The sequence below is a fragment of the Manis javanica genome, chromosome 14 (genome assembly GCF_040802235.1).
Source record: "Manis javanica isolate MJ-LG chromosome 14, MJ_LKY, whole genome shotgun sequence".
Classification (NCBI taxonomy): domain Eukaryota; kingdom Metazoa; phylum Chordata; class Mammalia; order Pholidota; family Manidae; genus Manis; species Manis javanica.
In genome coordinates, this window is record NC_133169.1 from 31113079 (window position 1) to 31185167 (window position 72089).

Genomic DNA, 72089 nt, shown 5'->3' on the forward strand with positions numbered 1-72089 from the left:
ATGTTGCTTCCATGTCTTGGCTATTGTAAATAGTGCTGCAATAAACATAGGGGTGCATCTGTCTTTTTCAAACTGGAGTGCTGCATTCTTAGGGTAAATTCCTAGGAGTGGAATTCCTGGGTCAAATGGTATTTCTATTTTTAGTTTTATGAGGAACCTCCATATTGCTTTCCACAATGGTTGAACTAGTTTACATTCCCACCAGCAGTGTAGGAGGGTTCCCCTTTCTCCACAACCTCACCAACATTTGTTGTTGTTTGTCTTTTGGATGTTGGCCATCCTAACTTGTGTGAGGTGATATCTCATGTGGTTTTAATTTGCATTTCTCTGTTGATTAGTGATGTGGAGCGTCTTTTCCTGTGCCTGTTGGTCATCTGAATTTCTTCTTTGGAGAAGTGTCTGCTCAGATCCTCTGTCCATTTTTTAATTGGCTTATTTGCTTTTTGTTTGTTGAGGTGCATAAGCTCTTTATGTAATTTGGATGTCAACCCCTTATCAGATATGTCATTTATGAATATATTCTCCCATACTGTAGGATGTCTTTTTGTTCTGCTGATGGTATCCTTTGCTCTACTGAAGATTTTTAGTTTGATATAGTCCCACTTTTCATTTTTGCTTTTGTTTCCCTTGCCTGGGGAGATATGCTCATAAAGAAGTTGCTCATGTTTATGTCCAAGGGATTTTTGCCTATATTTTTTTCTAAGGGTTTTATGGTTTCATGACTTACATTCAGGTATTTGATCCATTTTGAGTTTACTTTTGTGTATGGGGTTAGACAGTGATCCAGTTTCATTCTCTTACATGTAGCTGTCCAGTTTTGCCAACACCAGCTGTTGAAGAGACTGTCATTTCCCCATTGTATGTCCATGGCTCCTTTATCATATATTAACTGACCATATATGTTTGGGTTAATGTCTGGAGTCTCTATTCTGTTCCACTGGTCTGTGGCTCTGTTCTTGTGCCAGTACCAAATTGTCTTGATTACTGTGGCTTTGTAGTAGAGCTTGAAGTCAGGGAGCATAATTCCGCCTGCTTTATTCTTCCTTCTCAGGATTGCTTTGGCTATTTGGGGTCTTTGTGGTTCCATATGAATTTTAGAACAAATTGCTCTAATTCATTGAAGAATGCTGTAGGTATTTTGATAAGTTCTGTACATTTTTTAATCAGATTTTTTTTGCATTGAGTTGTAAGAGTTCTATGTATCTTGGGTATTAGTCCCCTATTGGATGTATCACTTGCAAATAAAGTTTCCCATTAAGTAGCTTGCCTTTTCATTTTATTGACTGTTTACTTTGCTCTGCAGATGTTTGGTTTGCTGTAGTCCCACTTGTATATTTTTACTTTTGTTTCTCTTGCCTGGGGAGACATAACCAAAAAAATTGTTAATGCTGATATTGAAGAATGAACTATGTTTTTAATATGAGTTTCAAGGTTTCAGGCCCTACATTTAGGACTTTAATTTTGAGTTTTTTTATGTGTATATGGTGTGAGACCACCATCTGGTGTCACTCTTTGTACATCACTGCCCTGTTTTCCCAGCATCATTTATTAGAGAAACTGTCTTTTGCCCCTTGTATATTCTTGCTACCCTTGTCATATGTTAACTGACCATATAAGTGTCAGTCATTTGTGGGCTTTCTATTCTGTTTCATTAATTGATGTGTCTGGTTTTTGTGCTGTTACCATACGTTTTGACCACTGTAGCTTTGTAGTATGTTTTGAAATAAGGGAGCATGATGCTTCCCGCTTTGTTCTTCTTTCTCAAGATTGCCTTGGCTACTTAGGGCTTTTTTTGTGGTTTCAAACAAATTTTAGGATTATTTGCTCTATTTCTGTGAAAATGCCATTGGTATTTTGATAGGGATTACATTGAATCTGTAGATTCCTTTGTTTAGTATGGCCATTTTAACAATGTTGATTTTTGCTATCCATGAGCATTAAATATCTTTCCAATAGTAACTTAAATTTAATTTCAAATAAAAATTCTACAATTTTTCTCCTTCCCACACTTTGTTATTGATGTCACAATTTACATATATTTTATATTGTGTATCTAATAACATGTTTTAGAGTATACTTTTACCACTTTATTCTAGATTTAAAAATTAGTTACACACCATTATTATTGTATTACAGTCTGTATTTGTATTACTTTTAGTGGTGAGTTTTAAATTTTAATGTTTCTGTGTGGCTATTTAGCCCCCCCCCCTTTTTTTTTTTCAAATTTAAGAATTCCCTTTAGCATTTCTTCTAGCCAAGTCTACTTATAATGAACTACCTTAGCTTTTCTTTTTTCTGGGAAAGTCTTTATTTCTCCGCTTTTCAAGGATAGCTTTGCCATGCATAGTATTCTTGTTTGGCAGGTTTTTTATTCCAGCCCTTTGCATGCAACCCCTCTTCCCTTCCTCCCCACACTGCTTCTGATAAGAAATGCACTCACAGTCATGTAGAGTTTCCCTTGCATGTGATTAATATTTTTTCTCTGGCTTCTCTCAAAATACTCTCTTTGTCTTTGACTTTTTACAGTTTGATTATAATGTGTTGTGGTCTTGTCTTCTTTGCATGCATAATATTTAGGACCTTTTGAGCTTCTTGAATATGGAGATCCATTACCTCCTCAGATTTGAGGAGCTTTCATTCATTATTTTAAATAGAATCTTTATGCCCACCTTCTTTTCTTCTCCCATAATGCATATATTTATTTTCTTGATGATATCTCAAAGTCCCCTGTGCTGTCTTTGCACTTGCTCATTCTTTTCTTTTTGAACTTCTTACAGGATAATTTCAAACAATCTGCTTTGGAGTTCACTGAATCATTCTTCTGGTTATGTTGTTGAAGCTCTCTATTGAAATTTTCAGTTCAATTACTATATTCATAAGTTTCCAAATTTGTTTAGTTCTTTTAAAAATATTTTCTGTCTCTTTGTTGATAATCTTGTTAGGGTCATCCATTGTTTTACTGATTTTATTTAATTATCTGTATCTTTTATAAATCACTGAACTTCTTTAAGACAATTATTTTGAAATTTTTTAGCAAGCATTTCACTGATCTCCATTTCTTTAGGGATATTTACTGGAGAGATATTTTGTTTATTTGATTTAGTCATGTTTTCCTTATTCTTCATGTTTCTTGTAACTTTGTAGCTTGTGGTATGTCTGCACCTTTGAAGAAACATCTCTTCCAGTCTTTATAGACTGACTTTGGAACCAAAAGGCATCCATCAATCAGTCCTAGTAGTGATTCTGGGACCTTTTTAAACTGAAAATTGCCTGCTCTTTTTCTTTTTTGTAGCTGCCCCCACAAAACTATGACTGTCATATCAGTGCTCCAGGTGAGATAAGAGAGAAACTGGTTCCTGGAGCAGCTCACTGAACGGCTGGGGTTTGGGAAGTGCACTCCTATTCCTTCCTCCTTTGGGAGAAGTTTCAGGACCTTCTCTGAATCTCACAGGGCTGTGCTGGACTGCAGAAAATTGCCTGACTTCCTTCTGCTGTTTTTAGCTGTCTTAGCCTCTGAAATATGCTTGTTTCTCAGTGCTCCATGGACAGAAGACAGAAACTTACCCTTTGGACAGGGCACTCACAGGATTGGGATACTAGGCAGTTGCTCCACTCTCCACTTCTCCAAAGGTGGCAAATGGCCTGAGGTGATACCTCTGTGCTGAGGTGTGCTGACTTTAGGGAGGGCCTGATACAAGGAAGGTGAATTGCTCTTCTTACCTGTTTCAATGAGCTATTCTTAATTTTGTGCTCTTCTGGGATACTGCAAATTCTTAACTGTATTGTGGACTTCTAATAAAAATGTTTTGGTCCATGTATTGTTGCTAAATTCGTGTTTCTGGAGGTCTGATGGCTGGCACTTCCTATTCCACTATCACTCCTTAAGAATCCTTGAGGTAAATGGATGTGCCATCTAGAGTGTGCCCTCTTCTCATTAACATAAGTTGTCTCTACCTGATGCAATAGTGTACAACATATTGGTCAAACCTGCTGAGCTGTAGCCTGAAAGAGGTTTTTCTGGATTATGAACATTTCATTAGTTGCCTATATTTCTTATTTCTTACTGCTTATTACAGTCTCTCTCTGGTCTCACAAGTGAAATTTTTTCCAGCCTGATATAAGCTTGCATATGCAAAATATAGTGTTCTGGTTTTCCAGAATTTTAAGCAATATTGAGTTTATTTCTGTTTGTTTGAATACTTCTTGAATTATTCAATGAAATCCCATGAGCTGATTATATTTGATGAAAGGGTTTTATGGTTATATGAAGGGTATATGAGAGGAATGGAAGGAGTTAAAGTCACTGTTGAATCTAGATTGTAGTTAGATAATTTGCCATGATAACGAGTTTGAATATAGGAGAGGCGTTATCATTGGTTGTTTTTTCTTTTTTTTTTAAAATCACACTCATTTTTATTAGAAGTAGCCAGATTAAGAAAATAATTAACAGTTGGCTTGATTATTTGCATAAGTGCAGCAGGAATAGTAATTGATTACATAGGATCTTATAATGTGCTTTGCTGGAACTTTTTTTTTTTTTGAGAGGGCATCTCTCATATTTATTGATCAAATTGTTGTTAACAACAATAAAATTCTGTATAGGGGAGTCAATACTCAATGCACAATCATTAATCCACCCCCAGCCTAATTCTCGTCAGTCTCCAATCTTCTGAAGCATAACAAACAAGTTCTTACATGGTGAACAAGTTGTTACATAGTGAATAAGTTCTTACATGGTGAACAGTACAAGGGCAGTCATCACAGAAACTTTCAGTTTTGATCACTCATTATGAACTATAAACAATCAGGTCAAATATGAATATTCGTTTGATTTTTATACTTGATTTATATGTGAATCCCACATTTCTCCCTTTATTATTATTATTATTTTTTTAATAAAATGCTGAAGTGGTAGGTAGATGCAAGATAAAGGTAGAAAACATAATTTAGTGCTGTAGGAGGGCAAATGTAGATGATCAGGTCTGTGCCTATAGACTAAGTATTAATCCAAGCTAGACAAGGGCAACAAAACATCCACGGATGCAGAAGATTTCTCTCAAAACAGGGGGGGTGAGGTTCTAAGCCTCACCTCTGTTGATCCCCAATTTCTCACCTGATGGCCCTCCTGTGACTGTGCCTGTCTTAGGTTGTTCCTCCCTTGAGGAATCTTTCCTGTCTCTGGCTAACCAGTCATCTTCCTGGGCCGTACAGGGAAATGTAAAGTTGGTAAGTGAGAGAGAAGCCATATTGTTTGAAAAGCTTAGCTTTTTACTTCTTTGCAGATTTATGCCCTGTGGCTTCTATGCCCAGCATTTATCTTGAGGTATCTTTACCACTTGGAGGATTTATGATACTCGGTGAATTCGATCTGAGGCACGAATTCTATTTAAGGGTTGTAATTAGGAAGGAAGAAGAAAAGCTATAGAGGTAGCAGAGGGAAGAAAACATGGGAAGATTGATTATTTCTTTGACATATCTTCTTTGTAGAGTACCTTAAGCATGTATAGGTTTTAAACTCCTAATTAAATTGCGCACACACATTAACATAATAGGAATACAGTTACATAACCAAAGCAGATCTATAATTACCAGCTATCTCCAGTGAGTTTTTTTTTTTTTTATCATTGGTTGTTTTAATCACTGAACTGGAGGAAGCATATTGTCATGGTAAAAAAAAATCACTTCGATAACAGCATGGAATGGCAAGTGACTGAGGCATGGAGACCAGTAATGACACTATTAAACTGGTGCAAGGGAGAGGGAATGAGATTCTGACCTAAGACTGTGGAAGTTGGGGATGGAGAAGAGTAGAATTGAATCAGTGCTTTTCAAAACCTTTGAGAGTCATATGGATCCCGTTGGGATCTTGGTAATTGCAGAGTTTGATTCAGTTAGATGTGGGGTAGGGCTTAAGAAATTCTTTGCCACCAAAAATGTTGGCCTGGACTTTGTATTTTATTTTGATGAGAAGTAATTTGGTGGCATATCCTGTGTGGTGGCAGAGGGGCTGCCTCTGCACCCTCTGGACTCCATTCTCCTTGATACGGTGTGATGCCTTTGCTGGGGTGCTGACTTTAAGCTTCTTTGACTTAGATGAACTGACTTGTAAGTCACAGCTCAGACTGAGATGTCTTTCTCTACCAACTGCCTTCGCATAGTCCAATCAGCATTAAAGACAATACTCGTTTTATACCACCAAATACTGCCAGTCATTGACCTTGCTGGGCACATCACCCTTTTATTTTGTTCAATTATTAACTTTTGTAACTCTTAGTAGTTCAAATATTGATTATTCTGCTTATCCACTTGGTAGATCAAAGAGTTTCACTTATGTATCCTCAAGGTACTTCTCACTTGTTACTAGTTTTTGTTTCCTACCTTAGACTTGAGATATAAGCACACCTTTTAACTCACCAGGATGTTGCACATTCTTATTGAAATTGAATTTCTTTTTTTAAATTGACATCCTGGCTGTTTAAGCAATTATAGTAATAAGACACATCTAAATATTGTCATGTTACTTATTCGAATTATTTGTTTCTATACAAATTAACTATTTAATTGAGCCAAATCGTGAAAACATATCACTAGGTTGTGTTCAGTTGCCTTAAAATTATGATCATAATCTATAATCTTTACTATGTTTATTCTACTCTTTTCTCTTTTGAATTCTTACAGCTCAAATCTTGAATAAACTCCAGGGTTCAGGATGGTTCCTATATGTCCAGCTTTGTGTGGGGATGGTTGCAGTATATTTTGGAAGATGGGGAATATGGGCGTATAATATTTCTGGGATCATGCAAAGGCTGTGGTTCTTTCAGGAATTGAATGAGTCCTATATGCTTCCCAGAGGTATAAAGTGCTAGCTTTCATCCAAGTTTCCAATTTTTTGTGTGGAGTTTTATCATTAGTTCCCCACCACAATATTCTACTTATGGGAAACCTAACTCTCTGAAGCTCAGGTTCAGGGCTGGTACTTAATATTGTAAGGAAGCTTCAAAGGATGGAAGTACAGGTGGTGCCAATTAAAAATAGAGAAATTAAGAGTAATGGAGCCTTAGCAATCCAACTATGATTCTAAAGCAGTTATAAACAGGACATCAGAAATACCTCGGATGGCACATGACATGTAGGAAACCATTGTTAAGTATTTTTGAATGAATGATAACTCCAAAACTAAGACCTCTTGACACATGAGCTCAATTTATTTAGGTTGAATTAAAGTTAGTGATTACAACTGGGCATATCTTCTTTAATCTGACAGTATCATCAGCCTAGCACCTTTCTTAGGGCCCCTACTACTTCTTTGTTCCTAAGACTGTAAATCAGAGAGTTTAGCATAGCTCTTAGAATAGGGCCAAGTACAAACAGGACCTGGTCCAGCTTGAGATTATCATAGGAACTGGGCCTCATGTAGACCACCATGGTGAGGACATAATAGAGGGTCACCGTGTCAGATGGGAGGAGCAGGTGGCCACGGCTTTGTCCCTTCCCTCAGGGGAGTCCATGCGGAGTACAGCAAGAAAGATGGGAACATAAGAAGACATGACGAGGGACGAGGGAACGAGGAGCAGCACAACGCTTGTCATCACCACAGCCTTCTCGTAGGCAGAGGTGTCCTCACAGGCCAGTTTCAGGATGGCCACGACTTCACAGAGGAAATGGGAAATCTCTCTGGAACCACCGATGTGGAAGTGCAGGGCGTGGGCGGTGTGCAAGTGATGTAAGGGCGCCGCCCACCCCGGAGACGGCGGCCGTCTGTGGACAGATCCTCTGGCTCATGATCAGGGCAGACCTCAGGGGCTTACGGATGGCCACATACCGGTCACAGGATATGAGGCTGATGAGGACGCGCTCGGCAGTTCCTAGAGTCAGGAAGAAGAAGGTCTGGGTCCGTGAGATGTCGCTCCTCCTGAGAGGAAATCAGTCGTCATCTTGGGCTCAGTGCTGGAGAGGAGCGTCAGGTCCACGGGAGGCAGCTGGCCGCGCAGGGACTGCGTGGCGTGTGGAGGCCAGGATCCGCCCAGATCCGGAGAGTGAGGACGGAGTTCAGGAAGAGGCCGCGGTGGGAATCACAAGCACAGCACCAGTACAAAAGCTGATATTTTTGTATCCAGAAGAAGCCCTAGGAGGATGAAATCTGCTCCTGAAATGTCATTTCTTTTACCCATGTCTGTGTCTTGCTGTAAATAACTAACAGAAGGAAAACAATGAGATACTGAGGAGGGTGACGGGCAATGGATGTAATCCTTCAAACCCCTTCCCTTCTCATCCTTAACCAGGATTCATTGGCCAATGCAAACATGTCACAGAAGACATCTGCAATTTTCACAGGTGTTAACTTGATTTCTTTCCCCCCCTCACACCAATTCCCATGAAAGAATCACTGGTTACAGGAATCAATACATCCCACTCTAGCCCAGTGGCCCAGGTCCCCTGGAGCACAAAGGTAGTGGGTCATCAGAATAGCCTGGGGAAGCTCCTTAAGGTAAGTTCCCTTGCAACCATCTTTTCCCCAAAATTTTATTGCCGGGTTTTAATAGGACTTATTTTAACCTAGCAACTTGTATGGTGCTAATACTCCTGATCAGAAGGTCTGTTTGGAAACCAGCTTAATTATCTGCATCAAAAGGCACAAAGAGATAAAGATCAGTTGCTTTGGATTATGTGACTACCATGTGAGAGAAAGAATTGTTTAATTATAGTACACTGCCTTCATCACTGATTTCTACTTTAACAACTGATTATACTTTACATCATGTTGTTTTCTGCTAACTTAATAAGGCTGTAAAATTCTACAATTGCACATAACCCTTCCTTGTTTCAGGATAGACATGCTAAGCATTTTGGTGATCGCTCAGTTCCACCTTTCATTAAATACTTCATAATGAGGAAATACTGTTTCTTTAAATTCAGGTTCTCTGGGTTTAAGCACCGTCCATTTTTTAGTTTATGAATTCCGCTAACTACAAACATACATAAAGTTCCATGCACAACATCTCCCTGTAAGACATGGGTAACATTTTTAAAAAGACTTAGATTTCCTCACCTAACCTTTACACCTAGTCTTCCCATTTTAGTCAGTCACCCTTCATATTCATCCATTGCACAATACCAGATCCTGAGGGGTTATCTTTAACTCTTATTTTTCCTCATTTCCCCCTCCCCACCCAGCCCATTCATGTCCTCTTGATGTATATTCAAAATATGACCTTATTGTGACATTCTCACATCATTGTCACCCTATGTTAAGCCACTGGCACTTGCCTGGCTCTGTGCCAAAAATAGTATTTGTTTTTAGAATCTGAGTTTATTTTTGTTGTTGCTTATTGGTTGATTTATTTTATAAGTGTGGGCCTGTCAGTTATTGAAATGGTCTTGGGATCACCCAGTCTTTCATTGCGCTTTTATGCACGAAGAGAGTGAGGCTCATAGAGATTCAGAAACTTATTTTGAGTTACCCAAAATGGTAGTGTAAAAGGCCTGGTGTGAGAACACATCTCTGAATGACTCCCTGAACCCCTTCCAACATAGTCATTCCATTTACTCACATCTGTATCCATGATGTATAGTAAACGTCTCTAAATCAATGTACGTGATAATCTCCTGTAAAGAGGCTGTAAATGAAGGGGACACAGAACTGAACACGTTTATTTCTCAGAATGTAGATTATATAACTACATTCTCTGTATTATTGATTCACCATCTTTGTATTGTCTCAGTTGGTGTATTTCAAGTAGTTTATGTACAAAGTTTCATTGAAGGAAAATTTCTGAAATTTTTCTTGTGTGCATTTTTGTTTAAAAAGGCACTCAAATTCTGCTCAGTACAAGGTTGGCCGAGAAGAAAATTCTGTAATTGCACCTATCATTTCCTTGTTTCAGGATAGACGTGCTAAGCATTTTGGTAATTTCTCAGGCCCACCTTTCATTAAATATTGGTCTGCAGAGCTAAAGGATGCGCAAAGAGCCTCTGTAAGCCCAGTGCTGAGCGTGCCGTCTGCGGAGCGTGCTCTCTGGGCAAACCCGCACCTGGTCACAGTGGTACAAACTCCCATGTCACCAGTGCCCTTTTCTGACTTGGGAAACCTCTGTTATTAGTGTGAATTCAGACCCTTACTCTCTACCTCACATAACATTGAAAATGAAGAGGAGTCCAACCCCTTAATACGTTATTTAATTTTAAAGCACAGAGAGCATATTCTCTTGCAGGTGAGTGACTGGCTGATGCGCAGTTGCTTGGCTTTGACAACGTTGTAAAATACACGAAGCGCATCACGCCGTCCTGCCCACCAGCCGCGTCTCCGCTGGGTGCCTGGTGCCCTCCTGTATTCTGGCACCGTTCCCCCTGCAGCACTTCGCTTGTGGCGTGGCCCTCTGAACAACTCTCCACCCTTCCAAGATATAAATGCCTTTTCACCTGATACACACAATGACATAAATGTTGTACTACTTTTGCTGTGGAAAAAGCTGACTGTCGGAGACGCATTTGGGGAAGAAACCACGGTATCTCTCCAGTCACCTTCTCCGCCCTCCCAGTCTTTCGTTCTTTAGCGCTTAGCTTATCCTCCCGTCTTTGGTCCCGCACCTGTTTTCTCCCTTCCTTCCCCCTCCGGCGTGGTCCGCCCCGCACACTGGCCTTGGTGCTCCCTCTGCTCCCGTCCCCGCGGTCCTGCCCCCCGGGGCCCTGCCCCCCGTCGCCCTGCCCCACGCGGCTCTGCTCCCGTCCCCGCGGCCCTGCCCCCCGCGGCCCTGCTCCCGTCCCCGCGGCCCCGCCCCCGCGGCCCTGCCGCCCGTGGCCCTGCCCCCCGCGGCCCTCCGCTCCGTCGGACCCCAGAGGCACGCTCGTCCTTGACGTCCGCTCTCGCTGCCGCCGCCCCTCGCGCTGTTTCTGCCCTAAAGCATTCTTGTTCCCTCTTCCTGGTGCCTGAAGGGAGGAGAGGAGGATGCAGGGAGGGCCGGAGGGGTGGCCCGGCTCTTCTGCGTGGACGCCCCTGTCTGTCCCGTTAGATACGGTTCCCTGACCCAAGAGTCCCGTCTCCCTTTTCTTCAGAGAGAATTCAGTCGGTTCATTTTGTTGAGCGATTTAAACAGTACTGCTTTGGAGAAATTTCTGTGAATAGATGGGCCTCTAACCAGCTCTCCGATTTGGCCGTGACGCGCAAAGACGTCATCACCGTCCACCTCTGCTTTCCGGGGAGGCGCCGGCGCCGTCTGCGGCGAGAGGAGCACAGGACAGCTCTCCCCTTTCAGACCTCCTTCGCTGAATCGGGTTTATCACCGGCTTAAACAAAACCTTCCTGGCATATTATGAATGCCTTCATATTGAAAACTTTGCTTTGAAGAACTTGTTTTGTCACCTCTCCTCACTCACCACTGCCCTTCAGATGTGTTTTCAAACATGATCTTTTCTGGGTCATGTTCATTTTCCCTATATTGAACATTCGGTTAAACAGGAATAAAAACTACATGATGTCTCCTGCTCTAGAAAATAAAGAAAATATATGTTTGGCAGTGTTTTTCTCAGGTACATGTCCCTGACTTTAAAGTATGGTGTATACTTTATCCCAGGGAACAAAATGTACTCTTTTAGTTAGCCACTCAGCAATGAAATATTTGCTCCAATTCAGGTTTTCCTAACTGCATCAGAAGTACTGGGGGCCTGGGGTCTTATTTGACATTTACCTTCCTGGGTGTACCCAAGACCTCCTAAATGAGAATTTCTGGTAGTGGGGTCCCAGTAGAAGTACTTTACCTAAGCATCCAGATGCACATACTGCAGATTTATTTTTGGGGACTCAATGACCTGACTTCATTCTGTTGTTCATCTTCTCCAGTGTCAGCTCTAAACAAATGTCATATACCAGGACGGGTGTGCTTGGCCCCTTGAGACCCAAGGAAGTTTCTCCTTTGAAATGGCATTGAAAAGACTATTGTGTAGCTTTCTTTTTATGAAGAGTTTCCCTTTATGAGGTTATGGCATTCTCACAACAGTCCCATGACGGGTGTGGGGGAGAGGGCCATCACAGTTCTACAGAGAAGGAAAGAGGGGGTGCAAAAGAGGCGACTCATCCTCGGAACAGTGGATGAAAGTCATTCTACTTAATTTTAATAAATGAAATAAATATATTAGTGGATCAGTTATAGATTCTTAAATTTCGTAGACAAACTCCACTCCCTTTTCTTTTAAATTTGGAGTAAATTGCCTTAATCATCCTCCAAACTCTTTGTTCCGGCATGTTGGGGAAGGTATCTCAGGTTGTGGTAATTCTTAATTCTGTATTCATATCCGTTTTCCCCTACATCCCTACCCAGGTAACATTACTGCATTAGCCTCAGTGACTTTTTCATCCCTGACAACGACCAGAACTGTAGGTACTTTCAGCCCTTTGCCCTAACCTCCCACGCGTTCCAGCTGCTCACTGTTGAGAGGACAGTGGGGGCGCTCATGCTCTGTATTGTGCAACCTGCAAAGCAAAGAGGAAAGATCATCAATGCTGAGGTCCAAGCAGACAGGTGTTCAGGCTTCCCTGTTACCAGCTGGAGAGTTCTTTGGCCTGTTGGTGAGAAAACAATCCTAGGAGTAGAGGGCTCTTTAGTGGAAAGGAGAGATGGAAGGCAGCCAGCCTCCCAGGTTCAGGTCTGCCAGTACCCACCCAACCCCCTTGTGACTGTTTGCCTGGGGGGACCCATGGGGCTTTCTCTCTCTGGAGGGTTCTGCCTGTGATTAGTTCAGGAGGATTTGAACCCTGGGTGAATTACTACTAATAATCGTAATAAATTGTCACATCTTTAAAAGCAAGAAATAAACCTAAAATTATAGGCAATTTACAGAAACGCAATGCCTTAGTGTATTTTAAGTCATACCCTGTTATGAGGCATGCCAAGCCCTCCATGTCCCTGGAGCTGAGCATCTGTGTGGTCTGAAAGGTGTGGGATTTAGATCTGAGATACGGGCCATAACAGAGAGTGATGGTTAGTCAGGAGCCCATTCTATCTCCCCTGGATGAATGGTCCCCAGGCCTATGGTTCATTATTATAAATAAAAGGTTCAGGGTGTTTGGTGAGTGAGGCTTAAATTTAGATTCATATTTTATAATTGAGAAAATAGGGTCTCACACAGTTTACTGGAAGATATTTTCCCCTAGGCTTTAGATAAAAGGTTACAATTTGATACTTATAAATCAGTCTTTAAGGAAAAGTAGGCACTCAGAATGTTTTCTTTCCTCAGACTATCTCAAATCACATTTATCAGGATTTTTGGGTCTTTAATTTTTATACAATTAAAAACTCACCTTGTTCTCACTTACATTATGAATCTACCTATGGTGGGCTCACTTGTAAGTTAATTCTATCAATTAGAGAGAAGGACAATTATGGCTTTGGAAATTCAGCCATGCATTTGATCATAATAAAAGCCAATTAACTTCACCTGTAGAATATCAATACACATAGTATATGCCTAACCCAACAGTCAACCTGTTACATGTGAGCTAATGTTTCCAGGGTCTGATGGTAAATGGCTCAGCACAACACTGAGATGTACATTTTTAAAATACACATACTACCCTAATACACAGCATAATTTGCTCTAATAGATTGCCCTTCTTTTTAATTCAAATAATTACATTAGTATTCAAAATAAGCAAATACTCAACACGATACTTTGAGAGATTAATACATGGGATTGGTGGAAGAAAGAGTTGGGGCAAAAGATCAATTGAATCCTTCAGGAATGAAATAATAGGAAAAGAGAAATTTAGGAAAATGTATTCTCATAGCTGCAACATATAAATATTCCTTTCATCAACCATGAGGTAATATTATGAGAGGCCATTTAAAGAGACAGATGGTATTTAGGCTTAAGAAGGACAAATTAGTACTCAATATGTATCAAGTCCTGCCCTTACTCCTGAGCAAGGGTCTTGCCCTAGACCCCAAAGTAGACTCCACTATCATAGTCATTCGTATACAAATACTGCTTTTCTGTCTCATAAGAAAGTTGTTGAAAATTTGGTAACCAATTGAACAAACAGAAATTACTAGATAGGGACTTAGGAGTAGATCTTCTTTCTTTTAGGCCATTCATTTTGAGAGAACTGCTAACATTTTTGCATTAAACAGATCGGGTATTAAATAAACCTGATTCAGTGGGATCTTTAGCTTTATATGGGCCACATCCTGATTACAGGAAACATGTTTTCTGTTCTCTGCCATTAGCAGTACTGTGGTATAAAAATAAGAAATTTGTTCATGGTGAAGAATTCTCAATTCAGGCATCAATGAAAAGAGAAGTAAAACCTCTTATCCAGATACTTATGGACAATTTAATACCTTGTAAGCAGATCATGAATTCATTCACTCATTAACTTAAGGAAAATTTGTTACTTGTCTGCAGTGTATCAAATTTCATTGACATAAATCAATGAAAGTCTCAGAAGGCTAATATCTAAGAATGTTAGATGAATCTAGACTAGGGATGAAGATTATTTTATTAATAATTACAATGCAACATGATACTTTAGTGAGGGCACCAGGGGTCCGCAGAGTAACTATGGGAGTCCAAAGATTCTCGGCATGATCATTTAAGGTATAAACAAGGTGAGAGGTAATCTAGCAACATTTTCCGTGGGAAGATCCCACTAGATTTTTGCTGGGTGTGGAAGGATGGATAAAGTATTCTAAGTGAAGTAGAGGACAGTTAAAGACATTAGACAAGGGAATATGATGCCACGTGTTACTAGGTGCCTCCACCCTCCCTAAGAAACCAGATTGTGAATGAATAGAGAGTTCCTCAATCAAACAGAGAACAGTTAGGCTTCAGCCCTGTACCAGCAGTCCCTGAAGGAAAAAATGGCACACTAAAGTTAAAATAATTTGAAAGCGTGCTAATGTGAGAAATATTTATCTATGTGGAAAGGTGAGGGCAGGCTATAGACAAACTACAATGAATAGTATAGAACACCAAAGTCCAGATGGGACAAAAGGAAGGAAGGAATGCAGGAATCAGAAGGGGAGGGTCAAGTTGAGAGGATCTCTAAAAAATGTAGTAATCTTTGGGGGATGGAAATTTGAAGTATAGAGGTTTTGTGTGAAAATTGTTATCAGCATAAAAGAAACTAGTAACATGTTTTAGTAGACCTCATGGTAACCAGAAAGAAAACTTACAGAAGATCTTCAAAAGAGAAAGGGAGGGAAACCAAAGAAGAGCACCCCCCTCCAAAAAAATCAACAAATCACAAAGGAAACAGCCAGAGAGGAAAAAGGGAACTACAAAACGGTCAGGGATCTTTAAGGAAATGCTAACAGTAAGTCCTTACCAATCAATAATGAATTAAAACACATACAAATAACTCTCCAATCAAAAGACACACAGTGGCTGGATACAAACCAAGACATGACATTATATTGCTTTTTAGAAAAAGCTATATGTTTATTGAAGTATAGTTAATACACAATATTATATCAATTTCAAGTATGCAACATAGTGATTTGACAGTTACATACATTATTAAATGCTCTCCCCAACTAGTGTAGTCACTGTCTGTCAACATAGTAAGGTATTAGAGAAATAGTGACTTAATCTCTATGCTGCACTTTTACCCCTGTGACTAATTTATATTATGGTTGAGATTTTGAGGATATTTACCCCATTCACCAATTTCACCCACCCACACCAACTCCTCCCCCACGGTACCTGCCAGTCAATTCTCAGTGTCTGTGAGTCTATTGCTTCTTTGCTCATTTAATTTTGTTTTGTTTTTTGGTTCTACATATGAGTGAAATCGTATGGTATTTGTCTCTCTCCACCTGGCTTACTTCACTGAGCATAATAATCTCTAAGTCCATCCATGTTTTTGCAAATGGCAGGATTTCTTTATTTTTCATGGCTAAATAACATTCCATTATATATGTGTAGCACCTCTTCTTTACCCATTCATCTATTAATGATGCTTTATTTGTGTCCATAAATTGGCTATTGTAAACAACATGGCAATAAACACATGGGTGCATGTATCTTTTCAAAACATATTTAATTTTCTTTGGATAAATTCCTAGATATGGGATTACTGAGTTGTATGGTATTTCTATTTTTAGTTTTTTGAGGAACCTCCCTATTTCTTGCATAGTGGCTGCATCAATTTACAATTACACCAACAGTGCAGGAGGGTTCCCTTTTCTCCACATCCTCACCAACACTTTTTATTTCTTGCCTTTTGGATAGTGGCTATTCCAACTGGTATGAGGTAGTATGTCATTGTGCTTTTGATTTGCATTTCCCTGATGATTAGCAATGTGGGATCTTTTCATGTGCCTATTGGCCATATATATGTATTTGGAAAAATGTGTATTCAGGTCCTCTGCACATTTTTTAATAGCATTATTTGTTTTCTCTGGTGTCAAATCCTATGAGTTCTTTATGTATTTGGGTTGTTAACCCCTTGTCAGATATGTCATTTATGAATATATTCTCCCATACTGTAGGGTGCCCTTTTTGTTTTGTTGCTGATGTCCTTTGCTGTACAGAAGCTTTTTAGTTTACTGTAGTCGCAACCTGTTTGTGTTTTCTTTCATTTACCTAGACCAGAGAGACTTGTCCAAAAGAAATTACTCATGCTTATGTTCATGAGATTTTTGCCTATTTTCTTCTGAGACTTTTATCGTTTCATGTCTTATATTTAGGTCTTTAATCCATTTTGAGTTTACTGTTCTGTGTGGTGCTGGGAGTAATCCAGTTTCATTCTCTTGCATGTAGCTGTCCAGTTTTCCCAACACCACTATTGAAGAGACTGTCTTTTCTCCATTGTATATTCATGGCTCCTTTATCATACATTAACTGAACATTTATGGATGGGTTTATTCCTGAGATATTTTATTCCATTGATTTATGTGTCTATTCTGCCAGTATCATACTGGTTTTTTTTTGCTGTCATTAATGTACAATTACGTGAACAACATTATGGTTACTAGACTCTCCCCATTATCAAGTCCCCACCATACACCCCATTACAGTCACTGTCCATCAGTGTAGTAAGATGCTATAGAATCACTGCTTGTCTTCTCTGTGTTATACTGCCTTCCCATGTTCACCCCCTACATTATGTGTGCTAATCATAATTTCATACTGTTTTGATTACTGTGGTTTTGTAGCTTATCTTGAATTCAGGAAGCATAATACCCCCAGGTTTGTTCTTCTTTCTCAGAATTGCTTTGGCTATTTGGGGTCTTTTGTGCCTCCATATGAATTTCAGGATTATTTCCTCTAGTTCACTGAAAATAGCTTTGGTGTTTTGATGGAGATTGCAATGAATCTATAAATTGATTTGGGCAATATGCCAGTTTGCTGTTAGAATATAGGAAAGGAACAGATTTTTGCATATTGATTTTGTATCCTGCAATTTTGCTGAATCCAGTTATTTGTTCTAATTGTTTTTGGTCATGTCTTTAGAGTTTTCTATATATAGTATTGTGTCATCTGCAAATAATGACAGTTTTACTTCTCCTCTGCCAATTTGAATGCCTTTTATCAGTTTTTTTGTCTTGCCATGGCTAGGACCTCCAGTACTATGCTGAATATATGTGGTGAGAGTGGGCATCCTTGTCTTGTTACTGATCTTAGCGGAAAAGCTTTCAGCATTTCGCTATTATGATGTTGGCTGTGAGTTTATCATATATGGCTTTCATTATGTTGTGATACTTGCCCTCTGTACCCATTTTGTTGAGAGTTTTTATCATGAAAGAATGTTGAATTTTATCAAATGCTTTTTAGCAGCTATTGAGATGATCATGTGGTTTTTATCCTTCCTTTTGTTAATGTGGTGGATCCCATTGTTTGATTTATGAATATTGTACCATCCCTGCATCCCTGGAGTAGATCCCACTTGATCATGATGGATGATCTTTGTGATGTATATTTGAATTCGGTTTGCTAATATTTTGTTGAGGATTTTGCATCTATGCTCATCAGGGATATTGGTCTTTAATACCTTTTTTTGTGGTGTCTTTGTCTGGTTTTGGTATTAGAGTTATGCTGGCTTCATATTCCTCCTCATGTACTTTCTGGAATACTTCAAGAAGAATGGGTATTATATCCTCTTCAAATGTTTAGTAGCATTCATCTGTGAAGCCATCTGGACATGGATTTTGTCTTTTGGGGAGTTTTTTGATTACTAGTTCAATTTCATTGCTGGTAATTGGTCTGTTCAGATTTTCTGTTTCTTCCTGGGTCAGTCATGGAAGGTTGTATTTTTCTAGGAAGTTGTCCATTTTTTCTAGGCTGTCCAATTTATTGGCATATACTTTTCCATAGTATTCTCTAATAATTAATTCTTTGTATTTCTGTGGTATCTGTTGTGACTATTCCTTCTTTGTTTCTGATTTTGTTTATGTGTGTATACTCTTTTTTTTCTTGATAAGTCTGGCTAGTGGTTTATCTATTTTGTTTATTTTCTTGAAGAACCAGCTCCTGGTTTCATTGATTTTTTTTCTGTTGTTTTATTCTGTATTTTATTTATTTCTATTCTGATCTTTATTGTGTCCCTCATTTTACTAACTTTGGTTTCACTTCTTAATTGTGAGTGTAGACTGTTGATTTGGGATTGTTCTTGTTTCTTGAGGTAAGCCTGGACTGCTAGGTAAGTCCTCCTTAGAACTATCTTTGTAGCATCCCACAGATTTTGGGGGGTACCTCTTAAATTTTGGGCCCTATATGAATTTCTTACCCTAGACCTGACCGTGATAGAAATGACAAGGTTTGAACAAGGCAGGAGTAGACTTGACTGATAGAAGCAGACAGGAGAAATGAGAACAGAAGCAGCACTGACAGAATTGGGATTGTGCTGTGCATGTGAAGTTCATCACATCTGGAAGTGTTGTGAGCTATTCTACTGAAATAGTAAATGTACCTTCGTGACACTGACCCCTGGTCAAGGCATAGACATACTGATTGATAATGATCAGTAAGCACGGGTCTGAGGACTGTTCAGTGTGGTTTTCTCTAGCTTGTCAGCACTGCTTATTGGTAACAGTGAGAATAATTTTTGTATAATGCATCAGACTCCCAGAGGGATCACTTATTGGGGTGGACTATAAAGCAGGAATATGCCTCAATGGAAGGCAGGAGATAAGAAACCCTGGCAGAGATTCCATTATGAGCTCCCTATTTCTGAGATATTCCATGCATGTGTCACCAACATGTGGTCCAAGTTAGAAAGTGCATCCTGTGTGGCTCTTATAGGAAGGACAATTGAAGTTTATGCCTGGCCTCTTTGAACCCATTGCTTTGAGGCAGCCATTGGCTGGGATGATACCTTATTTAATGTGATTATGACATTGTATCCTTTTATTTTCAACAAACTATGAATTTGTAAGTTGCCATTTTAGGTCCTGTGAACCTCCTTGAGTAAGAGTGGAAAACCAGTAAGACATTTTAAAAGTGTTGTAACAATAAGATATTCTTATGTAAAAAGTAAACTTTTGGTGAAGGTGGGAGCCTAGTAAACATAATGTTCTTCATGTAATTGTAGGTTAATGATAACAACAACAACAACAACAACAAAAAGTAAACTTTCATCCACATCTTGTATCATATACAAAAATAAGTCAAAATAGGTCATAGACATAAAAATTAAAGCTGTAAAATTTCTAGTAGAAAACCTTTGTGGTCTTGAGTTATCAACATGACACATAAAAGAATAATGATAAATGGGCTTCAACATTAAAAACTTCTCTTTAGAAGACACCTATGATTCAGTCATTCTAATCTTAGGTATTTACTCAAGAGAAATGAAACCATGTGCTCATAAAAAATACATTTTCATTGTACTGACTACTGACTTTATTAGGAAAAAGCATGAATTTCTCAAAAAACTAAGATTACAGTTTTAATTGTAGTAGCCCCCAAATGGAAACAAACTTTATGTTCCTCAATATGGAGACAGATAAACAAATTTTGATGTGTTTATGCAATAGAACACTACTCAACAAGAAGGAATGAACTCAATGAGGACAAAGCTCAAAATAATTATGCTGACAGGTATCAAACAAAAAGTAATACATACTTTATGATGCCATTTATTGAAAGTTTCAGAAAATGGAAACGTTAAATTACAGAAAGTGAACTCACATTTGCTAAAGAGGGCAGACAGGAAGCATCAGGAGGGAACAATGAGGCTGGGACAGGAGGAGAGTCTCTGGAGTGGTGTGGATGTTCATTCTCTTGTTTGTGTTGAGGCTTTCACTGGGTGATATGTCAAGGCCTACCAAATTGCATGCACTGCTTTTTTAAATAAAGAAGACAAGAAACCCGACTTATTTTTTTCATTGAGGTACATGTAATAAAATGCACACATCTTAGCATACAGTTTAATGATTTTTGAAATGTGTATACACTCATGTAACCACCACCGTGATCAAAGTAGGAAACATTCTCTATTTTTTCACTTTCACCTACTTCAGCCATCCTCCCACTCTCCCCACTGACGGTGACCACCAGTCTGTTCTCAGTGTTTATGACTTAAAACAAATTTTGTCTTAAGGTATAATTGACATACATAATATTAATTTCAGTTATATAGTAATTCAATATTTATATGTTTTGCAGAATGATCACTATAATAAGTGATCACAATATACATAGTTATAGGTTTTTTCTTGTGAGAAGCTTTAAATTTCATACTCAGCAATTTGAAAATATTCAGTACAATATTATGAACTATTCTGGCTAAGCTATACATTATATCCCCATGACTCATTTATTTTGTAGCTGGAAGTTTGTGCTTTTTAAGCTCCTTCATCCATTCTGCCTATCCTCTAACACTTCCAATTTGGAAAACACCAATTTGTTCTTGGGATCTGCCAGCTCTTTCTTTAAGACTCCACATATAAGTGAGATCATATGGCATTTGTCCTTCTCTGCTTCACTTAATTCACTTAGCACAATGCCCTTGAAGTCCATCTACATTGTTGTAAATGAAAATATTCCTTTCTTTTTTAGGGCTTCATAATAATCTATTGTACATATATACCATTTTTCTTTATCCATTTATCCATCAATGAATGTTTATATTTTTTTCTGTATCTTTGCTATTGTAAGTAATGTTGCAAAGACCCTGGGAGGGTGTACGTATATCTTTTCCAACTAGTGTTTCCATTTTCTTAAGATAAATACCCAGAATTGGAATTGCTGAATCACATGGAATTTTATTTTTAATTTTTTGGAGAAACTGCATACTGTTTACCATGTGGCTATAAATCATTTTCCATTCCCCAAAACAGCAAACAAATGTGATATTTTGGTTGATGTGGTGGATGATGTTGATGGATTTTCGAATGTTGTACCATTCTTGCATCCCTGGGATGAATCCCATTTGATCATGAAGGATGATCTTTATGATGTATTTTTAAATTCAGTTTGATAATATTTTGTTGAGTATTTTTGCATCTATGTTCATCACAGATATTGGTCTGTAATTTTCTTGTTTTGTGGGGTCTTTGCCTGCTTTTGGTATTAGAGTGATGTTGGCCTCATAGAATGAGTTTGGGAGTATTCTCTCCTCTTCTACTTTTGGAAAACTTTAAGGAGGATGGGTATTAGGTCTTTGCTAAATGTTTGATAAAATTCAGCAGTGAAACCATCTGGGTCAGGAGTTTTGTTCTTAAGTAGTTTTCTGATTACCAGTTCAATTTCCTTGCTGGTAATTAATCTGTTCAGATTTTCTGTTTCTTCCTGGGTCAACCTTGGAAGGTTGTATTTTTCTAGAAAGTTGTCCATTTCTTCTAGGTTATCCAGTTTGTTAGCATATAATTTTTCATAGTACTCTGTCTTGATTCTTTGTATTTCTGTGGTGTCTATAGTGATTTTTCCTTTCTCATTTCCGATTCTGTTTATGCATGTAAACTCTCTTTTTTTCTTGATAAGCCTGGCTAGGGGGTTATCTATTTTGTTTATTTTCTCAAAGAACCAGCTCTTGCTTTCATTGATTCTTTCTATTGTTTTATTCTTCTCAATTTTATTTATTTCTGCTCTAATCTTTATTATGTCCCTCCTTCTACTGACTTTGGGCCTCATTTGTTCTTCCTTTTCTAGTTTCATTAATTGTGAGTTTAGATTGTTCATTTGGGATTGTTCTTCTTTCCTGAGGTAGGCCTGTCTTGCAATATACTTCCCTTTTAGTACGGCCTTCTCTGCATTGCACAGATTTTGCAGTGTTGAATTATTGTTGTCATTTGTCTCCATATATTGCTTAATCTCTGTTTTTATTTGGTCATTGATCCATTGATTATTTAGGAGCATGTTATTAAGCCTCCCTGTGTTTGTGGGCTTTTTCATTTTCTTTGTGTAATTTATTTCTAGTTTCATACCTTTGTGATCTGAGAAGCTGGTTGGTACAATTTCAATATTTTTGAATTTACTGAGGTTCATTTTGTGGCCTAGTATATGATCTATTCTTGAAAATGCTCCATGTGCATGTGAGAAGAATGTGTATTCTGCTACTTTTAGATGAAGTGCACTGTAGCTGTCCATTAGGTCCATCTTTTCTAACATGTTGTTCAGTGCCTCTGTCTCTTTACTTATTTTCTGTCTGGTTGATCTGTCCTTTGGAGTGAGTGGAGTGTTGAAGTGTCCTAAAATGAATGCATTGCATTCTTTTCTTCCCTTTAAGTCTGTTAGTATTTGTTTCACATATGTAGGGGATCCTGTTTTGGGTGCACAGATATTTATAATGGTTATATCCTCTTGTTGGACTGACCCCTTTATCATTATGTAATGTCCTTCTTTGTCTCTTGTTACTTTCTTTATTTTGAAGTCTAATTTGTCTGATACAAGCACTGCAACTCCTGCTTTTTTCTCCCTATTAGTTGCATAAAATATCTTCTTCTATCCCTTTACTTTCAGTCTGTGTATGTCTTTAGGTTTGAAGTAAGACGCTTGCAGGCAGCATATAGATGGGTCTGGTTTCTTTTATCCATTCATTGAGTCTGTGTCTTTTGATTGGTGCATTCAGCCCATTTACGTTTAGGGTGATTATTGATAGGTATGTACTTACTGCCATGCAGGCTTTAGATTCATGGTTACCAAAGGTTCAAGGGTAATTCCCTCACTATCTAACAGTCTAATTTCACTCACTTCATGTGCTTTTACAAACACAACCTAAAGGTTCTTTTTTTTCCCCTCCTTTTTCTTCCTCCTCCATTCTTTATATGTTAGGTATCATATTCTGTATTCTTTGTCTATCCCTTGATTGACTTTGGGGATAGTTGATTTGATTTTGCATCTGCTTAGTAATTAATTCTTCTTCTTTGCTGTGGTTTTATTTCCCCTGGTGACATCTATTAAGCCTTAGGAACACTTCCATCTATAGCAGTCCCTCCAAAAGGCACTGTACAGATGGTTTCTGGGAGGTAGATTTGTCAGCTTTTGCTTATCTGAAAATTGTTTAATCCCTCCTTCAAATTTAAATGATAGCCTTGCTGGATAGAGTACTCTGGGTTTGAGGCCCTTCTGCTTCATTGCATTAAGTATATCATGCCACTCCCTTCTGGCCTGTAAGATTTCTGTTGAGAAATCTGATGATAGCTTGGTATGTTTTCCTTTGTATGTGATCTTTTATCTCCCTCTGGGTGCTTTTAAAAGTGTCTCTTTATCTTTGATCTTTGCCATTTTAATTATTGTATGTCTTGATGTTGTCTTCCTTGGGTCCCTTGTGTTGGGAGATCTGTGCACGTCCATGGCTTGAGAGACTATCTCCTTCCCCAGACTGGGGAAGTTTTCAGCCCTTTACCCATTTTTAGGTACTATTATTTACTTTTTGAATTTGGATGCCTTTTTTTCCCCAGAAGTTTTTTTTTTTAATTGGTCGTAGACTACAGACAGCAAGAATGATAAATAAAGTCTGTTTTCTTCCAAGTGTCCATAACTCTGTCTTCCTCCCTACAAGATAAACTTGTAGTTTTGTCACTTGAGATGGAAATAGGTAATGTTAACTAATTCAGTATGAGTTCCCCTGTGGTTTTGACACAAAACCTGAATAGGCAAAGCCACCTTGAAAATGAAAAAACAAAGCTGGTGTGTCATGCTCCCTGACTTAAAAGCTATATAACAAAGCTATAGTAATCAGAACTGTATGGTGCTGGCACAAGAACAGATCCAAAGATCATGCAACAAAATAGATCCCAGAAATAAACCCACTCATATATGGATGATTAGTATATGACAAAGAAAACAAGAACATACAATGGGGAGAGACAGTTTCTCAAATTATTTGGGTTGGGCAAGAGTATAAAATTGGGTTACTCCCTAACACCATACAAAAAAGTAGACTTATAATGGATTGAAGACCTAAATATAAGACATAAAACTTTAAAACTTTTAGAAGAAAACCTAGGCAAAAATCTCTTGAACATAAGCATGAGCAATTTTTTTTCTGGATACATCTCCCCTGGATACAAAAGCGAAAATGAACAGGTGGGACTACATCAAACTAAAAAGATTCTGTACAGCAAAGGACACCATCAGCAGAATAAAAAGACAACCTACAATATGGGAGAATATATTCATAAATGGTATATCTGATAATGGGCTAATATCCAAAATATATAAAGAACTCGTATAACTTAACACCAAAAAAATAAATAAACCAATTAAAAAATGGCCAGAGGAGCTGAATATACATATTTCCAAAGGAGACATACAGATGGCCAACAGGCACATGAGAACATCCTCCACATCCCTCATCATCAGGGAAATGCAAATCAAAACTGCGATGAGGTAGACCTCACTCACCCCAATCAGAATGGCCTCTATCCAAAAGATGAGAAATAACTATTTTTGGTGATTATGTGAAGGAAAGGAAACACTTCTACACTGTTGGTGGGAATATAAATTGGTTTAGTCACTAGGAAAGCAGTATGGAGGCTTCTCAAAAAACTGAAAAAAGAACTACCATTTGATCCAGTAATTCAATTACTAGGAATTTACCCCAGGAAAACAAAATATCTGATTCAAGAAGATATATGCACCTTTATGCTTATTGCTGCAAAATTTACAACTGTCAGGATATGGAAGCAACAAAAGTATCCATCAATATATGTATGGCTAAAGAAGAGGGGGTACATGTATACCTTGGAATATGCTTTATCCATTTCCAGCAACATGGATGGACTGAGAGGGCATTATGCTAAGTGAAATATGCCAGGCAGAGAAAAGACAAGCACCATATGATTTTACTTATATGTAGAATATAAGTATATATACTTATATAAAACAAAACAAAACAAAATGAACAAAACAGCAGTAGATAGATAGACACTGAGAAGTGGCTTGTGGTTATAATGAGGGAGGGAATAAAGTGAGTGGGTCAGAAGGTTGAGGTGGATAATGGGGCACCAAATCTCAATTCTAATAAAAGTTAATCACAGGGATGAAAGTATAGCATAGAGAATATAGTCAATAGTTTTGTTACATCTTTCTGTGTTGACAGATAGTAACTATACTTGGGGTGCGGATTTAATAATATATATAATTGTTGAATCACTGTATTGTATATTTGAAACCAGTATAATATTGTATATCAATGTATACTTCAATAAAAATAATTTTAAAGATAACACATATAACTGTCAAATATATGTTTGCAACCAATATAATAGTTTATCAACTATATTTAATAATATGTATGTGTATATATATATATATACATACATATATATATATATATATATATATATATATATATATATATATATATATATAAGGTATGAATTCCCAGAGGCCATGAAATTGGAGGTTCTTGGCAAGCTTATTTGTTCTGTGTATGTTTGCATATGTGCCATTAGAAGATCTCTGACTGTATGATGTCTTCATCATGAGGTCAGTCTAGTTTGATTTAACCTAGATACTGTACTTAGATGGGTAAATCACCTGCTAAACTGATGGGAGTGCCTCTACATGATGCGACCTCTGACCCATGGCGTAAGGGAGGAGGGGCTCAGTTTTGCCTGGCCTCTGATGACGCTATCAATGCTGCTCAAAATTATGGAGAGATTGTGCAAACAGCCTCACAGCTGAGCAGTCAGCAGTCATTGGATAGATACACTATTTGATTCTGGAAGTTTAGAACTAATAATCAGGTGGTGAGAGCATCGTATGTACTCATAAGTGTGATTATCCCAAAGGCCAGTCCTCTGGGATTAGAATGTGAAAAACCCATGTCCCTGGGACACAAATACTTTAATAATTTTCTTTTATCCTGCAATGGGAAAGGAAGTCTGTGACTGGTTTCTAGGATGGATTAAAATCTCTTGCTGTGACAGAATTCCTGGAGCTTAGGTACAGTCTAGGGCTCTCTACCCAACTATTGTAAAGTCTGGTAGAAGCTCATTGTTATGATGAATTAGAAAAATGTGGCAATCTGAAATTCCAGGAATTAGAGAAGACAGCAAGTTGTGGATGGACTATGCCACAGGAAAGTTGCACTGATGTAGCCTTTAGAAGAGGAGAAATGAAGGCAACTGATGGAAAGTGGTTGAAGCTGAGTTACTTCAATATTTCAAATGTCCCAAGTTTCTGCTGATAAGAGGAAATGTCAAATCATCTTCCCAGTAAAGCTGTATGTCCTAAAGCACAAGCATGCAAATGAACTAATGCTATTAATGTGATTACTTACATTGCTCCTGAGAATCTGCCAGAATATTTCTCTCCTCTGCCCCAGGTAGATGCCTGGTTAACCCAGACTACTGTCACCTCCTCTAGAAATTTCAGCTCCGAGGCCACAGCCAGTTTAGTAAGATGATGCAGCCATCCCCCCAGCTTCAGCCCAGGAGTCACCTTCATGTTTTCCTGTGAAAGCCATTAAAGTGCATACCTTTCAACTCTCTAAATGAGAGTAACTGTTCTAATGCGATGTATCACCTAGGTATTTCATGAGAAATCTGTATTGACAAATGGGTGATACATTATTCCGATAGGCTGTTCTGTGCTGTATGACAACCAGCCTACACATCTCAGTGGCTTAATGCTGCTAAGATTATTTTACTTTTATACAACACATCTGTTTTGAGTGATCTGAGGGGCTTGTTCCCCTGGAATTTCCTCCTCATTCTGAGAAACCCTTACCTGAACGCCCCTGGTTGATGTGCCAGAGAAAAGAGAGTCCGATGACATTCAAACAATGCTCTTTGCCCGTCATTGACTTTCCACCCCACTTTATTTCCCCAAGTCAGCCCCATGGTAAGACCTGACATTATCGTCCAACAGGATGTTATAATTATCCGCCGGGGAGGGGGATGAATAAGGTTGAGCAGTCTGTCTCACACCCCATCGATGGTTTCTCACTATCATTTTTCAGTCTTCCTTGGAAAGCAGAAATGTTCAAGTCCAGCTCCTTCTTCTTCAATGAAAGATAAGACTTAAAAATTTTTTTCAGTTAGGAGTAGCAATACCTGACAGAAAATGCATAATAATATGGACCTGGAGAATACCAGCCTAAACACTGGAGCATGTTCAACAGATTATTTTTTCGCTGGTTCTCAAATTTTCCAATAAAGTGCATTGTCATAGCAAAATGTCCTGAAGCATTGGTGTGAATACTGAAATTGCTGTACAATACTTAATTAACCTTGAGATGAAGACAATCCATCGATTGCCTCCACATCTTTATCATCTGGGCAAGCGGCATTGAAAGGGAAAGCCACGGACATCCACTGCACAGAAGTTTTTTTTTGTTTTTTCAGTTTACATTTATTTTTCTCTTTCCAGCCACATATTTTTTTAAAACTGTGTAGTTTCCCAGCACATGTACCTGTGCCTCTGCAAGAGAGAAGACAGAGCCCGCTTTCCTGTTTCCCTTGCAGTTAAACTGCAGGCAGGTAAACATGTTCTCCAACCACATGTGCCCCTGTGAGAATTTACTGTCAAAACTAATGACATGTGACTCTCATTGACAACCACTTTGGAAAACTTTTTTGCATTTTGTGATAACCCTATGGCCTGACAATTTCATGTCTGCCAATATAAACAACTGACATCATGTGTATAATATATACATACTTGTGTCAAATGCATATTCATGTCCATATTCATAGAAGCCCCGTTTATTAATACCCCAAAAGTGAACATGAGTGCAAGTGTCCAAAAACAGCACAAATAAATCGTGTCGTGATCCCATAGCTAGTCACTATGCAGGAATAAGAACCAACAAATAATAAATATATGAAACAACACAGATAAATTTCACTAATGTAATAATAGTGAAAAGACTTATACACAAAGGAGTGTGTGCCTTATGATTTTATTCATGCAAAGTTCAAAAACAGGCAAAATTCATCTTTGGTGATAGAATGAGAAGAGAGGCAATCTCTCAAGGGTGTTGCAACTGGAAAAACATGCAAAGGGGACTCAGGAGCGCTGGTAACGATCCATGTCTTGACGGGGTGGTCACAAGAGCACGTCTCTTTATGTGAATTCATGGACTCTAACTCACGATATATGTATTTGCAGTGTGACTTCCACAAAAAGTTCACCTAGAAAGAAAAAAGCTGGTGATGTGAAGAGAAAGCTGGTGAAGGCCTGCATGTGGCAGGAGGGGGTATCATCCAGAGTCCGTAGAGGCAGGGGCGCGGCTCCCGCTCCCGCGCCAGTGCTCTGGGCCCCTGCGGCGGCGCCTGCACCCCACGGCAGCAGCCACACCCCTCGGGGAGGCCTTGGATGTGACTGAGGTTTTGCTTCAGCATATTTTGGCCTCCAGCCATGGACCTTCCAGAGATTCTGTGACTGACTCAGTATGGGTCAGCTGCCATTTCCATTTCAACTAGTGTTATTTTTCTCGAGCTCATATGATTTTTTCCTGTTTATAATTGAAGACTGGGAAGGTTACCATGTCTGAGTTATATATGCATAGGGGGACCCTGGAAAGTTACCAGAGGGTTGTCAGTATCACACAATCTGAGATATACCTCATGTTCCTGTAGGATACAAGTACCTCCACAATGTTGTAAGGACAGTGATCATGTCCATGACTTGGAAAATACCAACCCCTTTTCTTTCTGTTCTGTTGTCTGCAGAGGAACCTAGGAATGTGCCTGTGCAGTTCTGGAGATCTTTGTTCAGGAGGAAAGACAGGGAGGAGTTAGGCTTTCCTACAAAAAGTAGATGAATCTCATTTATTGTTTTGTGTTTCTAACTACAAGGGGCTTTTCAGACTATTTCCAAATGTAGATATAGCTCTCATATTCCCAAACTTCCATATGCCACCAATTGGCAGTTTTATACCCCACGTGGAAGGGGCTGTGTTCTTTGTGAGCTCAGTTATTGGAAACTCGGTCTTGGCTGAGTAAGTCTTCATTATGTTTGACTTTTGCCAAAATACCTTGATATGTTCCATAACCATTCATCAGTGGGCTCTTGGCCCATTCCTTTGTCTCCACAAGGGAATTCCAGGGCAGGACACAGGTCCACACGTTTGCTTGTCTCCCATCTGAGTTCTCTGGGGCACAGCTATAGAAAGCTGGCCCATATTATATACCGAATCAGTGCAGATGTTAGAGACTAACAGAATTATCCGAATAGGCATCATTAAGGTCACAGAATCCCTAAAAGAAATCTTGGCCCATTTGAGGTCATTTGTACAATAAATTGACATTCACAGGAGTTCTCCTTGATGGGGGGGGAGTGTGATAGCAAAAGGCATCTTGATGTCACATTGTCTGGGAATTGTTCCCAAATCAGCTGCTCTACCTTCCTTTGTATCGTAATAATTTCTACAAAGCGCATCTCTGTGAATTAGACACATACCCATATATCACCTTTCTTAGTATAAATCCTGGCATACATCCATAATAGAATAATTACTTCTTTAATGAACAGGTGATCAACTTACCTTCTATTTCTTGGATGTGAAGCACCCCCACCAGTCTCCATGCTGGGATGTAAAGAAATAATTTTTCAACAAGAATATTGCACACATGAGATTCCAATGATATAAAATCCCTCTAGTCTCTTATGCATGCTGGAGGATCAGTGATATTCAGTGATGGTTGAGGGGCAATAGATATTTGAGGGAAAAAGTTAGTGGTAGCAGTGGTAGTCCTGGGGGCTGTGTGTGTGTATTTCTGTTGGGAGATTTCTTGGCTTCTATTTAATCAATTCTGTGACTTGAATGAATATGTGTTAGAAGAGTAAAACTCTTACAACACTCCGATATGAGTGCTTACGTAGATACATGTACGAGCAGGCATAAACCACACACCAAAGCGCCATTCCACATGATTCTACGAGTTGAATTTTCCGTGCGTCATTCTCTCACGGAGATCGTTCCCTGTGCGCGCCCTTACTTAAACATATGTGTAAGAATCTACAGACACCTTGATTTGTCTAGCAATTCCCTATCTACAGATGGTTATATAAGTTTCTGATATTATAGTAATTACTATATAAGAGAGTATTTTATACTTCATTAGAGCTGAATATTCTGTAAATACGTTTTGCCACTTTAACTATGAGAGTGTGTTTCCTCCCAAACCAGTTTTATTTATCAAGTTTGATTTTCATTTTTGCCCAGGAAGAGAATGGAATCTACTATGGATTATCACAGTTTTAAATTATACTTCTGTAAAAACTAAAGGATTAGATAATGTTTTCATTGTTAGTGTTCTCTTCACAGTGCCTTTATATGCTCTTTGGTGACTTTGCTAAATAATGCCTTGTAATTCCAGTTTCTTTGCTTGAAGGCAAACTTTATGGAGAGCCAGATCATCAGGACCCGACCTCATCCAGCTTCACCTGCAAAAATATTCTATTGATTAAATGTTTCTAGGTATATATATATTCATTTGGCAGATAATTATATCTTTAAAATAAAGGATTTTCCAAACCATGGGCTATTAAATTCTCTTCTATAATTCATGACTTTAAAGTCATTCAGTAAAATCTTATGGTGTTATATATATAGTTTTAAAATAACTTTTCAAATATGTTCCTTGATGTGTCATACTTTTATAGTGAATAATTCCCCTTAACATTTCCATGTTTTAAATATCAGGAAATCAACATTCAGATTTCTTCATTTATTCATGCAACCAAATGCCAAATAATCTTAATAAAATTGTTAATTTTATTATTTTAAGAAGAATTCTATCAGCTAAAAGTACCTCTCTATATATCTCCTTTTATCAAGAGTTACATGACATTGTATGTGTTATATATTTTGTATTATATATATTGTATGTGTTAATACCTGGTTTTCGCGGGAAAGCTGAATTTACCCATTAATACTGTCACTACATGTTCACTGACAACCTCCTAGAAAGTTGCTTCTACTTAAAACAATTGCATTAGTTATGCACCATTTTCATTTTACAAATGAGGAAATGGAAATGAACCAATTTTCCTGCATCACATGGAAGTTACATACCTGACGGATTCTGACTCAGTTTCTGACCCTGCAGCCCATGATCGGACACTGCAGAGTATTATAGGCTGGGCTGTTCATTTCTGTGGAGGGTATACAGTCATTCTTGTCAGAGTCTCTGTGTATCTTCTCCGTTCACATATTTCTTGTGCTTATTATTCCATTCAGGTTCAAAGTGCTTTTGTCTAGTTTGTAATCCATCCACTAATAATAACACTCACATAGTGACCTTCTGGGCAGACCCTCCTGATAACTTCCCCATGGCTGACTGTGGACAGTCACCACCCAGACAGAGTTCTTTAGCCAAGTGTCCAATAACCTTGCCAGGCAGAATTCTTGGTTGTAGGTTTTTCCTTTTCAATACACTGAATATTTCATGCCACTCCCTTCTGGCCTGTAAAGTTCCTGCTAGAAATCTGCTGAGAGCCTGATGGAGTTTCCTGCATAAGGTGACTGTCATTACCTTTAATCTTTGCCACTTTCATTACCACGCGTCTTGCTGCTGTTTTCCTGGGGTTCATCTTGTTAGGGGCTTTGTACTTCCAGGAACTGCATGTCTATTTCCCCAGATTAGAGATGTTTTCAGCTATTATTTCTTCAATGAGGCTTTCTACTCATTTGTCTCTTTCCTTCTGGGACCCCAGTTATGCAAATGTTGTTTAATTTGAATCTTCACACAGCTCTCTTAGCATCTTTTCAATTTTGGGAAGTGTCTGTTCCCTCTGTCCCTCAGCCTGGTCCCTCTCCTGCTCTGTCCTCTGTAACAGATCCCATCCTTTCCTTCCAGCAGGGTGCTCTTCATTCCCTCTTGTAGTTTTCATTTCAGTTGTACTTTTCGGCTCCGAGTGGCTCTTTTTCATATTTTCCATCTCTGCTGAAGTTGATCTCACTGATACCATCAATTCTTTTCTCCGGGTCAGTGAGCATCTCCATGACTGTTACTTTGAAATCTTTATCAGGAAAAGTGCTAACCTCCAATTTGTCGAACCCTTCCTCTGGCGTCTTACCTTGTTCTTCTGTTTGGGACATGTTCCTCTCTTCTTGTTTAGTATGGACTTCTGTGTTGCTTCCTTTGTATTAAGCAGATCATCTATGCATCCTGCTCTAGAGAGTAATGGCCTTTTTTGCGAGGCAGGTGTCCTGAGCCCAGCAAAGCCGCTTCCCCTTGAGGCGGAACCCAGGTGCTGCTGGCGGGCAGTGGGCGGGGCCGCCTCTCTGCCCGTTTCCCCGCAGTGGTGGTCAGCAGAGGCTGACAGCTCCACCCTGGGCACCACTTGTGAGGCACGCTTGCTCAGGTTCACCCCGGGCAGGGCTGCCCTGTCTGCTGGGCAGCTGCTGGCTGGGGCGGGTGTGCAGGCGAGCACCGCTGCGGGCTGAGCCACCAGGGAGGGAGCTGCGGACTTTAGAGCTGGCTCTTCAGGCGCTTGGCCAGACGGGTTTATGGGAGGCTGGGGAAGCATGTGCACCTGACCTTTCTTCTCTGACCACCACCCCCTCGAACACTTCCTGCTGATCTTTCCACCTGCTGCCTCTTCATTGGGTCTCAGCAGGACTGTCATAGCAGTTCTTTGCTCCACCACAGGGGTCTAAGCTCCCAAGTGCTCCAATCCTCGATCCTCAGGCAATCAGCCCCTACTAACCGCCAAAGCCCAGTGCAATGTGGACTTGTGTTCCAGGAGCAGATCCCTAGGCCCAGGCGAGCTGGGCTCCTGAACACTCATTCCCTACCCGCTCCATTCCCCTCCGTCTGCTTGTGGGCTGGGGCGGGGCAAGGGCTCATGTCCTATAGATCACGGTTCTACCCCTTTACCTTTCTCAGTGTGGGCTTTCCCCTTCCGCAGGTGCAGGTGGTCTGTCCTGCAGCCTTCGGGTCATGTTCAGGGTTAGTTGTATTTGCTGCTGCTGCTCCTTTGGTGTGTGTGTGGGAGGGGATCTCCACCTGGCCCTCCTGCTCTGCCATGTTCTTGCCACTGGAATCCTACTCTTAGTTCTTTGGATATATGTCTGTGGAGAAAGTGAAGGTTCCTGTGGCCAGGATTCTCACCTGGCCCTGGTCAGGTGGCTCCCTGAACGTGTGTGGGCAATATGTTGTTACTGACTCTACATAAAGAGCTTCGCCCAGTGCTCTGGGCTGCACAGCTGCAGGAGAGCAGAGGCTGGAGTGGGGGCAGTGCTGAGAACAGAGGCTGAGACAGTTGTGGGTGCAAGATGCCCAGAGACAGAGGCCGGCTTGCTGCTTGCAGACTTGCTCTGAGTGGATGGGATTCTAGTGATTTACCTGCCAGGTATAAACCCTTTCACCCCAAAAATGTTCCATTGTAGTTTTTCAGTCTCACTGAATCAAGAGTGAACTTGCCTGGGGCTGAAACCCACTTGTGAGACAATATCCATGAGTGACTGCTAGACCATAAGTATAGGGAAGATGGAAGTTCCCATAGCCGGGATTCTCACCTGACCCTAAACTACCTGATGATGTGATTGGCCTGCTGCTGGGCGCCTGCTCCTACGCCTGTTGGCAATGAGCCGTTATTGTCGGTGTCACTGTATAAAGTGCTCCGCCCAGTGCCCTGCCTGGAAGCAGAGATGGATTGCAAATGCTCCAGGGGCAGACATGATTCCAGCACCCAACCTGCCACCATGAGACGAAAGCTTTGTATAAACCCTTTTAGCCCTAATTGCGTTATTGTTATTTGGTCTCATTGAATCCAGAGTGAACTTGCCAAGGGTTCTCGGGGTGGGGGAAATATTTTCTGGTACCCCCTCAGGTGAGACAATATGGTAGTTCTATGTTTAGTTTTTTGAAGAACCTACATTTCACAGTTGATGGTGTCAATCTGCATTCCCAGCAGAGAGCACCAGGGTCCCCTTTCTCCACCCTCCCCAGCACTTGTCTTCACTTATCCTTTTATGATAGCCATTCCAACTGGTGTGGGGTGACCTTTGTTGTGGTTTTATGTTGTATTTCCTGTTTAATCAGTGACGTTGAGCATTTTTTCAAATATCTGTTTGCCATTCATATATCTTCTTTGCGAAAATGTCCTTTCAGGCCCATGTTTAAATCAGATTGTTCTTGCTAGGGAATTGTATGAGTTCCTTATATTTTTTGGAAATCAACACATTACTAGATAAATAGTTTTCAAATAACGTCTCCAATGCCTTTGTCGCCTTTTTGTTTTGTGGCTTCTTTTGCTGGGCAGCGGTATGTCGATTTGATGTAGCCCCTTTTAAAAATGGTGCTTTTGTTGCTTCTGTTTTGCTGTCATGTGCAAAAACTATGTTGCCCAGACCAATGTCAGTGAGAGGTTTCCCCTCTGTTTTCTTTAGAGTTTTATAGTTTGGGGCCTTATGCTTAAGTCTTCAGTCTATTTTGAGCTAATCTTTGTGAGTGGTGTGACCCAGGGGCCTGGTTTCATTCTTCTGTATATGGTCATCCAGTTTTCCTGTCACTATTTATCAGAGACACCTTTTGCCTGTTGAGGACTTGCACTCCCTGTCAAATAGTAGTTGACTGTGTATACAGGGGTTTATTTCTGGGCTCTTGGTTCTGTTCAGCTGGTCTTTGTTTTTGGGTACCAGGCTCTTGATTACAATGCTTGGTAATATAGTTTGAAGTAGGGAAGTGTGACAGCTCTAGCTTTATTCTTCTTGCTCATGATTGGTTTAGCTGTTTCACACCTTCTGTGGCTTCCATACAAAATTTAATATTGTTTTTCTGTTTCTGTGAAAAATTTCTTTATTTAGACTGGCTAATTGGATTGGTCTATCTTCAATTTCACTATATTTAATTTGTACTGTGTTTGAACACATGCAGTGAGTTTTTCATTTAGTTACTGTACTTTTTAGTTTTAAAAGTCTACAGAGTTCTTCCTTCTTTGTTGAGACTTCCTCTTGTTCCTATTATGTGTTTACATCCTTAATTCTTGGGATATTTTATAGTGCCTACCTGAAAATATTTTGCACATTTTCAATATTTGTGTCTTCTCAGCATTGATGTCTGTGAACCTTCTTTTCCCCACAAAGTTGAAAAATTTCCATTTCTTAATATGCCAGATTCTTTAGGGTTTTATCACTGACATTTTGAATAATAGAAGAGTAGAGACATAGTTTTCTTTTTAATAGATTTTATTTTTTAGAACAGTCTTGTTTCACAGCAAAATTAAGCAGTCAGTACAGTTCCCATATACTGTTTGCCCCACGCGCTAACAGATTCCCAGGCTCAACATTCCACACCAGAGTGGTGCCTTTGGTACACTGATGACCCTACCTGGACACACCAAGTTCACCCACAGTTTCCCTTAGAGCTCGCTGTTGGTGGTGTACATTGCACTGATTTTGACAAATGTATCCACACCCACAGTATCATGTGGAATAGTTTCATTGAACTACGAATCAATTCTTTTCCACTGAGGCAGCCCTTCCTTCTCCCTAGCCCCTGGCAACCAGAGGTCCCTCTCCTGTCCCCACAGGTTTGCCTCCTCCTTGATATCATGTATTTGGAATCATACAGTTTGTAGACTTTTCATATTGCTTCTTTCATGCAATCATTTAAACTTAAGGGTCTTACAAGTTTTTCTGTTACATAAATTAACCCATTTATTACTGTTTAGGAGGTCTTCAAAGGGCGGCACTTCGGACCTTTCTGTTCTTCCAGTCTTCTGACAGCGACTTCCCGGAGGCAGCAGGGCAGTGCTGCAACCAGGCGCATCTGCCGCTGTCGCATCGGAGCCACAGCTCCGGAGTCTCGCGGGGCGTCTCCTCGTGTTCGTTCTGCCCTAAAAGGGGCGAGTGTGCTCGGCATGCCGGCTTGTTTCAGCATTCCTCCCCACCCTCCTGAGGAAGGCACGTAATGATTCCCATATTACCAACAATTCCGACCGTCCTGGTATGTTTACCCATGTAACCTCTAGATGGGTGCAAACCAAGAGAGTGGTTCTTACTTGGCTTTTTGTGGCTTAGAGCTCATTCTGGTTATTGCTGCGTAATATCCATCATCTAAAGGTACCACAGTTTATTTATCCATCACCTACTGAACACTATCTTGGTTGCTTCCAAGTTTTGGCAACTATGAAAAGAACTGCTATAAACACTCACCTGCAGGAAGGATCTCTTATGGACAATAGTGTTTCTAACTCCGTCGGGTAAGTCCCAAGAAGCACAGTGGCTGGATCATATAAGACTACATTTAATTTTTTTTGCAAGAAATCATCATACCGCCTTCCAAAGCAGTGTCGCCGTTTTGTATTTCCACCAGCAATGAACGAGAGCCGCTGTTATTCTCTGGGGTTACAGCCTCACCAGAATGCGGTGTTGCCAGTGTTTTGGATTTCATCAATGAAAGAGGTGTGTGGTGGTAACTATCTCATTGTTTCAGTTTTCTAATGCCATACGATACTGAGCATCTTTTCCTATGCTCATTTGCCATCTGTATATATTCTTTATGGAGTGTCTGTTTATCGCTTTTGCATATGTCTAATTGGGTTGTTTGAGGGAAGTTTTCTTTGTTCTGAGATTTGAATTTTTGCATATGTTGGATACCAGTTTATTATCAGAGATTCTTTGGCAAATATTTTCTTCCTGTCTGTGGCTTCTCTTCTCAGGGCGTTGACAGTCTTTTGTAGAGCAGAAGTTACAATTTTAATAAAGTCTAATATAATCATTATTTCCTTTGGTGTTGTATCTAAAAAGTCATCATCAGATACAAAGTCATCTGTATTTCCTCCTGCTATTTTCTAGGGGTTTTAAAGTTTTGCATTTTACACTCATGTCTATGATTTTTTTGAGTTAAATTTTAAGAAGAATGTAAAGTCTTTAAATTTTAAATTACTTTTTATGATCAGTGTAAGGTCCACATTCTGCATGTGGATACCCAGTTGTTCCAGCACCATTTGTTATTAGGACTACACTTTATCCATTGAATTGTCTTTGATAATTTGTCAAAGTTGACAATATTAGTGTGGGTCTCTTTCAGGGCTCTGTTTTCTGCTTCATTGATCTGTTTGTCTAATAATTCACTAACAACACCCTGTCTTGATTACTATATTTTTGTAGCAAGACAAGAAGTTTGGTAGTGGCAGGTCTCTGACTTTGTTCTTCTTCAATATTGTGTTAACTATGCTGAGTGTTCTGCTTAGCCAGATAAAATTTAGTCAGTTTGTCAATGTCCACAAGAGAACTAGTGATTTTAATTGGGATTCCTGCAATCTATGGACCAAACTGGTAAAAATTGACATCTTGACATTAATGAATCATCCTGTAATAAACATTGATTATCTCTCCTTCTATTTAGTTTTCTTTCTTTCTTCAGAGGTTTGTAGTTTCCCTCATATAGATCTTGTTAATATTTTATTAGATTTATAGCTTAAGTACTTAATTTCTTATGAGGTGCTAAACTAAATGCTACTGTGTATTTAATTTCAAATTGCATTTGTTCACCACTTGCATTTGACTTCTGTGTAATAAGCTTGCATGCTGCAGACATGCTGTAATTACTTATTAGTTCCAGAGAGGATTTTTGGTGATTATTTCAGATTTTCTACATAGAAAATCATGCTTCCTATGCACACAGATATTTTTACTGTAGATCTTTTATTTCCTATTCTTGTCTCATTGCATTACCTTGAACATCCAGAGCAATATTATAAAGGAGTGATGAGAGAAGGCAGCCTTGCCTTGATCCTTATCATTGCAGGAAATACTATAGTTTCTCACAACTAAATATGATGTTACCTGTATGATTTTTACTTATGTCTTTTTATCATTTTGAGAAGGTTCCTTGCATTCCTAGGCTGATGAGAGTTTGTACTATGAATGTATGTTGGATTTTGCCAAATGTTTTATTGTGTCTATTGATATAATATGGTTTCTTCTTTTGCCTATTGATATGATGGATTATATTAATTGCTTTTTAAATGTTGGAATACCCTTGATTGTCTGGAATAAATCCTACCTGGTCAAGGTGCATAATTACTTTTATACTTTATCACATTTGATTTGCTAATATTTTTTCATTGATGATTTTAGCACCATGAGAGCTATTTGTAGTTTTCTTTTAATGACCTTTTTGGTTTTGGTACTAGGGTAATTTTGGACTCATAAAATGACTTAGAAAGTATTCCCTCAGTTTCTGTTTTCTGGGACAGATTGCAGATAATTGGCAAATTTCTTCCTAAAGTTTTGGTAACATCCACTTGTGAATGCATCTAGTTTCTATTTTAGAAGGTTATTGACAATTGATTCAATTTCTTTAAAAGATACAGCTCTATTCATGTTATCTATTTATTTTTGTGTGAGTTTTGGCAGCTTGTGTTTTTCAAGGAATTGGTCCATTTCTTCTAGATTACCAAAAGTGTCAACATAGAATATGCCCAACTAGATCATTGAATGTGTGGTTAATGGTGGGTTAATGGTCTCATCATCTAGGCTATCAAGTGTGCTGTTCATAGTATCTCTTATTTTTCTTTTAATGTCTGTGGGAATTGTAGTGATACCTCCTTTTTTATTTCTGATAGTAATAATTTCATTTTCATTTTCATATAGTTCCAAATATAATTTAAAAATTTATCTTGACCCTTTATCACTGAACCATTTGTTATTTAGAAGTGTACTGTTTAATCTCCAAATATTTGGGGGGAATTTACAGCTGTCTTTTTTGTTTTCTCATTTAATTCCATTGTGGTCAGAAGTGATATATTGTTTACATTCTTTCAAATTTTTATGCTGTATTTAGAATGTGGTCTGACTTAGTGAATGTTCTATGCAAATGTTTGAAATGTTTGTGTGTAGATGTTGGATTAAGCAGCCTACAGGTGTCCATTACATCCAGCTGATCAGCAGGATTTTAAAAATTCAACTGTGACCTTACTGATTGTATGACTGTTGGATATATGCATTTCTGATAGAGGGAATATTGAAATCTCCAGTTATAATAATGGATTCATCTATTTCTCCTTGCAGTTTTATAAGTTTTTATCTTACATATTTTAGAACTCTGGTGTTAGGTGTATACACACTAAGGATTGCTAAATCTCCTTAGAGAATTTCCTACTTTATTATTATGTAATGCCCTTCTTTATCCTTGATAATTTTCTTTGCTCTCAAGTCTGTTCTGTTTGAAATTAGTATAGCTATTTAAGCATGATAAATCATTCTCTATCCTGTTACTTTTAATATATATGTGTATGTATATTTAAAGCTGGTTTATTGCAGCCAACAGAGTTTGATCTTGATTTTTTGATCCAATCTGTCAACCTCTGTCTTTCAGTTGATCTATCCAGACCATTGATGCTTGAAGTGATTATTGATATAGTTGAATCCAGCTATATCAAATATGTATCATATTTTTTTGTCCTTCTATGTTCCTTTTGTCTTCCAATCTTTTTCTTCCTTTTATGACTTTAATTGAGCTTATAATATGGTTTTCTCTCTTCTTAGAATATAAATTATATCATTTTTAAAGTTTTTAATGGCTGTCATAGACTTTGCAATACATATTTACCACTAATCTAAATCCACTTCCTAAAAACAGTATACTGCTACACAGATTGTGTAAGAACCTCACAGAAACAATGTACTCCTAATTCCTCCATCCTATCCCATGAATCATAGCTGTCATTCATTTCATTTTCCCAAAAGTTATAATAATCAAATATTATTATTTTGAACAAACTGTTATGTGATAGATCAATTAAAATGATAAAAAAGAACATTTTCTCTTCATGTATTCCTTCTCTAATGCTTTTCATTTCTTTATGTAGACCCCAGTTTCTGTCATATACAATTTTCCTTCTCTCTGAAGAACATTTCTTGCAAGGAGGTCTACTAGTAGCCTCATTTCTGGTTTATCTGTCAAGGTCTTTATTTCTACTTTATTAATGGAAAGAAAGTTGCTCAGGGTACAGGATTCTAGGTTAGTGGGTTTATTTTAATGTCAACACTTTAAATATGTCGCTCTGCTCTCTTCTTGCTGCATAGTTTTTGAAGAGAAACCTTATCTTGGCCCCTGTATAGGTAATTACCCCTCCTTTGACTGCGAGGTGTTCTCCGAATTCTCTGAGTCTCTGGTCGGTTCTGTACTCATTTCCTGGAGCTGCCAAAACAGAACACTGCAGACCACGTGGATCAAACAACCACGACTTATTTGTTCTGTGTTGGACGCCTGACCTCCGCGACCAGTGTGTCAGCAGGCTTGGTTTCTCCTGAGTTCTCTCTCCTTGGCTTGAAGGTAGTGGTCTTCTCACTGTAAACTGACATTGAGTGGAACCATTCAATAGAAATCTGATGTGGTCCCAGCTTTTTTATTTGATTGGAATAAAGTGGATATACAATATTATATTTGTATCAGATGTGCAGTGTAGTGACTGATTATATACATTACTACATGGTTGACATAGTAAGTGCAGTTCCCTCTCTTATAATACCAAAATCTTACAATATTATTGGTTACATTCTATATCTTGTATTCAATATCTGCAAGTAATTTATTTTAAAATTCATGGTTTATACCTCTTTATTCCCTTCACCCATTTCACCCACTGACACTCTCCCTTCCCTATGGTAACCAGAAGCCCAGTGTTCATATTTATGGGTCTATTTCCTTATTTTATGCACTTTTTTAGATTCCACATATAAATGAAATCATATGGCATTTCTTTTTCTCTGCCTGGCTTATATCACCTAGGATGATACCCTCTAAGTCCATTCATGTTGCTGCAAATGGCAAGATTTCCTTCTTTTTATGGCTGAGTAATATTCCATTGTGTTTTTGTACCACATCTTTTTGTATCCATTCATCTGCTGATGTATGTTTAGGTTGTTTCCATATCTTTCCTATTGTGAATAATGCTGCAATGAATATATGTGTGCATATGTTTTCAAACTAGTGTTTTTGTTTTCTTTTCCTAAATTCCCAGAAGTGGAATTCCTGGGTCATATGGTATTTTTATTTTTAATTTTTAAATTAACTTCCATATTGTTTTCTCCAGTGGCTGGTCCAATGTAAATTGCCACCAACAGTATAGGAGGGTTCCCTTTTATCCATACCCTTGCCAACACCTGTTATTTCTTGTCTTTTGGAGAATAAAAATTCTGACTGGTGTGAGATGATACCCCACTGTGGTTTAGATTTGTATTTCCCTGATAAGTAATGATGTTGAACATCTTTTCATGTGTCTATTGGCATCTGTATGTCTTCTTTGGGGAAAAATCTCTGTTCAAATGTCTGTTGGCCATTTTGTAATTGTATTATTTGTTACTTTGGTGTTGAGTTGTATGGGTTTTTTACATATTTTGAATATTAGTCACTTTATCAGATATATCATTTGAAAATATGTTTTCCCATATGGGAAAAGTTGACTTTTTGTTTTATTGATGGTTTTCCTTTGCTCTAAAAGAAGCTTTTATATTTGATGTAGTCCCACTTGTTTATTTTTTATTTTATTCTCCTTCCCTATGGAGATGTATCCAGAAAGAAATTTCTCATGTTGATGTTCATTAGATTCTTGCCTATGTTTTCTTTTTTTTGCCCATTTAAAGCATCTTTTAATTTTTTTATTTCTTTATTTTTTATTTTGTTTATTTTTTATTTCAGTATCATTAATATACAATTACATGAGCAACACTGTGATTACTAGATTCCCCCCATTATCAAGACCCCACCACATACCTCATTAGAGTCACTGTTCATCAGTGTACTAAGATGCTATAGAGTCACTACTTGACTTCCCTGTGCTATACTGCCTTCCCAGTGTTATGTGTGCTAATCATAATACGCCTTATTCCCCTTCTCCCTCCCTTCCCACCCACCCTTCCCAGTCCCTTTCCCTTTGGTAACTGTTAGTCCATTCTTGGGTTCTGTGAGTCTGCTGTTTTGTTCCTTCAGTTTTTGCTTTGTTCTTATGCTCCACAGATGAGTGAAATCAGTTGGTACTTGTCTTTCTCTGCCTGGCTTATTTCACTGAGTATAATACCCTCTAGCTCCATCCACATTGTTGCAAATGGTAGGATTTGTTTTCTTCTTATGGCTGAATAATATTCCATTGTGTATATGTACCATACCCTCTTTATCCATTCATCTACTGATGAACACTTAGGTTGCTTCCATTTCTTGGCTATTGTAAATAGTGTTGTGATAAACATAGGGGTGCATATGTCTTTTTGAAACTGGGAAACTCCATTCTTAGGGGAAATTCCTAGGAGTGGAATTCCTGGGTCAAATGATATTTCTATTTCGAGTTTTTTGAGGAACCTCCATACTGCTTTCCATAATGTTGAACTATTTTACATTCGTGCCAGCAGTGTAGGAGGGTTCCCCTTTCTCCACATCCTCGCCAGCATTTGTTGTTCCTAGTCTTTTCTATGTTGGCCATCCTAACTGGTGTGAGGTAATATCTCATTGTGGTTTTAATTTGCATTTCCCTGATTATCAGTGATGTGGAGTATCTTTTGATATGCCTGTTGACCATCTGAATTTCTTCTTTGGAGAAGTGTCTGTTCATATCCTCTTCCCGTTTTTTAATAGGGTTATTTGCTTTTTAGGTGTTGAGACATTTAAGTTCTTTATATATTTTGGATATTAATCCCTTGTTGGATATGTCTTTTACAAGTGTATTCTCCCATACTTCAGGATGCCTTTTTGTTCTGCTGAGGGTGTCCTTGACTGTATAGAAGCTTTTTAGCATGATATAGTCCCATTTGTTCATTTTTTATTTCTTTCCTTTGCTGGAAAAGATACGTTCAGGGAAAAGTTGCTCATGTTCATATTCAAGAGATTTTTGCCTATGTTTTCTTCTAAGAGTTTTATGGTTTCATGACTTACATTCAGGTCTTTGATCCATTTTGAGTTTACTTTTGTGTATGGGGTTAGACAATAATCCAGTTTCATTCTCTTGCATGTAGCTGTCCAGTTTTGCCAGCACCATCTGTTGAAGAGACTGTCATTTCCCCATTATATATCCATGGTTCCTTTATTGTATATTAATTGACCATATATGATTGGATTTTTATCTGGGCTCTCTAGTCTGTTTCATTGATCTATGGGTCTGTTCTTGTGCCAGTACAAAATTTTCTTGCTTACTGTGGCCTTGTAGTAGAGCTTAAAGTTGGGCTGTGTAATGCCCCAGCTTTATTCTTCCTTCTCAGTATTGCTTTGGCTATTCGGGATCTTTTGTGGTTCCATATGAATTTTAGAATGATTTACTCTAGTTTGTTGAAAAATGCTGTTTGTATTTTGATAGGGATTGCATTGAATCTGTAGATTGCTTTAGGCAGGATGGCCATTTTGATAATTTTAATTCTTCCTATCCATGAGCATGGGATGTGTTTCCATTTACTGGTTTCTTTTTACTTTCTCTCATGAGTGTCTTGTAGTTTTCAGGGTATAAGTCTTTCACTTCCTTGGTTAGGTTTTTTCATGATTTCTCCCTCTGCTAGTTCATCGTTAGTATATAGGAATGCACCAGATTTCTGTGTTTTAAGTTTGTATCCTGCAACTTTGCTGAATTCAGGTATTAGTTCTAGTAGTTTTGGATTGGATTCTTAGGGTTTTTTTATACGCAGTATCATGTCTCTGAAAACAGGGACAGTTTAACTTCTTCTTTGCCTACCTGTATGCCTTTTATTTGTTTGTATTGTCTGATTGCTGTGGCTAGGACTTCCAGAACTATGTTGAATTAAAGTGGGGAGAGTGGTCATCCTTGTTTTGTTCCCGATCTTAAAGGAGAAGCTTTCAGCTCTCACTGTTTAGTATGATGTTGGCTGTGGGTTTGTCATATATGGCCGTTATTATGTTGAGGCACCTAGCCTCTATACCCATTTTGTTGAGAATTTTTATCATGAATGGATATTGAATTTTGTCAAATGCCTTTTTAGCATCTATGCAGATAATCATGTGGTTTTTGTCCTTCTTTTTGTTGATGTGGTGGATGATGTTGATGGATTTTCAAATGTTGTACCATCCTTGCATCCCTGAAATAAATCCTACTTGATCATGATGGATGACCTTTTTGATGTATTTTTCAATTCAGTTTGCTAATATTTTTGGGGGGACGTTTGCATCTTTGTTCATCAGTGATATTGGTCTGTAATTTTCTCTTTTTGTGGTGTCTTTGCTTGGTTTTGGTGTTAGAGTGATGCTGGCCTTGTAGCATGAGCTTGGGATATTGCCTATGTTTTCATCTTAGACTATTCTGGTTTCATATCTTACATTTAGGCCTTAATTAATTTAGAGTTTACTTTTGTGTATGCTGTAAGGCAGTGATCTAATTCAATTCTTTTACATGTAGCTGTCCATTTTTCTCAACAACATTTATTTGATAGACTGTTTTTTTCCCCATTGTGTGCTCATAGCTCCTTTGTCATATATTGACATGTATATATAGGTTTATTTCTGAGCTCCCTATTCTGTTCCATCGATCTATGTGTCTGTTTTTGTGCCAGTATTATGCTGTTTTAGTCATTGAAGCTTTGTAGTAGAACTTGAAGTTAGGGAGTGTGCTACCCCTAGCTTTTTCCAGTTTCTCTCAGGCTGTTTGAATCGTTTGTGGTTCTATATAAATTTTAGAATTATTTGCTCTGGTTCATTGAAAAATGCTTTTGGTATTTTGGTAGGGATTGCATTGAATCTGTAAATTGCTTTGGGCAGGATGGCCATTTTGATAATACGAATTCTTTCTATCCATGGGCATGGGATAGATTTTTATTGATTTCTTCAGTTTCATCAGTGTCTTACAGTTTTCAAGTACAGGTCTTTCACCTTTTTTCTAGGTGTTTTATTCTTTTTGATGCAAATGTAAACAGAATTGTTCAATTCTCTTTCTGCTAGTTGATTCTTAGTATATAGGAATGCAACGGATTGTATATTTTTATTGTATCCTGCAACCTTGGTGTATCCAGTTTTTGGTTCTAACAGTTTTTTTGGTGGAGTCTTTAGGGTTTTCTTCATGTAGTATTATGTCACCTGTAAATAGTGATAGTTTTACTTACTACTAATTTGGATGCATTTTATCTCTTTTTGTGTGATTGCTGTGGCTAGGACCTCCAGGACTCTATCTTGAATAAAAGTAGTGAGAGTGAGAATCCTTGTGCTGTCCTTATCTTAGTGGAAAAGTTTTCAGTGAGTGCGATTTTTTCCCCCCATTAAGTGTGATGTTAGCCGTGGGTTTGTCATATATGGCCTTGTTTTTTTGAGTTATATTCCCACTGTACCCATTTTGTTGAGAGTTTTTATTATGAATGGATGTTGAATTTTCTGAAAAGACTTTTCAGCCTCTATTGATATAATCATATGGTTTTTATTCTTCCTTTTTTTAATATGGTATATGTGGGGTAAATGGCAGAATTTCCAGAATCTCCTGCCTAGCCTTAGTCCATTTACATATCAATAGGTGTTTATCACTGGAGCCTCCTGGGACAAGGGGTGGAGAGAAAACAGCCATTCTCTCCTCCCCTCAGTTCCTGGTAGGTAGTGGTCTGGCATCTGCCAGTCATCAAGGACCCGCCTGTGGAGTTCCTGCCGGAAGGAGTGGGTGGGGAGAAGCAGAGTGCACTACGTCCAGAGGGGTGGATGGAGCCACAGCAGGGGGATCGGGACAGGCCTGGTCTGGCCAGCGCCTGTGAAAAGGAACAAAAGCCTTTCTTCCAGCTGACCTTTTCCTTGACTTATTTCAGTTTCACTGGTTTCATAGGTGACTCACCCCAGGCTGGGAACATCTTCCTCTCTGGAGCCTCAGTATATCACATTGATTTATGAATACTGTACCATCCTTGCATCCCTGGAATAAATCCTATTTGGTTGTGATGTGTAATCCTTTTGGTGTATTTTTGAATTCAGTTTGCTCATATTTTATCATGGATTTTTGCATCTATGTATTTTAGGTATATTGGTCTGTGATTTTCTATTTTGGGGAGTTCCTTTGCTTTCAGTGTTAGAATAATTCTGGCTTCATAGAATGAGTTTGTAAATATTCTCTCTTCTTTTTTTTTTTTTGGAATACTTTAAGAATGATAGGTATTAACTCTTCTTTTAAGGGTTTCTAGAATTCACCTGGAAGACACTTGGTCCTGAACTTCTATTTTGGGGGAGTTAAAAATTTTTTCCAATTCAGTTTCATTACCAGCAATCAGTTTGTTCAGATTTCCTACTTCTTCCTCAGTCTTGGAAGATTGTATGTTTTTGAAAATCTGTCCATTTCTTTTATGTTGTTCAATTTATTGGCATATAGATTTTTTTGTATAATTATCTTATATTTCTTTGAATTTCTATGGTGGTCTTTGTAACTTCTCCCTTTTTGTTCATGATTTTGTTTATTTATATCCTGTCTCTTGATAAATCCGGCTAGGAGTTTGTCTATTTTGTTTATCTTCTCAAAGAAACATCTGTTTTCTTGATTTTTCCATTTTCTTATTCTCTATTTTATTTATTTCTGCTCTGATCTGTATTATGTTTCTCCTACTAATTTTGGGCTTTGTTCTTTTTCTAGTTCCTTTAGTTGTGAGGTTAGATTGTTTGTTTATTTTGTATTTTCATGTCTGTTGAGGTAGGACTGCATTGCTATGAACCATAAAGAGGTTCTTTACTCTGAGACATGCTTTTGCTGCATGGCACACATTTTGAACTATTGTGTTTCTATTTTCATTTGGTTCCACGTACTGTTGATTCCTGTTTAGTTTGTTCATTAATCCATTGATTATTTTAATGCATGTTGTTTAGTCTCCATACGTTTGTGCTTTTTATAGTTTTCATTATGTAATTAGTATCTAGTTTCATACTATTGTCATATAAAAGATGTTGATAGAATTTCAATCTTCTTAAATTTATTGAGGCTTTTTTTGTTTCCTGATATATGATCTATTATAGAGATTGTTCCATGTACATTTAAGAAGACTGTGTGTTCTGCTGCTTTGGGGTAGAGTGTTCTGTATATTATGTGTTAAATCCATCTTGTCTAATGTGTCTTCAATGTCACTTTTCTTTATTTTCTCTCTGGATGCTATCCATTCATGTTAAGAGCTATATTACTATACTATACTATACTATACTATACTATACTATACTATACTATACTAAACACCCTTATTTCAGGTAATTCCCTTTTATACATATGAATTATTTCTCCTCCCTTGCTATGGAAAGGATAGACTCCTTGTATATCAACTTTCTTCTGAGATGAGTCTCTCAGACAGCAGTCTCACCAAAGAGGCTTTTCCAGAGGCCTGATCCTAATGTCTGGTTGAGAACACTGGGCATAATGTTTAAGATACATGGAAGCATAATTCCTAGAATATGCTGATGCTGTGGGGGAGAAACGGAGTACTAATCTCAAAGCAGCCTCTAAAAGGAGTAGATAATTATCCTCTAGTCCTTACTCCTGAGAAAGCTCAATCTGATGAAATTAAGTGAAGATAATTGGAGGCGAGGTATAGAATTCCCTGAGGAAACTCCCCTGGAGGCATCCCGGACCCTGACTTTACACGACTGGGCTCCTTCTCTTGTGTCTCCTCTTAAGTAGTCGAGCTTACTCCCTTTTGACCACTCGGGTCCTGGAATCAAGGTGCAGTGAGCAGACAATATGAGGGCACCAAAGGGTCACTTCCCTTTGCCGTGAATCACGATTCCTTTTAGAGGACAGAGTGCAGGGCATCAGAGCAAGACCACCTTGGAAGAGGTAATGACAATAATGCTGAAAACATGCCAATGATTCCATTTTTGGACAAATATTCCATTGAAGGTTTTTCTCAAAAGATCAATGAATTCTATGAAGAAGTATAGAAAAGTTATATGTGAGGAGGTTTTTCTGGTGTAATAAAATAGAAAAAGGCATGAGGCCTTTAACTCTATCACTTAGCACTATCATAATTCATATTTTTTTCACAACTTAACCCCACTGTAGGATCTCCATTACCATACTGGACAAAAATATAATGTCCTTAAAATTACACTCTTCTGGTTTTGAACACTTGTATCTCTTTTATGCCACCAGTAGATCTCTAAAACTGAATGGCCTGGCATTACGTAAAAAGAAAAGGATTCTGAAATTTGAAAATCTGTTCATTACCAGTCACACAGAGGAGACTGAGGACCTTCTCCCACATACCTTCTGTCTCTGCTCCTGTTAGTACAAAGGCACAAAAGACATTGTATAGATACAGATGTAAGTTTAGAGGTAAGACATGGATATATAGAAAGAGACAGGTCTATTCCTACTCTATTACTGCTTTGTGTCAGAATGATTAATGATTTAAAAAGTTTCTGGTATGGTACTTTTGTAGCAAATTAGAATTCTCTATCTTACTAAGCTTTCCACTCCCACATCAACTAGCAGATTGCCTTGAGCACTTCACACAATATTTCCTAAGTGAAAAGGCAGAGAAATAAAGCAGGTATGAGAGCTATCAGATTGAAGTCTGATATATTACAGCTGGTGTGAAGCTCTGATCACAACAGGTCTTGATGATACAATGATGTTTCCAGGATGAAAAAAATAGGAGGATTGGGTTTTTAAAAGATATTAACAGTAAGTATGTATTGCTCAGGCTGGAATAGCTGCTTTCTTGGTTATCCTCCAATTGTCTTAATCCTCATTGCTGTGTATAAAAAGGGTGAAGTCTCATACGATGTGGGAATAGACAGCTTGCCGTGCTCACAGGACCTCCCCATAGCACTCTATGAACTGATGTGTACTCTGTGCCTGCCTTCTAGACCCCATCACACGGTACGAAGGATTAGCCTCTTCCAACAAGCTATTACAGCTGTTCTCATGATACTAGATTCTCCTGGTTAGTGGCTCAGAAACTGTGGAAGAGAAATTGAGCCATCATTATGCTTTCTAGATGTTTTCATGCACAAAGGGAAGGATATTAAATTGGCATGATGAGAAGATTGAGTGACTATACTCTATGCAAAACTGCGTTCTGCTATTTGGTTGATCACACTGAAACAGAAATTTATCTCAAGAAACCTGAAATATTCACCTGCCAAATTCTAGAAATCTCATTTGAAATACTTTCCCAAATGATGTATCTTTAAAGTGACCTGTTAATAGGATTATTAATTAATGTACATGGTCATTAAGAAATTCAAATGCTAGTTGCAGTTTGTCTCCAAAGGTGGGCCAGATTTGGGGCATAATGGTAAACGAAAATTTTATCATGAAGTCAATATGTGAAAAGTCACTGTGATAAATATTCCTCCCCACCCATTAAATGCATTGATGTGCTTTTCCTTTTTATTCCTTTAGTTATGTGGAAAATATGGGGAGAGAAAACGAGACATCCATTGTTGATTTTGTCCTCCTTGGACTCTTCCTGGGAACGAGGCATGTCGAGTTCCTGATCTGTACCATTCTCCTTGCCTATGTTGTTGCCATCACAGGAAACACCATCTTGATCCTCCTCCTCTCCCTGGAGCCCCAGCTTCACAGCCCCATGTACTTTCTGCTCAGCCAGCTGTCCCTCATGGACATCTTTCTTATCTCCACGATGGTCCCTAAGATGCTAACCAACTTTTTCTCAGGGACATCAGATATTTCCTACACTGGCTGTGGAATTCAGATGTATTTACATTCTGCCCTTGGAGGCAGTGAATGTATTTTGCTCACCCTTATGGCCTATAACCGATACATTGCTATTTGTAGCCCCTTGAGATATGTGGTCATCATGAATTCTGAAGTTTGCCTGCAGATGGCCGTCATGTCCTGGTTAGGGGGTGCATTTAATTCCCTAGTGCAGACCACATATACTATGCATTTTCCCAGATGTGGCTCAAGAAAAGTACACCATTTCTTCTGTGAGCTACAGGCAGTCCTCAAGCTGTCATGTGAAGACACTTCTACTTATAATAAAGTTGTGTTTGTAATTGGTATCATCTTTCTCCTCACCCCTTTTGGTCTCATTCTGACTTCCTACATTTTTATTTTCCTCAGTGTTGTCCACTTAAATTCTTTCAAGGCAAGAAATAAAGCTCTTGCCATGTGCTCTTCCCATCTGATGGTGGTGTTTCTCTACTTTGGTCCAACCATGTTCATCTACATGATTCCCAGCTCCTTGCACACTGCAGAGCAAGATGAGGGGCTGTCTGTGTTCTACACCATCCTCACCCCCATGATGAACCCCCTCATATACAGCCTAAGGAACAGGGAGGTAGGAGAGGCTCTGCGGAAAATCCTGGGAAAAGCCTGAGTATGAAATAAGAATGGTAACACTGACAGTTTCTAAATTCAGCCAGTAAAGCCATGACTTCTTTGTGGATAAGAATATATGCCTTAAGTTATCAATTTTTAACTGTTTGTGTGTACAACATGAAAATCATCAGAATATTTGTAATTATCTAATTGAGCAATATGTAATTTGCCCCATGCTTCAGAAATGTAGATATTACTTTGCTAATTTTGTTCCTGTCAAGCTATTAACTATTGGGTTTATAGCCAATCTGCTATGACAAAAATAAGTTTCCTTATTTACTATCAAGCAGACTTAAAATCATCCCAAAAGGGCAAGTCTATGATTCTTCCACACCTTACTCCTGTCTGCAAATGACAATGGTCATAATTACCTACACTCTGGCACCAGGAAAATTTTCTTTAACTAGATTATAAGACAGTCCATTCATTGAAGAACTAAGGGAACACATGGAATGGATCTGGGTGAGACTTGCAGTAAACTTTAAGCATTTTCTTCCATAATTGTGTTCTTTCCATGTAAGTGGAAATTGCAGGTCAATTTATACAGCAACTAAAACAATGTATTTTATTCTAGATATCCTGCTTTGTTTACAAAAGAAAAATCATATTCCTTAGGAAACCAAAAGTATAATTTCATGTTCAAGGTAAACAAGATGTTAAATGGAAAAACCATGCATTTAAACTTAATTTTCTGTATCTTCACTCTGGTTCATCATGGATGATGTTTCTTTCAGAAATAAATAATATTATCTAGTACAACTAACATAATTTTGTTCAGATCCAAAGTCTAATTTACCAATGTGTTTATCATGAAGTATTTTCTGCTAAATTCTCCCTCGATCAATTTATTTATTTATTTATTTATTTATTTATTTATTTATTTATTTATTTATTTATTTATAGTCTCCATCTCTTTTTTTGCTACCATTAATATACAATCACATGAGCAACACTGTGGTTACTAGGTTCCCCCCATTATCAAGTCCCCAGCACATACTCCATTACAGTCACTGTCCATCAGCAGAGTAAGATGCTATATGTTGGCAGCCGCGCTCAGAAAATAGCGCCCAATGCAGGGCAGCCAGAAGGCCCCGAACTTCCTAATGACAAATCATCCCACACCACTAAACTACATGCTAATTGCGCCTTGGCATAAGGACCAATGAGACCCACCAAATGGTTATGCTAATAAGGCATATGGAGCCACACCAACCAGGTCAGAGCATGAGAACTATATAAGCAAGCCTCTCCTTTCCCTCTGGGTCCTGCCCAACTCATTTGTTTCACAAAGAGCTGAAGAATAAAGCTTTCTGCAGAAGAATCCTGCTGTTGTTGCATGCTGTTCTTGCCGGCGAGGACAGGGCACGCGACAAGTGGTGCCGAAACCCGGGAACCAGAATATCACCGGCACAGGGAGGACCCTTCAGACATCTGGAGAGGATTCAGAACTGCAGGTCAGAAGAAAGCCCGGAGGGGTAAGTTCCGAGAGGCCCCTGCTTTTTAGGATGATGGTTGATGGTTCTCTGTAAATAAGGAGGCACCATGGGGAATGCACCGTCATTAGTCACAGCGCTGCAGACAGCTCTCAAAGAGCGAAACTTGAAGGTCTCCAGCAAAGTCTTAGGATCTTTTGTGAAGGAGATAGACCGTGTGGCCCCCTGGTTCATTTGTTCAGGGTCCCTCTCAATCCCGAGCTGGGACAAACTGGGGAAAGATCTTGATAGAGAGGAGGAGGAGGGTAGCCTGAGGGGAGGCACCAGGCCCCTCTGGAAACTGATTAGAGCTTGTCTGCAAGATGAGAGATGTGAAAAAGTAATAAAAGAAGGTCAGAGAGCATTGACAGATATCCAAGAGAGCATGTCAGAAACGGAACGGGAAACAGAGAGCGCGCGCGGCCGAAAAAAGGCCACAAAAACGAAGGTAAATAAACCTCAGAGTGAGGGAGAAAGCCCGCCTAGGGCAAAAGCAAAAGAGCCCCGAGAAGCGAGTGACGATCGCCTCGGAGAAAATAGTAAATACCCCTGGAAAGAGTTGAGGGACCTCCAACTCTCCAATAGGGAATCTGAGGAGGAATTAACGTCCGCAGAGGAAGGGGAAGAAAATAAAACCGCAGAGTGTAGAAGTAAGGGAACCAGCAAAGTTGAAAAGCGGACCAAGGAAAAAATGAAAGCAGGGTGTCCCCCGACGCCCGTTGCCCCGCCACCTTACGTGAGTGGCGCACTCTCCTTTTGCCACCCAGATACTCTTCAGGCAATTAGACAAATGTTTCCTGTATTTGAGGATAACGGTGTACGCTCTCACCAGCCCCTGAGCCATAAACAAGTTAAGGAGTTAGCAGAATCCGTTCGGGCTTATGGAGTCAGTGCTACTATACCATAGCACAAGTTGAGAGATTAACAGAGACAGCCATGACACCCGCAGACTGGCAATATGTAACTAAGGCATGCCTTTCTCGTATGGGGCAATACATAGAATGGAAGGCATTGTGGCATGATATCAGCATGACCCAGGCACGCGCAAACGCGGCCGAAGGACAGCCTGCGTGGTCATATGATATGCTGACGGGCCAAGGACAGTGGGTAGCCAACCAGACCGCCTTCCCCTTACAGGTATACGCACAAATAAACACGTGCGCCGCCAAGGCATGGAAAGCCCTCACCAACAAAGGAGAAGTATCAGGCAATTTGACAAAAATTATTCAGGGGCTGAGCGAGCCATTTTCTGACTTTGTCGCTCGTATGATGGAGGCCGCAGGCAGAATATTTAGAGATCAGGAACAAGCAATGCCCCTAGTGGAGCAATTAGTATTTGAACAATGTACCAAGGAATGCAGACAGGCGATAACACCCTGGAAACAAAAAGGGATACATGCCTAGTTGAAAGCCTGTAGAGAAATAGGAGGGCCACTCACCAATGCGGGCCTAGCCGCAGCCATATTACAGAGCCACAAACAAGCCAGGATCACTAACAGAAGTATTAAATGCTTTCACTAATCTGTCACGAGACCTGTCCCAGTATCTTTCAGGAAACTGGTCCCAAGACTTCGATGGGACACTAGAAGAGCTGCGGCGAGAAATTATCCACATCAACTCCACCCGTCTAGATATCTCCGTAGCAGAAAGACTCTCTTCCCAGTTCCTCAGAGCTCTCTCCCACGTCAAGGACTGGGCGGGCATGGCTGGGATGGGCGTGTTCCTGCTTAGAGGTCTCATGCTCTTACTCTGGTTGTAATGCAGACTCCGCAACCAACATAAGCAGGACAAGGTGATCCTTGCTCAAGCCCTAATGGTGATAGACATTGGCGCCTCTCCCCAAGTGTGGCTCAACATGCTTAAGAAAGAAGCTCGGCTTTAGCTTGAGGTAGCTCTTGCACCCTGAGCCCATGTGGCACTGCACCAGGCCTGAGTACCTCAATGCTTAATCACAGCTTTCTTTAAGAAGCTCATGGTGCAAGAGAGTTGAGAAAAAGGGTCCAAACCCTTTGTACCAAGCGGTCCCAACGCCAGCCAGAGGATGCGAGGCAAAGCACTGCAAGAAGTCTTGGACCCCTCTGAGAGGCATGCCTGACTGCATAGGGGTAGATGCCCAGAACCCCTCTCCAAAAAGGGGGCATCAAGAAGTATGATGGAGGTCAGGCCTCTGTCTCCGCCTCTGCTGGCAAGTTCCGCCTTGAGCTTCTGTTAGACAAAAAAGGGGGAGATGTTGGCAGCCGCGCTCAGAAAATAGCGCCCAATGCAGGGCAGCCGGAAGGCCCCGAACTTCCTAATGACAAATCATCCCACACCACTAAACTACATGCTAATTGCGCCTTGGCATAAGGACCAATGAGACCCACCAAATGGTTATGCTAATAAGGCATATGGAGCCGCACCAACCAGGTCAGAGCATGAGAACTATATAAGCAAGCCTCTCCTTCCCCTCTGGGTCCTGCCCAACTCATTTGTTTCACAAAGAGCTGAAGAATAAAGCTTTCTGCAGAAGAATCCTGCTGTTGTTGCATGCTGTTCTTGCCGGCGAGGACAGGGCACGCGACAGCTATAGAGTTACTACTTGTCTTCTCTGTGCTATACTGACTTCCCCATGCCCCACACCTGCTACGTTATGCATCCTAATCATAATACCCCTTTATCCACCTCATCCCTCCCTTCCCACCCACCCTCCCCAGTCCCTTTCCCTTTGGTAACTGTTAGTCCATTCTTGGGTTCTGTGAGTCTGCTGTTTTGTTCCTTCAGTTTTTGCTTTGTTCTTATGCTCCACAGATGAGTGAAATCACTTGGTACTTGTCTTTCTCCGCCTGACTTATTTCACTGAGCATAATAGCCTCTAGTTCCATCCACATTGTTGCAAATGGTAGGATTTGTTTTCTTCTTATGGCTGAATAATATTCCATTGTGTATATGTACCACATCTTCTTTATCCATTCATCTACTGATGGACACTTGGGTTGCTTCCATTTCTTGGCTATTGTAAATAGTGCTGCAATAAACATAGGGATGCATATGTCTTTTTCAAACTGGGAAACTGCATTCTTAGGGGAAATTCCTAGGAGTGGAATTCCTGGGTCAAAAGGTATTTCTGTTTTTAGTTTTTTGAAGAACCTCCATACTGCTTTCCACAATGGTTGAACTAGTTTACATTCCTACCAGTAGTGTAGGAGGGTTCCCCTTTCTCCACATCCTTGCCAGTATTTGTTGTTCCTAGTCTTTTCTATGTTGGCCATCCTAACTGGTGTGAAGTGATATCTCATTGTGGTTTTAAGTTGCATTTCCCTGATAATTAGTGATGTGGAGCATCTTTTCATGTATCTGTTAACCATCTGAATTTCTTCTTTGGAGAAGTGTCTGTTCAGATCCTCTTCCCATTTTTTAATAGGGTTATTTACTTTTTGGGTATTGAGGTGTGTGAGTTCTTTATATATTTTGGATGTTAACCCCTTGTCAGATATGTCATTTACAAATATATTCTCGCATACTGTAGGATGCCTTTTTGTTTTGCTAATGGTGTCCTTGACTGTACAGAAGCTTTTTGGCATGATGTAGTCCCATTTGTTCATTTTTTATATCTTTCCTTTGCCGGAGAAGATACGTTCAGGGAAAAGTTGCTCATGTTCATATCCAAGAGATTTTTGTCTATGTTTTCTTCTAAGAGGTTTATGGTTTCATGACTTACATTCAGGTCTTCGATCCATTTTGAGTTTACTTTTGTGTATGGGGTTAGACAATAATCCAGTTTCATTCTCTTGCATGTAGCTGTCCAGTTTTGCCAACACCAGTTGTTGAAGAGGCTATCATTTCCCCATTGTATGTCCATGGCTCGTTTATCATATGTTAATTGACCATGTATGTTTGGGTTTATATCTGGCCTCTCTAGTGTGTTCCACTGGTCTATGGGTCTGTTCTTGTGCCAGTACCAAACTGTCTTGATTACTGTGGTTTTGTAGTAGAGCTTAAAGTTGGGGTGTGTAATGCCCCTAGCTTTATTCTTCCTTCTCAGGTTTGCTTTGGCCTTTTGGGGTCTTTTTTGGTTCCATATGAATTTTAGAACGATTTGCTCTAGTTCATTGAAGAATGCTGTTTGTATTTTGATAGGGATTGCATTGAATGTGTAGATTGCTTTAGGCAAGATGGCCATTTTGATAATATTAATTCTTCCAATCCATGAGCATGGGATGCGTTTCCATTTATTGGTGTCTTCTTTAATTTCTCTCATGAGTGTCTTGTACTTTTCAGAGTATACATCTCTCATTTCCTTCGTTAGGTTCCCTTGATCATTTTAGAAGCAATAACTGTCACAACCAATTGAAGTATAGTGGGAATTATTGGTGTTTCTTCTTGATGGAAAAATTTAAATGATTGCATGAAATGTTAGATGGATTTTTATTTTTATTCTGTATTTATGGCTTTGAAAAACTTTTGATTGTTACACAATTTGGTAGGCCTCTGACTGTAAGTTAATAGTCAGCATTCCCTTTGCAAGTAGATTGGGTACAATTTGAGATCCATATTCTGAAGCACTTAAAAATGTGTGTGAGAATTTCTCTTCAGGAGGTGTTCATTAAATTGCCATGTAGTTTTGCAAGAGTTCTCCCATGAAGCAGACCATAATTCAGGTACAGCTGTGTTAGTTAATTTGCAAGATGAGATCAAGTCACAGGTACAAAGAATGGGGGTGAGTAAGATAGGGAGAGGATAACAGCCAGCATAAGAATGTATTTTCCGGGCCACTGCTGTGGACATCTAGGTTCGATTCCACAGAGGTTTTCTAAGGAACAAACAGAAAGCCTCTGACAATTCCTTCATTAAGTAACAAGGAAATACATTCACATAGCATACAATTCCTCTGTGACTGATATTAACTGCAAGGAATTTAGTACCCTTTCCCCCACCTTCAAACTGTGCATGTAAGCGTGCTCAGTAAGATTCTGTGGTCTGAGGTGGAACCAAAGAAGCCCTGAGACTGAAACTGAAGATGAGCTGTGCACTTTCTAGACAAAATATCTTTAGAGTGAAATGAATTAGTCCTGCAAGGAAGAGTCCAGTGAACCATTGCTGGAATCTGAGCCACAGTGCCAGAGGGTCTGAGGAAGTCTGCCCTGCATTTCTTAGCTTTGTTTTTATGTCACATGGTGCCCGACCTGCCACCCCTTCTAAGAACTCCCCAAACACAGTCTGCACAAAAGATTTGACATTGGAGGTTAAGGGGACAAGTTATGCACCTCATGGTGCTGCTGATCCAGTGGCCTCATGATCTAATCATGTTCACTTTAAACATCCAGTAGTAGATATCTAGTAAAAGTCCCTCACACTGGTCAGAACTTCAGCCAGTCCAAGGCTGCCTGTCCGTATTCTGCTGGCTGGCTCATTAACATGGGAAATCCAGAATGATTAGGCAGCAGCCATAGCTCCTGGCTTAGTGGAACTCTTGCTGTAATGCTAGAAGCAAAGAATAGTCACTAGCCTTCAAGACATCTTAGACCTGTTACAGAGCCTGCTCTTGTTCTGGGCACTGTTGGAAGCTAACAGCCTTCCAAGTTACCCGATCAATGAGATTTTGAGGTTTATTTCATAGTGTGCATTAATCTGCCTCTAAAATCCAAAGAAGCCCACAAGGAACGATCTGATTTTCCTAAGGGTAGGGTGCCCTAAGCATGTGAGGTATCTTTTGCCCTAGAGGCTTTTGCCATATTTCAGACTTTTGGAACCTTAAAAGCTTACCAATATGATAAGACTTAGTCTTTTAAGTGTTTACCTATATATCTTACATGTATATACATGTCTTGGAAACTATATATCTTACCAAGGTATCCAGTGGACTAGCTCTAGCTTGTCAATCATGTCCAATGAACACAATCTCATCAATGGAGTGCAGCATTGTGAGTTTTGTGGGGTGGAAAGATGTCAATGTCTCTGCAACTGTACTGTGAACGAAAGCAGAGGAGCTTACACACACTGGGGAAAGGCAGTGGTTTTTTTGTTTTGATCATGTTTTGTAATGGTGGTTTTTTTGTTTTGATCATGTTTAGTAATGAGGGTTAAAACAACCTTCAGCATACTGATAGTTTTTATCAAAGTCTAAAACACATGTCCCAGTAAAGATAGCGCAAGTGGTATAGCAGCTAAAGTGGGTTGCCTCTTGGAAAATTGGTGCTCGTCCACCCTCGTATACCACAACCCAACTTGGCAGCATCCATGAAGATGAATTAAATGAGGAGGCAACAGAAAATGAACTTTCTTAATTCTTCTGTTCTCTAATTGTGGCATTGTTGCTGCAGTTCTTCCCAAAGGACAGGACAGCTGCATCACTATCTGTCCATGTTAATGACAATGATAGACCTGACATTGGCGAAGCATAGGTACTGAGCCTTTGCCTTGGTGTGAAAACTGTGCTATGTGTTTTTGGAAACAGCAGCCCTACTGTGAGATGGGCTTCAGGCAGGACTCCACTTATTATCTGATCTCTGATCACATTTTATCTTTCGTTGTGTCAATTCAGTTTCCCAAAGTATCATTTTTCCACTAATTGGCTATTTCTACCCAGGAGAAAATTGGAGAAAATTAAGTTATATGTACCTGTTTAGTAATTGCAGTGAAGTGGCCTTTCCTTCAAACAATAGACAGGAGGTCTGTGAACTAAAGTGAATCTGAAAAGTGGGCGATGGATCATGATTGTCCATGGTGGCACCTATCAGCCTTCTGATTTCTAATGAAACTTCTACTTGCCTCCGTTCTAATGCCTGTAGAATTAACCCACCCATTTTCAGTTCTAGTTGCTGGTCTTTGCACTGCATCAGGCCTTCATGGGGGTTTTGTATTAACTTGTGGATTCTGACCATAAATTGATCCTCTGTATTTCCCTGAATCACTGATATCTCGTCCAAGAAAGAAGCTGACATTACTTGCATGTTTTTTGGGAGCCAGAAACTGTGGGAAGGGACACTTCACTTGCATAAACCCATCTTGAAATGGAAGGACTAAAGACAGGTTCCTACCAAAAACTTCCTAACTTTGAAAGAACAGCATGCCATTAATGTATGATAATGCTTATCATAGCAACATCTACAGTAAAGAAAAGTGGACAATTATGTAAGTAACAGAGAAGACCAGCTCGGCTAAAGGTGCTATAACTAACATGTTATATGAAGAAATAGTGTAAGGGAACACCATTCCTGTGATGTGTGAGCATTGTTCTAAGTATTTATTGATATTTGTTGGTGGATTTCCAACTATGAGTCATTTAATCATAATTTATTAAATCCTAAGTGTCAGAACAATATTGCCTATTTAGTTATTCTACCTTGGATTATTTTCACATTGCCCAATCTCCTAAAGTACTTCACCTACTTCTCCCCAATATAGACTCTATCTTTAAAATTAAAAAAAGAAGTTAGTTCTCCCATTATTTCTCAATTGCCTTTCCTTCGGTTTTATCTTATCTCTAGTAACATTTCCTCAATTTGCTTTTTTGAAATTAATTGGCAAATAAATATTGCACATATTTAAGGTATATAATGTAATGGGTGATATATGTATGTAGTGAGAAATGATTACCACAAGAAAGCTACTTGACACATCCATGATCTCACATGGTTTTCTTATCTATTTATTTTTCTTGGTGGGTGAGAATACAAGAATTACTCTCTTAGAAAACTGGAATACAGTACAGTATTACTAAATACAGTCAAAACGATTCCCAGAAAGTACCCATTTGTCTTTCCCATGGGTTTCAGCCCCAGGCAAGTTCCCTATGGATACAATGTGACCAAAGAAATTGACAGCAAACTGTTCTTTGGGGTGAAAGGGTTTATTACCCCGCTTGTTCTCTGGGCGTAGGTTGAACATTAGTGACTCTGCCTCCGCGCAGAGCACTGGGCCGAGCTCTCTGTATAGCTCAGTAATAACTTATTGACTAAGGGGTGGAAGTAGTAGCCTAGCAACAGGCCAGTTACATCATCAGGTGGTTTAAGTTCAGTGAGGATCCTGGCCATAGGACCCCCAACTTCCCCACACTCCAGCCCTCCAGGATTCTTGCCTTACAATCTAAACTCTTTCAATCTTCTGCAATGGTCCTTGTGCAAGAAAGCTGGAGTGCTGTAGCCATATTCCACAACAGCAACAAAGGATAATAACAACGTATAGATAATAACAAAAATTAAGATACAACAAGATTTTGATACAGGTAACAAAAATTATAATAATCCTCACGTCAGAAGAGGTTCCTAATAACAAAAATTATAATGATCCTCAAGCCAGAGGAAGTTCCCAATCCACAAAGACTTTAGGGGCAATAAGACACATGTTTTAATGACACCAGTATAGGCAAATCTTGTCCATCAGGTAGGATGCACGTAGGAGAGTGGTCCTGTGATAGGACTGTAGCAGGAAGGGGGTCCCTTCCAGGTCTAGTATGTCATACTTTTACTCCTTTCCCCGTGGGGGTTACTGAAGTGTCTGTATATTGTAGATACCCCAGCAGTTAACCTCGCTGTAATTTAGTTCCTGCTTAAATTTAATCTATAGCCAAAACTAATCTAAGAGAAAAGAACAATAGGTGCTGCGTCTTGGAATCTGGTGTGAATCATGAGCAGTGTGACAAGGACCCCAAACAGTTCTCGGGATCCTTTCTGAGGCAAACCCAGATAAGGAGCACACCGTGAGACTCACGTGGCTGGGTGACTTGACGAGACATGAGAAACTTTAAGAGGATTAGTTTGCAATTGTTTAGCTTGATGATAAATTTATCCTATAATCCTGTCTTTTTGCTTGCTGTAACTTAGTAAAGTGCAGGGAGCGCTTTACTTGGAGGAAGTCTAAGCCCTCTGCATGAAATGTCATTTCGGCTCGGTTTCTCGTGTTCGCGGTCCCCCGACTGCAACATTTGGCGCCCAACGTGGGGCCCGAAAGTGACAGGTTTCGATGGACTTCAGACTGGTCAGAACCGAAAGGGAATTGTATGCTGTTAATGATAATTGACCTGAGATGAATGTTTATATAAATAATGTGCCCTTTAAAGGATTGGTAGATACAGGAGCTGGTGTTTCTATACTATCTCAAGAGTATTGGCCTTCTGCCTTGCCTTTGACTTCTGTGTCTACTACATTTACAGGAATAGGAACACTTAACAGAGATTTTTCAACGTCAACTTATCAATGTATTGGGCCTGAAGGACAAAAACGCTATGATGCAACCTTTTGTTGCACCTATACAAATTAATCTGTGACGTTGGAATTTATTGTCCCGATGGGGGGCAACTATAAATATACCATCCATCTCCCCCCAGTCTAGAAATATTATGGCTCAAATGGGTCATGATTTTAGAAAGGGTCTATGGAAAAAACCAACAAGGTATCTTAACTAATGTAATAACTCAGCCCAAATTAGATCAGTCTGGCATTGGTTATCCAAATTTATGACAGAGGCCGCTGTTCGTAGCTTTGCCCTTCCCTTAAAATGGTTAACTAATAAACCAATATGGGTAGATCAGTGGCCTTTAACAAAAGAGAAGCTTCAAGCATTAGAGCAATTAATACAAGAACAGCTGTCTGCTGGACATATAGAAGAATCTGTTAGTTCATGGAATTCTCCTGTCTTTGTTATTATGAAAAAATCAGGAAAATGGAGAATACTGACAGATTTAAGAAAATCAACCTATGGGTCCTTTACAACCTGGACTGCCACAACCCAGTATGATTCCCCTAGATTGGAATATTAAAGTAATTGATTTAAAATATTGGTTTTTCACCATTCCATTACAACCTTATGATTATGAGAAATTTGCTTTCACTATTCCATCTCCCAATAATTATAAACCTACTGCTAGATATCAATGGAAAGTTTTGCCTCAAGGAATGTTAAATAGCCCTACATTATGCCAGTACTTTGTTCATCAACCTTTAGGAAAATTAAGGAAAAAATTTCCTGATTCCTTAATTATTCAGTACATGATGATATTTTAATTGTTCATAAAAATTTGTCCACTTTACAAAACCTCTATGAGCAAGCTGTTGCAGAATTAACCACTTACAGTCTTATTATTGCTTCTGAAAAGGAACAGGATAGTACTCCATGTAATTATTTAGGAAGTATAATTGAAAGAACAAAAACCCTTCCACAAAAAATTCAAATTAGGAGAGAAAGTCTCAGGACTCTAAATGATTTTCAGAAGCTCTAAGGTGATATCAATTGACTTCGCCCTTCATTAGGAATTCCAACCTATTCACTTAAGCATTTATTTAATACTTTAACTGGAAATTCTGAATTAAATAGTCCTAGACAATTGTCACCTCAAGCCGAAAAATAATTAGAATGGATAGAAGAACATACGAGAAATAGTTATTTAGATTGTATTGACACACAATATAATGTTGAGTTATTAATATTCCCTTCTGAGGATTCCCCTACTGGTATTTTATGACAAAAAGGAAAAATTTTAGAATAGATTTTTTTTTACCACATAAAGCATCAAAGAAATTACTTACATATATAGATAAAATTTGTCAGTTAATTATTCGTGGGCGATTACAATTGCATGCTTTGATTGCATCAGAACCTTCCCAGATCGTTGTTCCCCTTACCAACACCCAAATAACTGACAACTGGAAATTGAATAACTGGCAAATAGCCTTTGCCAATTATATAGGAACTATCAGTAATCATTTTTCAGAAGACAAACGTATTCAATTTCTTTAAAAAACTCAGTGGATTTGTACTGACATTATTAATACTCAACCTGTCCCAAAAGCTGATACTTATTATACAGATGCTAATAAAGAAGGCAAAGAAAGATATAATGGAAAAACTTCAAAAATTGTCCAAATTTCTTATCGCTCATACAAAAAGCTGAATTATATGCTGTTATTTTATTATTACAAGATGTTACAAGTCCCCTTAATATTGTTACTGACTCACAATATGTTGAATATACAGCAAAACATATTTACTCAGTTACTCTATTTGATGATAACACTGAATTGTATCAATTATTTTGTACTTTGCAACAATCATTGTATGACAGACATCATGATCTTTACATTACTCATATCCGATCACATACCTCCCTCCCTGGACCAATGACTAAAGCTAATGAACATATTGATAAATTACTTGTTGGGTTCCTACTAACTGCCAAGGTGTGGTGTGAACAAACTCATGTTAACAGGAAAGGCTTACAAGTTAAATCTTGCCTCCCTAGAGAACAGGCTCGAGATATCACTACCAATGCCCTCAGGGTACTCAGATCCAGAGTGAACCCCACACCCCAGGGGTCAGCCCAAGAGGACTGCACACTAATGAGCTGGGGCAGATGGATGTCACCCATCTCCCAGAGTTTGGGAAATTATTGTATGTTCATTGCTCAATTGATACATATTCTGGTTTTAGATGGGCCTCTGCACTTTCAGGAGAAAAGGCTGATTATGTGACTCAACATTTATTTGAAGCTTTTAATGTTATCTGATTGCCAACTAAAATTAAAACAGATAATGCCCCTAGTTACCTTTCTGAAAAATTACTAAAGTTTTTTTCCCAATGGGATATTAAGCATGTTACTGGGATTCCATATAAACCCCCAGGGACAGGCAGTTATTGAAAGATATGTTGCTTAAACAAAAAGGAGGATATGGTGACATAGAAAGTCCCTGTATGAGAACACATAGGGTATTACTTACCCTGAATTTTTAAAATTTAAATGATACAGGTTCATCAGCAGCTGACAGACATTGGGTGTGAGAAAAGTCCCCTGAAATAAATCAGCCTGTTTTTTATATGAATAATATCAAAGAATGGGAATCAGGGATGGTTCAAGGCTGGGGTCGAGGGTATGCTTACATCATTACAGAAACAGGAGCAACTGTGTGGATCCCAGCTAGAAAGATAAAACCCAGAAAATGAACAAAAGGCCTCAAGTTGATGTTGAGCCTCCCATTGATGAGACGCAAGCCATGACTATTGGAGGATCCAGAGTTCGAGCTCCATTACCAAGAACTCGAAAAGTAAATCCTCCAACATAAGGACAACTAAAGAAGATGACACAGGATGTTGAAAAAATTGTACAACAGACCAAGCAGGCACACACTTCAAGCTTGTTCCTGGCTGTGACTGCCGTGGTCACCTTGGGGGTAAGTTCAGGCAACAGCACCAACTATTCATGTTGGGCTGACATTCCTAACCCTCCCCTATCAGTCACACTATTCATTGGCTCTCTGAAATGGTCCCAATATATGTTAATGATTCCAATTGGACTCCTGGTTCTTATGATACTCGTGGCCTCCTAAGGCCAGGAGAAGAGGGCATGAAAATTGAGAATTATATAGTGGGAGTAGAGGGGATACCCATTTGTATTGGACATGAAAACCATTGCTTGAAAATGTAACCAGCTGCATGGTTATCCATTGTTAAAAATGATACCTATAAAGAATCAAAGAAAAAATTATTCCTTCTTCAAGCATTTGGGTTCCACAAAAAAATTAATACAAGTGACGTAACAGATCACCCCCTTGATTTGCCCATCTGCATCCAGCCATTAGCTGCAAGAATCAGTGAATGGGTGCACTGGACGAATTGTCAAAGAGAAACAGGTCAGGTTTTACTTAATACTTCCTATGGCAGCATCACTGATTGGAGCCCTCAAGGTTCCGCCCAGACCAGAGCACAGAACCTGAGATGGCGTAAGTATATTAATGGTACACATTACACCATTTACACATTTTCTAATGTATAGGACCATTTATTGGCATGGAGGTGGAATGTCTCCTCCTGCCCCACATTTACCTTTTGGGCCCCTGCAATATCACTTATGGAAAATTCTCTTGGCTCTATAGGGTCTCACAGCTTGGAAAGGCCATATTTGGAATAATAGTATTACAAAAAATAGTCAACTGAGTTTTACTAAAAATGAAAGTCATTATATTACAGCCTGTGTCAGATTCCCCTTTTTAATTATGATTGGTCACACAGCATGGTGTTCATTAGGATATTCCATCTCCTGTCTATATTGTTCATTCTATACTTGTATTAACAACTCTGTTCCTTTTCCACAAAAGGAAGTCTTTATATTCTTAAGGCTAGAACAGGTCTCTGGCTTTCAGTTCAAATACACCAAAAGTGGCAAGATTCTCTAAGCATGATGCTTCTCCAATATACTACTGACAAGAATTAGATGGATGATTGGATTAATTATTGCAGCTGTCCTCAGAATCATAACTATAACCACACCTGACATGACCGCTGGAGTTGCACTTCAGCAAAGTATTTAGACTGTGGACTTTGTTAATAATTGGAATTCTTATTCATTGAAATTGTGGATCACCCAAAGATAAATAGATAGTAAAATTAATGCACAATTGACTGATTTGCAACAAGCATTTATTATGTTAGGAGATCATATTGTTAGTTTGCAATGTCAAATTTCTATGAATTGTGATTGGAATACAACCAAGTTTTGTGTTACTCCTATACCTTGTAATAATAATTATTTTCCATGGAAAAAATTTCAAAGACATTTGTTAAATCATGGCAATATGATCCGAGAAATATTAGACCTTCAATAGCACATTACTGATACTTTCTAGGAACAATTACAGGTATTAAGTGGTTCTAATTTACTGGAAAGTATTGCAGATGGAATAAGTAACTTGAATCCAATCCAACACTTCAAAATATTTAGTGGTTCCACTGCTACACTGATAATAATTGTACTTCCTTTGTTATTTGTGTTTTGTATCATCTGGAGAAGAGCTGCCCCAAAATGTCAACGTGTTCAGCAGCAATCAGCAATCTTCTCACTAATGTTACAAAAGATGCAAGCTAAACAAAAAGGGGGAAATATAAATACCCCAGCAGTTAACCTTGCTGTAGTTTAGTTCCTGCTTAAATTTAATCTACAGCCGAAACAAATCTAAGAGAAAAGAACAATAGGTGCTTCATCTTGGAATCTGGTGTGAATCATAAGCAGTGTGAGGAGGTTTGCAAACAGTTCTTGGGATCTTTTCTGAGACAAATCCAGATAAGGAGCACACCATGAGACTCACACGGCCACATGACTTGAGGAGACATAAGAGAAACTTTAAGAGGATTAATTTGCAATTGTTTAGCTTGATGATAAGATTTATCCTATAATCCTGTGTTTTTGCTTGCTGTAACTTGGTAAAAGCGCAGGGGAGTGCTGACTTGGTGCTAAGTCTCCAGAGGAAGTCTAAGCTCTCTGTATTAAATGTTATTCTGACTCCGTTTCTCATTTTTGTGGTCCCCGACTGCAACAATATATAGTGCCACTGGAGGTGCATGCACTGTCCATAATGATAAAACATAACTCCCCGGTAAGATGCTCCTATGTTCTGGCCATTCAGGATATACTACTGTGACCTTTGGGGGGGTCACTCTGCTATTTTTCCAGGAATACACAGAAGGCCAGTTTCCAGGCCTTGTCCCCAAGGTGCCCAAGAGCCAGCCATCATTGGTCCATGTCTCGTAAGGACTAAGGCCACGTTCACTCAATGGAGTCTCCGGGGTTCAGTGCAGTTGGTACTGGCAGCAAGATATTATTCTGGTGCCCAAACTTTGGTTTCAGTGTTTCTTCCTTGGTGGTTTGTACTTGCACTTGTATACAGCAGGCAGCCATATGTGTGAACATGTCTATGGGGCCCAGGGCTCCCTCTAGGGGTCTCTCATTCAAACGCCATAGCATGGTCCGTAAGCAGACTGATCATCCCTGCAGACTATTGATATCTGACTTTAGTCCGGATTTTAACAAGCCATTGTGCCTCTCTGTCATGCCTGCTGCAGTAGGATTGTATGGCACAGGAAACTTCCATTTGATTCCCAGCTGTTGCACCCATTCTTGCAGTATGTACAGTTAAATGGGTGCCCTGATCACTCTCAATTATCTGTGGTCGGCCATAGGCAGCAAAGAGATGCTCCAGGCCTCTTTTGGTTGTGTGTTGGTCTGTACCAACAGGAAGGAAAAGCAACCAGAAGTCCAGTAGCTGTGTCCACACAAGTCATGGCATACCGATATCCTTCTGACACAGGTAGAGGCCCAATATAGTCTATCTGCCACCTGACGAGGGGTATAGGCCCTGAGCTATTGTCCCATGTTGCTGTGGAACTTGGTGTAAGTCCTTGTTGAAGTACATGACACACTCCTGCCAGGCTCTACTAACTTCTTCAAAGGTCAAAGGCCATCCCCACTGATGGGATACAGCCCACATTGTCTTTTGCCCTGCATGCAAGAAATGCTGATGTAACCACTGGGCTACATCAGAGGCAGGCTATCCTTCTAACCAACGTATCTGGGCCTATTTATCTGCCTCATCATTTCCTGGGGATGCCAGTGGAAAATAAGTTGTCAATAGTCTACTGTAATTATTTTAGTCTGACCACAGGCCCATAAGTCTTGCCCACAATTCTTGCCCCCAGAGGTGTTGGTTATCAACCAGCCAGTTGGCATGGTACCAGGTTGGTAGCCACAGGGTCAAGCCCTGATAGACAGCCCAGCTGGCAGTGCAGACAACTATAGGGGAGGGCTCCTGGCTGATGACAAGCCAGACAGCCCACAGCTCTGTCCATTGGCTGCTCTTCCCCTCACCATCTTCCATCCATATTGTCTCAGTCTCAGGATGGAAAGCTATGGCCCTCCATTTTGGGGGCTGCCCACAGCTGGAGCCATCTGTGTACCATGCATCTTCGGGTATAGGGGCTCTTCCTTCCTGATAGGGACTCTCTGCTACTAATGGTTCAAAAACAGGTTCTTTCTGCTTTTCACTAGTATATGTCACCGGCCCCAATAAGCGTTGGAGTTCTCCACTCAAGGGGCTACTAGAGAGGCCACTACGCTGCTGCAGGCAAGCACCCCACTTGGCCAGAGTGGGCATTTGTACCACACCACTCCCTGCCTTTTGGGGTCCAGTCTCATACCCAAACCAAGATGGGATAGGTCGTTATTACCTTTATTGGGGCCATTCCAGTGATGGGTTCTGTAGCCTGCAAGGAGTGATACATGGCAGCCAGTTGTTTGTCTTTCAAAGTGTATCATACCTCTGCCCCTTTCCAGAGTTGTGACCAGAATCCAACAGATTGGCGAGTTCATTCAAGCCCCTGCCAGAGACCCCAACCATAACTGTCTTCAGTCTCATAAACGTCAGCTCACAGGGCCTTGATGGGTCTATCACACTCAAGGTCTGCATGGCTTTGACTGCCTGTTTTGCTGTAGTAAAGGCAGATGTACATGTCTCATCCTAATCCCACATGATGCCCTTTCATACCAACTAGGGTAAGGGCTTCAGAATTTGTGCCAAGTGTGGGATAAACACTCTCCAGTAGCCTAGAAGACCCCAAAACTCCTGTAACAATGCTACAGTTATAGGGGTAGGAAAGGCCTGCACTTTATATATAGCTGCTTCTGGTATAACTTTGGTCTTACCCAACCATACGACCCCCAAGAATTTGACAGAGAAAGAAAGTCCCCGAACCTTGGTGCTGTTCACAGCCCATTCCTTCTCCTGTAAATGTTGCAGCAGTCTAGGTGCTATACCTTCTAGACCTGTAAGAGAATTGGATGTGAGGAGGACATCATCAATATAATGGTACAGCCATACCATTGGCAGCTTCTCCCATGTGGCCAAGTCCTGGGCTTCAAGTCCATGACAGATGGTGGGGCTGTGGAGGTATTACTGTGGAAGGATGGTGAAAGTTCAATGCCATCTTTCCCATGTGAAGGCAAACTGTTCCTGACTTTCCTGCTCGATGTCAATGGAAAAGAGGGCATTAAGAAGATCTACAACATAATAGTATGTTTCTAGTTCATGGCTGAGGGTATTCATCAGGCCTGCAATAGAGGGGACAGCAGCATGCATAAGGGATATGCCTTTATTCAGTTCTCTGTAATCCACAGTCATATGCCAGAAGCCATCAGCTTTTTTACTGACCACATTGGGGAATTGAAAAGACTATGGGTGGGCTTTATAATACCCACATTTTCCATCTCCTAGAGAGTTTCTCCAAACTCTGTATGCCCTCCAGGCAGATTGTACTGTTTGGTACTAGTCACCGCCAAGGCACAGGCAAAGCTATGGGTGGCCTAGCATGTCCCCTCAGAACTGCTTCACCACATGTACTCTCAGTCTGAACTCACCTGCAGTGGTCTGCAGCCATAGACCCTGCAGGATATCAATCCCAAAAATACACTCAGGGATAGGAGGTATATACACAGTATACTCTTTTGGGGGTAGATGTCCTATTCCCAAGGGGATTTTGGCTTTTTACATAGCCTCACCCCTGTATCCATCTGTGATAGTGGGGGTCCAAGGGAACCACTCAGGGTTACCATGAATCAGAGAACATTCAGCCCCTGGGTCCACCAGAGCCAGGACACATTGTATGTTCACTGGGGACCAATGGATAGCAATTTCAACATGTGGCCTTCAGTCTGACCCTGGTCCCTCAGGGCATATACCTTGACCTTCCCCTCAGTCAAACCGGGCTCAAGTGAGATTGATTCATTCTCCAGCAGGACGTCTTGCAAACACACAGGCCGGACTTGTGGCTGTGTCTCTGGCCTCTGCCTCTTTGGTCTTAATGGCTGGAACTGCTGCTCTGGTTTCAGCTGTTGCCATAGCTCCAGTAAGATCTTATTTGACTTCCCATCTAATTTCCTTCCATCTGTTCCTGCCTGTATTAAATCAACCCACATTTGGGTCCTTGTAACCTTCATGGGGTTCTTCTTGTGAGCAGTAGACCTAATGTCTTTCTGTGTTCTCATTGCTTCAGCCTCTCCTAAGTCTGCTACTGTACATGTCACCTCGCTTATGGGATGCCCTAAGTGAGGGGAAAGAATGGCCACGAGAGACCCAAAGAGGAATGTGGGAGCCATTTGAAGCACAATATTTCTCATCCCAGTAGTGAAAATCTCTTCATCCGGGCCATAATTCTCTGGACTATAGATGGCATTTCTTATGCCTAGCCCTTGTAACACCTATTGGAGCTTAGCATACATCCAGGAGACAATGATAGATCACCTGTTTGGGTCACACAGCACGAAGTGCAGCCATAAGCCAATCGAGGAAGGAGTGACTCACTGGGGTCTGATGTGCATTTTCTAATTGCTGCCTCAAGGTGGGCTGCACTGTCAGGGAAGCCAGCTTTCCCATCTATGATCCTGACAGAACAATTCCATCCACCCCTAAGTCCCACAGATGCAGGAGACCAGCTGATATTGACTCTGAGGGCTTCTGCCTAAATTGGCAGCCCAAATCCATCAACTCAGCCTGACTATAGGGGCAGAGCATAGAGTGCTCCACGACCTGGGGAGGGGGCTGTTCCTCTCCTTGGGAAACTTGTAGGTGCTGGGTCTTTATTTTCTTTAAAACCACTTGGTGTGTATTCAATACAGAAAGGATCAGAGCCTCCAGCACCACCCCTTCATCCCTCCCCAGCTCCTCCATTTCCCGAGCTGATGGCACCCTTCTCTCCCCTCCCCCAAGTGCCTCCTCTGCTACAATCTTTACCTTTTCTACTGTGCTTTGCAGCAATGGTACCTCAGTCTTCAGCAGCTCTCTTACCTTCAGCTCAATGCTTCGCAGCTGACGTTCTCTTGCCACCTCCACCTGTGCTTCCCTCAGGGGTTTGTCTTTCTATTTGCTGGCATTTTCCTCCTTCAGAGCACCTGGCAGCACTGCCATCTCATTCTGTAAGGAATTTTTTACCTCTTAAACAGCACCTTGCTGCCGGCATTCTCGTGCTTCCTCCTCTTGCATCAATGCCATTTCCTTTTCAGGGAATCCACAGAGGTTTGCAGCTCGCGTTCTCATGCTGCCATTTCTTGGGTCTCTTCTGTAGACCTTTTTAACACTGTAAGAAGCAGCCAACCCATGGTCCCTGCTGCCTCATGGCACTCTGTTTCTCAAAAGACCTACTTACTATACCAAGGGCCACCTCTACAGCCTTGGGTGTCACCTCCACTTGCCTCCAGTCCTGGGGTGGGGCCCAGTCCTCTAGGAGGCAACCTCCTCAGACCACATACGCACTGTGGGACAATCCACTGTCTCCCCATTCACAGGGGAAGCCCTCTGAAGCACCCCTCCCATAAGGGCAGCCTGTCTTTTTCCTTGGTCAACAATGAATCTGGCTGATTATGCCAGTTGTCTTGCCCATGGGTTTCAGCCCCAGGCAAGTTCCCTATGGATTCAAGGTGACCAAAGAAATTCACAGTGAAACATTCTTTGGGGTGAAAGGGTTTAGTACAAGGCTTGTTCTCCCAGCGGTAAGTTGGGCACTAGAATCTCTGCCTCTGCCCAGAGCACTGGGCCAAGCTCTCTATATAGCGCAACAATAGCTAATTGCCTAAAGGTGTGGAAGCGGCAGACTAGCAACAGGCCAGTTACATCATCAGGTGGTTTAAGTTCAGTGAGGATCCTGGCCATAGGACCCCCAACTTCCCCACACCATTTTATAACTTAAAATTTGTGCTGTTGAAAGTCTCTTCCTATTTTCCCAGGCCCCAAAACCATGGTAACTGGAATTACACCCTTTGGTTATATGGGATCAATTCTCTAATTTTTAATTTTTCTTGACATATATTTGACATATAAGATCATATAAATTTAAGGTATACATAGTGATTTGAGACATTTATATATGATAATATGATTGCTATTGTGATAGCAACTGTCACATCACATAATTAACAATTCTTTTTAGTGGCTGGAATAATTAAAATGTAGTCTCTTAGTGAGTTTGATGATAATATATTATTGTCTATAATCACAATATTGTGCATTAGATCTCTATGCAGGGGTTCAGTTCTGTTCCATTGATTTATGTGTTGTTTTTATGCCAGGACATGATGTTTTAGTTACTAAAGCTTTATAATACAGTGAAGCAGGCAGTCAGGTGCGTACAACTTTCCCATTCTCCCTTGGAATTGCTTTGGCTATTTGGGGTTCTTTTGTGGTCCCATACAAATTTTAGGGTTGTTTTTATCTATTTGTGAGATGAATGCCATTGGAAATTTGATGAGAATTA

General features: G+C 39.7%; 1 protein-coding gene across 3 annotated transcripts; it reads left to right on the forward strand.

Annotated features, from left to right (window-relative positions):
• Nucleotides 1-3032: 3032 nt before the first annotated feature.
• LOC108385899 (olfactory receptor 2AE1-like) lies at nt 3033-54560 on the forward strand. 3 transcript variants are annotated; one of them, XM_073221903.1, is made up of 3 exons: nt 25771-30811; nt 36013-36745; nt 49636-54560. In XM_073221903.1, the coding sequence occupies exon 3, from the start codon at nt 49649-49651 to the stop codon at nt 50573-50575; it is 927 nt and encodes a 308-aa protein (XP_073078004.1). In that variant the 5' UTR covers nt 25771-30811; nt 36013-36745; nt 49636-49648; the 3' UTR covers nt 50576-54560. The 3 variants fall into 3 exon arrangements, with proteins under 3 accessions (XP_073078006.1, XP_073078004.1, XP_073078005.1); XM_073221905.1 differs by lacking the exons at nt 25771-30811; nt 36013-36745 and adding an exon at nt 3033-8488; XM_073221904.1 differs by lacking the exons at nt 25771-30811; nt 36013-36745 and adding an exon at nt 36787-49110.
• The last annotated feature ends 17529 nt before the right edge of the window (nt 54561-72089 follow it).

Coding starts and splice junctions, on each gene's coding strand:
- LOC108385899 (XM_073221905.1), top strand. CDS start 49,649: ATGGGGAGAGAAAACGAGACATCCATTGTTGATTTTGTCCTCCTTGGA.